The sequence below is a fragment of the Nestor notabilis genome, unplaced genomic scaffold (genome assembly GCF_000696875.1).
Source record: "Nestor notabilis isolate BGI_N333 unplaced genomic scaffold, ASM69687v1 scaffold8117, whole genome shotgun sequence".
Lineage (NCBI taxonomy): Eukaryota > Metazoa > Chordata > Aves > Psittaciformes > Psittacidae > Nestor > Nestor notabilis.
Genome location: NW_009936871.1, coordinates 1 through 51,138, shown reverse-complemented (window position 1 = coordinate 51,138; position 51,138 = coordinate 1). Strand labels below are relative to the sequence as shown.

Below are 51,138 nucleotides of genomic sequence, written 5' to 3'. Positions count from 1 at the left end.
TGGCCTTGAACACTGCCAGGGATGGGGATTAAATACTTCGATTAATTTCATTCAAAAATATTTTAAATAATTTCCTGTTAGCAATATCTAAACCATGACACATATACGTATTTTTTCCCAGTGTATGAGGACTGTAAGGGCATTCTCTGCAGATCAAGGTCTTCAAAACCCACAAGCACAGAATGCAGACTTTCATCAACACTGGACTAGTCCAGTACAGCTCCGTATCAAGGCAGGGAGCAGGCAGTGGCTTTCCGGCCCTATTCCCACCCGCCTGCATCCTGCCCTGCAAACGGCTGCGCGCCTCCTCCCGCCCCTGACACAGGCTGGTGCCTCTCCCCATGCTCCTCAGCTCCAGGTGTGGGAGCATGTTTCTGCTGATGCTGGAGCCAGCCAACAGTGTTTGTCTGCCACTCACAGTTGATGATGGTGCCCCTAAAGACCATTTCGATGCATTGGGATAGGGTAACTCTTTGGCAACACAAAAAAGGCAACGCTCTTTCCAGTTCTCTGGAGCCCCCTCCCAGCAGGAGCTCAGCACCAGCACTAGGACCATTAGGGAAGTCTTGAGTCAAAGCTACAAGCCCATTTTGTTATTACAAAGAGAGCTGCTCTTATTGCTCTGCAGCTGGCCCCAAAAGGAACTGGTTTGGTTGGTGCAATCGACACTGTTAGGATGATACCAGTTTTTAAAACAAAAAATTCCTTATTCTGAGTAACGTGTCATGCTCAGGCTCTGTTTCCCAGAATGAAAAGCAATGCTAGACAAGTCTGAAGCATAATTTAATTCTTTGTGCTCTTCACCTTAATGGTGACAGAAAGTCTAAGCTATTTCACAGCAACGATGACAAACAGAAACCAGGACATGTTTTAATTCGGTTCTGTAGCCCTCAACTAACATCAGTTTCTGCCATTCTTCAGGTATGTCGATCCTCGGTGTGAAATGACAACTAGAACCAGCCCAGGTTGCCTTTAGCTAAGCCTGTGTTTCTTCAAATCTCATTTTGGGATACGACACACACAAGAGCACAGAAACTCGTTCTGCTCCATAGCATTTTCTTAGGGAGACTGAGAAGCCAGATACACAACCAACAGAAGATACACACTTACTCTGACAAAGCCATAGCACTGGTGCATGTTCTGGCGTTTTCTTTCTAACATTACTCCAGTTTATTCTTGCATTTTACAGCCTAGATATTAATCATCACCTGGCTGAACAGTTTCCCTATTGATGTCCAGCTGAAAAACCCCTGAGTTTTCTTAAGACAAATACGTATGATTAAAAAAGGTATAATTAGATATTTGTTTAGTATCAAATGGCATTTACATACACTGTGTAAGAAAAAGTACAACTTCATGGGGTATTTTACTGCAGGACGGGGGTAGGTGCTCACTATCCGTAATGACAGGAGAGAGTAATTTCTACATCTGTGTTGAAGCACAGTGCTGACAGAACAGCACGTTTACAGAGGGTAAGGTGGGTATTTTGTAACAGGAGAATACAAAAAGCTGATTCCATTTAAGTACTGATTTGAGGTTAAACCATGACAGTCTGCACCAGTAAAATCACGGAGTCCCAGCCTGGTTTGGGTTGAATGGACCTTGAAGCTCCTCCAGCTCCAACCCCTGCCCCGGGCAGGGACACCTTCCACTAGAGCAGGTTGCTCCAAGCCCCTGTGTCCAACCTGGCCTTGAACACTGCCAGGGATGGGGCAGCCACAGCTTCTCTGGGCACCCTGTGCCAGCGCCTCAGCACCCTCACAGGGAAGAGCTTCTGCCCAAGAGCTCATCTCAGTCTCCCCTCTGGCAGGTTAAAACCATTCCCCTTGTCCTGTCCCCACAGTAATTTTACTACCCCTGCAGTATTTTACTACAGTAAAACACTGAGATTTTGCTACAATAATATTTAGATTTCCATGTATTAGAGAAATCAATAACTGGTCCAAAATACAATGGCAATGAAATACACATTCATTAATTAAAACACCCCCCTCTTAACTATTTTCATTTATGATCTGTGGTAATTAGCCGGTCTTATTTAATCTAATCTCCCCTGGGCTTTATCAGATTAGTCAAAGATTAATAATTTATTCTGAAATGGAGGTCTTTCAGCCTAAGTAAGCAAAGACTTTTTGAGTGCAATGCTAAAGGGAAAAACAGCTGATAATAAATCTTCTGGATGGAAACCATAAGTGGGTTGGGTAGAGACAGGACCTTAATTTATTCTCTGTCTTTTACTCTCCATTAGTATTTTGCAATTACGATTTGAGCTTTTCTACAGCTTTGAGTTATTACATTGTAAGTGCTTAGTAATAGTTTGTTTTATTTAAATGGTTTGTTCTTCTGTTACAGGATGGAATTCAACAGCTCAATGTCTGTGAGACATTACAGACATACATCATTATCAGTTTGAAGTTGGAGACCTGACATGGCCAGGTAGTTTACCCACTGCCCTACACCTGTTGTTCTTTGGGTTTGCCTGATAACAGGACTTTAGGTAAATATTCTAATACCTTTAAGCCTGTAAAAAGCCACCTTAGTGACACCTTTTAGTGTACTCTTGCAAAAGAAGCCTGATGAAAGCCATTTCTATGCAGCACCAGCCGCAGCACCACACGTGTTCTTAGCTGGTACACAGAAAGTAACGTGATAAATGTAAAGTTTTACTTAAGATTCTAATGGAATCTGATTTTCTTATAAAAAATGAAAGAAAGATGCTAAAATAACCCATTGTTTCATCTGGAGTCCACTAAAGGTTTTTTATTTATGTAATTTTTAGTAAGTTCCAGAATGAATCATCATGTTTTACGTAGGATCAACTATTTTATAGTGTGAAAAAAACTGGTTTAAATTTAATTTCATGGGGGTGTGTGTGAACCACTAACAAGTAGAAGTTTATTTCCACTATAACCTTTTGAATCATGTTTAAAATAAAGGTCCCGCATTTGATATTCTTGCCAGTAAGAGGATGTAGTTTCTGTCCCTGCTATCACAACTAGGGCTGGAGCTAGACGGTCCTTTCCAACCGTAACCATCCTATGATCACAACAATTTCACATCTGAGCATGTTGGTCTATGCTCAAGGCTTTACCTTTCTCAGGAATGAGTGACTTCTGAGCAAAGGAATATATGCCCTTCATATTGCAGTGTGCTTGAGTATCACAAAAACACACCCACTGGTTCAAGGTTCTATCACTAGTACATAGTTGCACAAGTGTTTACAAGCACTGAACTACTCAAAAATGAAGAAGTAAAGTGCAAGGAATGTCAAGGAATGAAAAGAAATTTGAATAAATGGATAATGAAATCTGTCAGCTCTGGAAAATAAATTGGAACAATGGAATCTTTACAGGTTTCAGAATGACCCTCAGCACTCGCCTCCTACAGTCCCATGCAAGTTGTGGCTGAAGAAACCTCCGTGCAAAGCAAGTCTGAGAGGCGAATATAAAACAAACCATGCAAAGGGCCACTTCCTTCAGGACAGTAAAAGGGGTTCATTCATTAGTTGCAAAGAAAACATGGTTATGAGTGGTTTGTTGGGAGATAAGGAAGGTTACATGTGGAGAGAAGCCAAGAAAAGACAAAGAACTCCAAACCCAGGTAGAAATATTTTGTTCTATGGTAAGTCCCATGTGCACCCTGGGAGCATAGGGCTGGCCACAGCCTCTGGATCTGGGAGAGGGGCAGAGCACCAAATACAGCACCAGAGAGTGAAAGGATGCTCTGGGTTTAGAGACGCTTTCAGAAGGGGAAGGTACCAGCAGTACTCAGTCAGCGATGAGCTCCATCTGCTCTCATCCTGAAACGCCATAGCCATAAACCCCTCTGGCCACCCCACTGTCAAGAACACGCTACTTACTCAATGTAAAGCCACATCAGGATGGCTTTTTTAAGAAGCCCTTTCAGATGCAGAAGAAGATTTCTAAAGCACCCACTTTCCAGCCTATGGAATGGCCTTTGCAGTTTAGGAAACGCCACAATACCTTCCAAACCTTAGAGAGCACCTTTGCATTCTAAGATGCATCAATGGGGCTCGTTTGATGTCGCATCTCTCAGCACTGTATATCCAGTTACAAGACACTGCCGAGTATTATCAAAACTAAAAGATAACAAAAGGCACAAGCAGTTGGCAGCCTTGTTGAGGACCTGTTTATGGAATTCTCCACAATTTTCTTCCTGTAACATTTATCAAGAAGCACTATGATACGATTTATGAAATTCCCTTCCCCTGCACACTGGAAGCGTCTCAGTTCCCCAATGAGCGGCTGCAGCCAGACCCACATCAGACCCTCTGCCAAAGATAGAAAGAAGCAGATGTTATTTTAACCAGGATAAGTGGAATGTTTTGGAAGCTTCCTGCTGTAACCTAACCTGTCCCTGTGCTGCTTTACTGCCCATTTCAACTTGGTTGTGGTTTACGTGTCAATCCATAAATGTCAGCATCTGCCACATGCAACGCATGGGATATTTACAGGACTGAAAGGAAAGTCAAGCAATCAAAACATAATAGAATCCCAGCCTGGCTTGTGTTGGGAGGGACCTTAAAGCTCCTTCAGCTCCAACCCCTGCCCCGGGCAGGGACACCTTCCACTAGAGCAGGTTGCTCCAAGCCCCTGTGTCCAACCTGCCCTTGAACACTGCCAGGGATGGGGCAGCCACAGCTTCTCTGGGCACCCTGTGCCAGCGCCTCAGCACCCTCACAGGGAAGAGCTTCTGCCCAAGAGCTCATCTCAGTCTCCCCTCTGGCAGGTTAAAGCCACTGCACATAAATTAAACTGCATATTTTTTAACTGAAATGAATGGAGGGAAAGGAATGTCTCTGCTCACGGCAGAGAAGCAACATGTTGGAGTTTTCTGATGATCTCTAAATGCTCAATGAGCCCTCCCCAGCCTGTTCTGCACTGGGTTCATAGACCAGAGCCATAGACTGAATGGCAGAATAGACATAGAAACGGAAAATACAAACAGCCCAGTTGTCAGATGCTGACTGAAAACAACCTTCTGCTGATGCTAGAGGTCTGAGGAGGCTTCTGCCGAGTCACCCTTCCCCTTGGCCGTGACACTGGGTGCTCTCTGAGCCTCAGGCACAGAGCCAGGGTGATGCAAGCAGAGAAACCTACTGAATTCCTGTTTCCTACCAACATCATGGTAGGAAATCCTACCAAATTATGGCTAAATCACAAAAGTTGCATGAAATACAACGTTTTCATTTAGCTGTTCAAATTATAGTACTGAAAAGGATAAAAAGTATTTGCTCATTAGTCCTTATCTCCAATTTTTCTAGACAAAATTGCTGCTTTAATGATTTTTACAGCTCTTGAGACCATAACAAACTGAAGAAAAAGTGACAAAGTAGTCTGCATCCTTTTGGCTTGGTCTTTCATTCGTATGTATAAATAGGAAGCTTATGAATAATGGAGGTCTAAAAATCTGTTAGCATTTTTGCTGTTCAGAAACATATGATTAACATTGCTCTGACTCCCAATAACGATATTCTTGTTCTCAGAGGTCATTCTTTATATCTGCACAACTGTCACTGTATTTCTGGGTGTAAATAAGGCAAAATGTACATTAGAGATGCAGTATGATGCACACCACGGCACTACCTCCTTCCTGTGTGCATAGTGCTATGCCTGCAACTGCTAATAATGCTAAACAAATGCTTCTGCCGGGTTGGTGGCCATAGGCAGGTTTGTTAATTTTCTGCCACTTCTGAATACACACAACTATGAAAACACCCTGGGTGCAGGGGCACCTCCCAAAAGACACCTTTCTCTCTGCAGCCCAGTTAAACCCTCTGCCAGCAGCTGTGTGGTTTCAGCCATCCTGTGCAAGGCTGGACTTACATTGTTAACACAGAATCCCAGCCTGGTTTGGGTTGAAGGGACCTTAAAGCTCCTCCAGCTCCAACCCCTGCCCCGGGCAGGGACACCTTCCACTAGAGCAGGTTGCTCCAAGTCCCTGTGTCCAACCTGGCCTTGAACACTGCCAGGGATGGGGCAGCCACAGCTTCTCTGGGCACCCTGTGCCAGCGCCTCAGTACCCTCACAGGGAAGAGCTTCTGCCCAAGAACTCATCTCAATCTCCCCTCTATAATCCCAATCTATTCAGCCTTCACAGCCCCCGAGCCCCTTTGTGACCCTTCCATGCTTTGGTACTGTACAGGTACTGGGATGGGAACAGGGGGGTCTCCAGCTGGAGCCACCTCTTACTCTTCATTTCTACCCATTTCAGTTCTACTTTCAGACCAGCATTTCACTGACATGGGGACTCCTGCAATCTGGGTTCCCGGCCTAACCACCTCCAGATGAACCTGGGATTCCCAGGGGAAAGAAAGCCGCCTGAGAACAGAGGCTGACACAACTCTTCCCATAGCAGTCTCATTCTCCTTGGTCTCATTCTTGCCTGGTCTATCTATCCATTACTAATGTGTTTAGAGCAAGCACCCCGATCTCTGCAATCCTCATATGTATATAACACATGCCTCAAAGGACTAGATGCTGCTCAACTGCTCTGATATTTGCTTTCACTGGCACAGCAATTTGTGAATAAGTTATTTAATAATTGCTGGGTAATTAGAGTTCTGCCAATCCCTGATGAACTGAAATCCACAGACAATGCCTATCAAATGAATCATTACAAATCTCTATAAATTACATGGTGAAATGTGCCAATGTCATGATGAAACTCATAAAATGTCTACAATTTCTGTAAAAGGAGACTTAATTAAGGCTGGAGTTATGTCTGCACATCTCTGTGCAGAGTTTAAGGAGGAGCACAGTGCAAGGCTGCACTTCGAAGAGAAATAGAGCACCACACAATGCTACAAGCCAGAGAAAACAGGAGAGGAACACAAAGGTGAACCATAATGTGGATTATTACAGTTACAAATGAGTCACTGTACGACTGCTTTTCACTTGGTGCAGAAGTGTGTTGGAAAACAGGTAGAACAGGAGACGAGTGCTGCCTGGCTAATCTATAGAGCAAGTGTGCCAACGCTCAAAGAAAGGAAATGCATTTATTGCCTGGGGAGCTATTAAAAGCTGAGATCAAGGAACAGAAGTCTGCTGCAAATAGCCTACAAGAAAATAGAATCTCCAAGCACACACATCAGCAGGCTAAAATAACAAAATGTGCTTCTAAACGAATTCACTTATCATCTCCCGCAAGGGATTTGGGTCTATCAGACTGTGATAGCTGTTGTCAGACTCGATAGCTTCTCCCTGTTCAAGGCACTGAAATCTCCAATATTAGATTAGCCATTATTTTGTGTTGGGAGCCTGTCTCGGAAGACCCCACCTGAACCAATGAGTCCCTCTTGAGGTCAGATGGGCTTCACTGCTCCTGTTTCCAGTGCAGGATCAGCGCAGCTCGTTAAGGGAAGTGTCATGCTGCAGCTCAGAACCTTGTTGCACAGATGAACTGCTATTAGCATATTATAAACATCCTGTTAACGTGCAAGAACTGAACACATTATTTCTGGGAACACAAGTATCTTCTCTGTTCTTCTGGATAACCAAACCCACCTACACCTGCCTGGGCTATCCCTGGCCTGGCCCCAACTCCTCACAGGTGCTCTGCAGTGCTAAGGATGCTTGCACTGACCTTTCTCACTGCTTTAATAACACATAAAACAAACTGGCTGCTTCTAATGTATTGAAAATGAAATAAACCTGCATCTGCACAAACAGGAATGCTGTTCTTAAATACAAAACAATACAAACCTGAACCTGAAAGACATCTAGAAGCGTGAGTCTCTGGGAAGAGGACATGAAGCAGGGTTAGACCCAGGGCACTTGTTTCATTAATGCCAACCACACACCCCACTAGTTAAACAGGATAGTAAAATCAAGCCAGCACTAAATCCCTGGGTGAAACTGGGTTTGTTCAGCTCTCAGTGAGGTGTTCACTGGAACAGCAGAAAGGGAATTTCATGCAAGAGCTGTGTCTTCTTTTTTGACTTTATTTTTGCATGGAGCAGACCTGAGGCTTCTGGTTCATTTCCTGAACACTGAGGACAAATCCCTGCGATAAACTCGCTAAGCTTCACTGCCAAAATAATTTTGGTTACACGTCCCACTGCTCTGTGTTGAAGACTGATGCAGAACCAGCTGTGCAAGGGTTAGAAATCCTCCTCTCTCAGCCTGGCTTTATTCATGACAAATTAATACCCACTCATTTTTGGACCAGCTTCATCCTTAGCTATATGATTAAAACAATTATTATGACATGTTCAGGGCCAGATTGGATGGGACTTGGAGCAACCTGGTCTAGTGGAAGGTGTCCATGCCTGTGAACTGGACGAGCTTTAAGGTCCCTTGCAATCCAAACCATGCTGTAGTTCTATCATTCTATAACTTCTAACGTGTAAGAAAAGTCCCAGGCAAAAAGTTAATACAAACTGTGGAGTGATGCTTTCAGTCCTTGGCCTGGGAATTGTATTTAAAGCAATGCAAGCGTTTAGGGTATTTTTCATAACAGCTTTTGACAGAGACCGTACAGAGCTGAGCTTCCTTTCCTGCGCCGACACAGGCATGTTCTGAAGATGCTGATCTGCTCAAGGTCACACATCGAAGTGTGGACCAATAGTTTACAGAGCTCAGGAGCAATGATTGCTGGTTGAGAGCAAATGCTGAAAGGTCAGGAATGAGCCTTTCATTTGCAAGCAAAACCAGACTGGCTGCAAAATTCCCCTAGGAGAGCTGTGGGACTGATGGGTGATACACTGAAACTGAGACAGGATGATGACAAGCAGTGCAGGGAAACTTTAATCCTTTTTTCACATTACACCTTAATTCCCCTGCATTCAGGGAAAGCATTTTGTTAGGCTGCAAAAAGTCCTATTTTGCTGCAAAATGCCAATGACTTAGTCATTAAAGTTCTATTTTAAACCAGAGATACTTTATATAATACACTGCTTTAATATTACCAGGAAACTACTTTTTAAGCTCAACTCTAGATAAAGAACCTTGCTGAAGAACATACAGACATGCACAGAACTTCCTTTAGCTGTAAAATCCTAGTTTTAAAAACATTAGTCACTACAGATTTAGATAAAACATTGTTGGCTCCTGACTCCAAAGTTTCTCCTGTCTGACAGGCATTTTCTCATGCTCAAAGCTCTCTGGGAGGCTCAGCAGCAGCCTTAGCTGAGGAAATGGGCTGGTGTAGACGTACATGTCATTGGACAGATAAATAAAAGCCGTGTGGTTACTTCATGAGATTTGTTGCTTTCTTCCTCACATCCCAATAATTTGAACATCTGATTCTTTTTCTCCAAATAACATTTTAACTGAAAAAATGAACAGGATTTGAATGTCCAAGTTCTCAGTTTGTAATGTCAGTACATTTAAATACTTCCTAGTCTAAAACTCTGGATATCTCTTTACAGGTCAATTTAGAAGGAAAACATCTATAACAGTACCAGCACCTCACCAGACAGTGACATTTAGATCACTGTTGTAGATGCTTCAGAGCAGGACATTTTAAAGTCAAGATATCAGCTCTGTTACTTGGGATAACATAACTTTATGGCAAAAAGTGTGTTTCTGAAAAATCCATCCCAAGTCTTTTTCATGGAGTATTTCTAATATTGCCAGCACTATCTCAGCATCTGATGCTAATGAGTTTTGCCTGAGGTTTGGAAAAGCCCAGAGAAAAGGAAGCTTTTATACTTAATTTATTATTTAAAATCCAATCAAAATCTCAATGTACCAACCTGTAGGTGGAAGGATAACACCGAGTTCTCTATTTTAGATGCTGAGTCAAATACCTCCGCAGTTTGTGACTTATGCAGTTAGGTTCAGAGGTTAATTAGTGTTTGCAGCGTGGGCTCGCTGAAAACCCTCTCATTTTGAAAGCTCTACATCTACTTTTAGCTTTCTTGCAGACAAAAAAAGAATTCTTTTCTTCTTTCTCATTTGCTTCAGTTCACCAACTGTTCAGATGCTCGGGAACATGCAGCAGCTCTCAGGAGAATCTAAATACAAGCTGTGGACACAATCTCCAGCTCTATGCTTTTTTTGGTAATCTCTAAATTAAGAGGACACTTGACATGATAGAAGCACACAGGTTTTCAAAGAAACTTCGCTTGCTTTTAAGCAACTGCTTTTGTTAAATAACCTGGAACTTATTTGCTAAATTATCTCAGTTATGGCATTTTCCAACCCATTGGACTTTCAGCTTAAGTACTGGAATCTTGGGTTTAAAATGGATTCCATGATCTTCATGAGTATTCCTGACATCCTTGATCAATAGCTAATTCCTTTCTGAAGCCCCAGGAGCTTTGGTCTCAACATCTTCTTATGAAAATAACTTTTACACTTAGTAACAAAGTGCTTTGCATTAAGTTTAGAATTTGCCGCTGATTAGTGTAAGTCAAAGCTCTCCTGGGCTTGTTTTAGGAGGAAACTTCCTAATACACCTTCTCTAGATGAGTCAATTCTTCAGTAAGCCTCTTTTCCTTTAGAAGATTGACAGTAATCGTCTTTAATCTCTTGACATGGGAATTTTCTCATCCTTTGTTTCCTCTCACCCCCTTATGAACCTCCGCCTCCATTCTGTGAAGTATCTGAGGCAAGGCTGAAGTGTCTGCTCCAGAGCTGTGGAATGTGTTTAGATCATTATGTTATCGCACGTCTTGTTTTCATCCCATTTGTTAAGCGTGGTATTCTTTGGTTTTCAATTTTTCTTCAAGGTTTTCTACCCCTGGAGAAGAAGAATGAGCTCAAGAAGAATGAGCTCAAAAAGAGCTCATGTCCTGATCAGGACATGGGCAGCCGCTGCCTTCAGCAGCTAAGTTCCACGGATGACCTTGGTTGACCATAATCATCATAATGAACTGAACCCCAAGATGAACATTTAGACATGCTTCTAGATGTGCTTCAAAGCTCTCTTGATTTATCAGTTCAGTAAGAAAACGTGTCTAACCATTGTTATCTATGGCTATAATTGCACAATTGGAGGATATAACAACACAAATGTAACCGAACACAAAATAAAGGCAACTTCATTAATGACCCAGGACAAAGATCACCGGCACTTTGGTTTGGTTTTGTCCCCTGAAACACAGATACACTCTCAGGCCTTTAAAGTTTCTTCTAAATGTCAAGGAGATACACATGTTCCTGGCTTTGCTCAGACAGGGTATTTCTACCTTGTCCCATCTCAGTCTCTTATTGCCATGTAACTTGTAATAAACCTCAAGCTGGAAAACGGATTTAGAGAACATTTCCCATTACCCCTCAGTAATTGCTACCTGGAGCAGCAGTTGGCATCCATATGGAAAGATCTCAAACCCAACACCTAACAGAACTATTACAACTTACATAAATGGAGGATTTGGCCATTTGTCTTATTTTGTATGAATATAAGAGTTGAAGGTGCTGAGGTTTGAACTCTGACGGACACCTTGGCTCAGCAATATCTTATGAAATTAGTCTTCCTGGGGTACCTGTGATGTAAAGAAAACCTGTGCACTGCTCAGCTGCATTGTACAACTCATTCCACTCTGCAAGAACAGGAAGAGACGACAGGTTTTTACTTTGCCCATGAATCCCACTGGGAATGCTTGAAAGTTTTCAGAGAGTTGTTTTGCACTGGGAACATGATCACTCAATTCAAATGTCCTGGATGGATACACCCTGATCTTTGAGACAGGTCCCTGAGGAACCAACCTCCAGATTTATAACCCTGCTTCTCTAATGCCCTCAATTTCAACACTCTGATCAGGAACTGGGTGTGTGTCCTGGTCTCCATCTCCACGATAGGTGATTTCCATGATGGATCACCTCTCCAGGAGCAGCCAGTCTTATTAGCCAACTTGGATGTGGCAAACAGAGCCAAGGACTTAGACCAGAAACCCCACCGATGAAGACAGAGCACACACAGAGGGAAAAAAATCAAAATCCCCTTTAGTCTGGAAGGGAAGAGGTTCACCGCACACTTATAAGCTTCCAGGTGGGACCCTACAGCTATGGAGCCTTGCAGCCCATAAGAAGCCATAAGAGAGCATCACAGCTCAGATATATGACCACCCCTTTACAAATCATAGAATCCTAGAATGGTTTGTGTTGGAACGGACCTTAAAGCTCCTCCAGTCCCAACCCCTGCCCCGGGCAGGGACACCTTCCACTAGAGCAGGTTGCTCCAAGCCCCTGTGTCCAACCTGGCCTTGAACACTGCCAGGGATGGGGCAGCCACAGCTTCTCTGGGCACCCTGTGCCAGCGCCTCAGCACCCTCACAGGGAAGAGCTTCTGCCCAAGAGCTCATCTCAATCTCCCCTCTGGCAGGTTCAAACCATTCCCCTTGTCCTGTCCATACAGGCCCTGATGAAGAGTCCCTCAAATGATTTGGAAGTGTCCAGAATTGATTCCCTGTCCATCCTTAGACACGGAGGAAGAAAGCAGCTCAGGGCAATGACTGTCCCCCTGGGGGCAGGACTGGAAGGGTCACCTCCAATGCAAAATCAGGTTCATGGCAACAGTTTTCTGCACTGTGATGTCTACAGGAGACTTTGGGCTTGATCTAAACCTTATTAAATCAACGTCTTCTGACTGACTGCAGCAGCCTCTGAATAGGATCCTCATAAGCACAGGAATTTGTATTTAATTTTTTTATACGTATATAGACACATCTATGTACATTTGTTATTATTTGGTATAGAGCAGCCTGCCTGGCTGAGACATAACACTGAACCATGCAAATTGGTGTTGACTTTGCTTTGCAGGCCAGTGTTTGAGAGATCAAATAGTAAAATCTTTCTTAGGTAATTGGACAACAGCTGAAACTGTGGACACAAAGGGAATTTCCCTGGAGAGTCCAGATCTTCCTAGAAATGTCAAACTTGGTGAGCCAGGCAAAGCTATTGAGCTAAAACTTAACAGAAACCTGTCACATATCCAAATACACTGAAATACCATCTCTTAGTCAATAAAATGACAGTGCTGAGTTTAGCAGCAATACAAGTCTCTATGAACAGAAGACAACCCAAGCAGTCCATGCACTAAAAGCCATGTGAATTACTGAAGGTAAGGACTGCAGCAGCAGCATCAACCTTGTCCGTGGGAAACGTGGGACAACTCTGGTAGGAGTCAGCACCAGGAAGATGCAGCTCAAACCTTGTCTGCTTAAGGAGGATTTAATTCCAGACAGGATAACAAATGCAGGTCCTGAAGGACGTTTTGGGCTGCAGCTGGGGCCATGCTCCGTGCACTGGGGAGCACATTTAACCAAGTGCCAGCAGCAAGAGCTGCGGCACCTCTAACCCAGCTCCCACCAGGTCCCTGCACTGCATGGCCCCTTTGCTCTGAACATGGGTGCAGAGAGGCTGAGATTAAGAAGTTCACATCCCAGCTCCCAGATGTTTTTGGGAAAAAGAAAAAAAGAAGAAAACTAGGCAAAGAAACTAACACTTGCTAAAGCTGAAGGAAGAAGTGTGTACAGAAATGGTTATGGTTTAAGTAGTCATTTCAGGAGTAGGAGTGCTGCTCAGACACCATGAAATCCCCTTGGTAAAATGGTGATGGAAGGGTCCCTGTCCCAGCAGCTTGGCCACCCATCACCACTGCTGCTGACAATGGCAGTGCAAACACATGTGTATCACTACGTGACGTAACTCACTTTGGATCATTCCCTTGCTCGTTTCAGGAAATGCTTTTATGAACTTGGATACAAGTGTTTTGTCATGGCACTTGCCCTTCCCTCCCTCTGTCCAGATCTGATTTCTTCTTACTCCTGAGAAACCCTGCTCTGTCTTCTTCCCATGGTGACTACGATGGGTGTAAACTGGCTTCAGCTGTAACAAGAAAATGTTTTGTTTCAATACAAAGGAAAAGTTACTAATAAAGGAAAGAAGCATGACTATAAAATGACTGTAATGATGGAGAGTCACCACGGATCAAGGGGAGCAGGTCCACCAACTGCCAGGAGCGATGACTAGCATTGTGACTGTGCCCTTGTTCAGATGACTGAGGTGATCTGGGAAGACCTCTAAAGCCTAGTTTTAGTTTGATTTTCATGACTTGGCACAGCAGGAGGCACTGCTGGGGGATTACTATGAAAAATGGTTGCCTGTACCCATATTTAGAAGATGTATCGCAGGAAGAACAAGATACCACTCTGCAGGTACCTCTAATACCTCTGGATCTTCGGTGTTCCAGTAGACGTAACCAGCGCTACTCCAGGGACACATAGTGCCACTGAGGAATGTACGTATTATTACATGTTATGTGCAATTTACAATGAGTCAATGTAAGGTTTTGGGAGTCTATTGTTGGGGTTTTTTTTCTGCATTTCTGACATGAAACCCAATGTATTAAAAATATTAAGACACCAGTTTAATTAGGAATCTCGATGTAGGAACCAGGACACAATGCAATCAACACGTATAAATTGAGGGCACGGTCTGGCGCTTCCTGGCATGTAGAAATGTTTGAGACAAGATTATAAGCATGTTGCACTAACCAGAAGTTCACAGTTGGATGCTTATTCAATAAAGTAGTTCTGTTTAGCTGCAGCAATTAAATTAGTACAAAAACTGCTAGCACATCTCTCACACACCTTGCTACGCTCCTTCTCCTTCCAAATGACTCTACTGACCTTTTCTGCAGCTCTTCACAATTATTTATGGTTTTGAATAATTACTGACAGTATATCTAAGATTTAAGTTTAAACCTGAACATCAATGACACCTACGGATCGTATAACCAGCATTTAATGGACGTTATTTCTTTGGCAGCTACTGGTAACGGACATGAATGCTTCCTCTGTATTGCAGGTTTTCTTAAGAAAGGTACCAGTTACCAGCCAAGCAATTTATGTCATTCCTAAAAATACTAGGGAATGTATAGGAGGTGTGCTTTAGGAAATAATAATACCTTTACCCAAGAATACAGACACACGTATCTACTAGAGAATCATAGAACCACAGACTGGTTTGGGTTGGAAGGGGCCTTAAAGCTCCTCCAGTTCCATAGGTAGGGACACCTTCTACTACAGCAGGTTTCTCCAAGCCCCTGTGTCCAACTTGGCCTTGAAATAATGATTGTTTTCATTTTATATGAGGTGATCCAGACTTTTGTGCATGACGTGTCTTCAGGGGGCACACAGAGATCACACGTGTAGCAGGGAATTGAATGAATCTGCAAACAGTCTCTTCAGTAGGTTTATAGTTTCTATAGATGCACGGATTATATCCACATCCAGATTAAAAAGGTGGGATTTCGACAAGCAGTTTCCTGCCCCTCATTTAACAAGTGCTCAGCGCAGGAGATGGGACAGTTGTGCCTCCAAGCTCGCAGAGCTGTGGGGTTGACGTTGCACCCCTGACCAAGCCACAATACCAAACCAGTGCATCCTACAACCTGACTTACACAGCCTGGATCTCTGGTACCACGGATCAGAGCTGAGCCCCGTGCCTGGCCCGGGATCATCATCAGCAATAATCGTTACTTCAGGCCAGGCTGGATGGGGCTTGGAGCAACCTGCTCTCGTGGAAGGTGTCCCTTGCCCATGGCAGGGGTTGGAACTGGAGGAGCTTTAAGGTTCCTCCCAGCCCAAACCAGTCTGGGATTCTATGATCTCAGTTTTAGCTGCTTAGGAAAAACAGTTGAATAAACATACCTCAGAGCTAAGGGTTAATGATAACTCCCTCCCACTGCAATGGCCTTGCAAATTTGCTTGTAGAAATGTGCCTTTTGTCTAGAATTAAGATTGCACTAATTTAAAATCAAAACCTGCTTAACTAAAAAGGGGCTATTCCATTCTCCATTGGCTCCTCGCCCCTGTAGATGGAACCTCTTATCCTGGGTACACATTAACACCTCATTTCCTGGGCTTAATGAATCAGCAAATCCATGCTTTATTTATAAGAAAGGAGTAAGTTCTTATTCTTCTTAGGTTCCAGAAATTTTGTGAAAAGCCAGTGCTGGCAGTGCTAAACATCTGATCTATTAGGCACATAGGTACTGGGATGAGACTGTCCAGTGAACACTCCTCATGTGGGTACTGAGGGAGGATCACATACATCATGCCCTCACCCACAAAGCCCAACACAGTTGGATGATACAGTGGACTTAGCCATGAATAAGTAGCAAATTGCCATTCATTATGAATTTACTGGAACCACTGCTCTGTATTTTTCCTACAAGACTCAGTCTTTCTATTTTACAGCTTCTGAATTTATTAACAGCCAGATCTTAGACTGGGGTGTTCATAACTCCCCAGATGGGAGGTTCTTTGCAAACTGCTCTGGTTCTCTGTCCCCGCAACAGAAGTGGCTCTGGGTGACCATCAGCAGCAGTGGGGCTGTCCTCTGGTTATGGGTGAGCTGCCATACCCCAGGCAAGTTCTCCTCCTGCTCCATCCATGCGCAGGCACCTTCAAGTACAGGCCCATTAATCTACCATCTATCTGCTTTGCTCAGTCCTTGTTGCAGCCACACAAAGCCAGCTTCTGACTTGCCCTGGCATCCCTTTACCTGTTTTATGACTTCCTATTAGCTCAAGAATCCCTTTATGGATCAGAAAGCCAGCACCCTCCTCTCTGCAGTAAAAGGAATCATCCTTTTTCTGGTACCCTTGAGTTTTATATTCCCATAGGGTGCAGACACAAATAATGGAGAATGCACAGCTATGATGTCACTGATGTATTATATGAGGATGTGAAAAGAAAGTACAGATTTTCTAGCTCTGCAATATGCATATTTCTTAAAACAAATTAAAATGTATGGGTTGAAGGGAGCTTAAAGCTCCTCCAGCTTCAACCCCTGCCCCGGGCAGGGACACCTTCCACTAGAGCAGGTTGCTCCAAGCCCCTGTGTCCAACCTGGCCTTGAACACTGCCAGGGATGGGGCAGCCACAGCTTCTCTGGGCACCCTGTGCCAGCGCCTCAGCACCCTCACAGGGAAGAGCTTCTGCCTCAGAGCTCATCTCAATCTCCCCTCTGGCAGGTTCAAGCCGTTCCCCTTGGCCTGTCCCTACAGGCTCTTGTAATAATTTAGGCTGAACAGCTCTGGATCTTGGACTGTATTGCACCAATGCAACCACCAGTTTAAAATACACGCTGAAATAAGACACTGACATGTAGTTTTTAACATTTGTCAAGTAACATGATGATCAAATTATACTTAACCTTACATTTGACTATGAAATGTTGCAGCCAAACATTAACCGCTATCACTTCCCCCCCACACACCTGAACCAGCACATATGTTCAGCTGTCACTGCCAACAGAACAAAATGTAAGTAGCATCTCACTAGAGAAAATTCTCTCTGTAGGATTAAGGAGTCCACGCTTAATATGCTGCTACCCTGGGATTTTGTAATATTTTAAGTAACATTTTTTTCTAGATAACATTAATGCAAGCTATGAGCAAGGAAAAACTACCACACGATCTTCATTCCCAACTGAAATCTAGATCAGCACCTTCTGGAAACCTCTCCTTGTTTTGACTACATTAAAAATATCACAGTGTAAAATAAGACATTTCATCTCGGTCTTTCAGTCAAACCTCTGAGCTAACGTCACCCCCGTATTTCATTACGTGAGGTCAGGATCAGACCCAGAGTTCAGTATTTTCTATCAGACTCTTCTGCTTCACACATCCCATCCCTTTCATGATGGAGACGTCTATTTTTATGATTTATAACAAAGTGCTTGGTGCTTTTATGATGTTTCCAACCTCTGCATCTCAAAGTGCTTTTTCAGGGTGGCTACATGGTACCTCAACAACTTGAAACTGATAAAATCCTGGCAGCAACTGGGAGACAGATTCAGGTCTGCTCTGCTCAAAATTAAACCAAACCTTCATTTTGCCTTCTCTGAATTGCAAATACACCAAAGAACTCTCCGCTTCTGGCATAATGTTCCTCTGTTTTCAGTTCTTGCATTTCCTGTTTACAACAAGTGCAATGTTTCCACTTTGCTGATGACTTCTCAAATACTAAATAAAATGGCAACAAAGGCTTCATGCTATTTTCTGCGTATTATGTCTCCTCTGCAGTAATTCAGCATATCCTGACAATACACATCATTTAAGAAGTATATTCAGAAGAAAGTTTCATGGCTAGAAGGCAACAACCTCAGGATGTAAGCAACTGAAAATCTACATTTCCACCCAGTAAGGAATATCTTTATGCAGATAAAAGCGTGTAGGATATATTCTAAGTTTTGTCTTTCAGTTTTATCACTATTAGAACAGATCAGCACCAAAGTTCAGCAACGAACATCTTTGGCTGCCACTGACAGATGGCAACTGTGAAATACTACAAATTCACAGATATAAATATCTTTCAGGCGGGACAGTTGAGACCCGTTTTAGATGACCTTCATGCTAAAAATCTTAACGCTTTGCTTTGCCTATTACAACCGTAACCAAAAGATTTCACTCCAAGTCCTCCGCAAGTGCTCTGTACCAGAGGCCAAAAACCAATGACCTGACCCACGAACAGGACTCTGGCACCCCCCAGTTCTCCAGCTCAGCATAGTCCTTGAAGCTTGCTGAAAAAGTTCCTAACTTTATTTACAGCAGTTCCTGTGATCCAATATTGCTATTCCCAGCAGAAATCTGTCGCGCTAACTCTGCCTCTACACCATGGCGGCGGGTTGGGTTTGGTTGTGGGTTTGGTAGATCCATAACCCACTGATACCACCAAAGTGTGCCATCACTTCCAGAACAGCAACCCTCCTGCAGCACAGAATAAAGAACCCTCTGCTTCATTTCCCAGGACTGAGGAAGTCAATGGTATTTATAAACCTTGTGAAGAAACCGGAGAGGGGGAAAACCACACTCCTAGTTTTTGGCTTTTGAATCCTTGTATGTGGAAACAAACAACCATGAACATTTGCCACATGTCCACATTACTTACGGTTGAGAGGCAGGCTGGCATTGGTCGTCCCTAGCTTGTTGGCAGCGACACATGTATAGTTGCCAAAATGCTCTTCTGTCACATTGGTAACAGTAAGAAGTGATCTTGTGCTATAATTTTTAATAGTGATTCCTTGTTGACCATTGATCAGTCTAGAAAGCAAAAAGAAAATGTCTATAACTCATATACCACAGCAATGCTTTTCTTTCATTCTTTCTCTTTTTAATCTTTTTTCTCCTGTTTCTAGGTATAACTGGTAGCACAGACAACTGTTTGCAAGCTTCCAGCATAGTCTGTCCAGCAAAGTTACCACAGCAGCAGATAGGAGAGGCCATGGGCAACACTGAAGCTGCGGGGCATTGAGGGGAACGGGTTCTGTTTGTGTGTCCTACAGTCGAAATGACGACTGACACCCATAGCCCTGCCTGGCTATGGCATAGGACAGAACTCTCAGATGGAGAGCTTAGATTCTAAATTGGGCAAACCTAACTAAACCTGTAAATACCCTATTTGGGGCAGAAAATAGTTATGGTGTTTCAGAGAGTGTTTTGTCAGGCTCTGGCAATTGCTGGTGTTCCTTGCACACCTCCAGCTGATGGCAGATGAGGGTTAGGTGACTAGAACTGTGACTACATAGAATTGTGACCACAGTTTATTTTACAGGCCTCTACAGCTACAGATTAGACATGCTGTTAGGAAAGATGTGCTCAGCATCCTGAGACAGCAACCTGAATAGGAACCAGGGAATGGAGCGTGGGAAAAGGCAAACCAGGGCTCTTTTCCTCCCTGTCTTTGAGCTTCCCACCCCAAATTTCATAGGAACTGTGCAGGCCTTTTGGTGTTGCTTCCAAAGCCAAGTCAGAAGCACCATTGCTGCACCGGGGCAAAGACAGATGGACAACTTAAATGTTGTTGTTGTAGGTAAATCATGTTTGAACAAAAAAGGAAATCAGAAGAGTAACCACGTTATTAAAATACAAGCTACAGCTGATTGGTTACTCACAATTCCTTGTATCTCCCATAAGGAGCAGAGTTCCAGCTCAAATATACAAGTTTTGTCTGATAAATTGGAAGATATAATCATACATCCTGGAATGAATGCAACCTTCAGGCATTGTGTCGAAAACCATTTCAAGTCTCTCATTAACTGCACTTCTGCACACTGTGGACTGACACTTCTTGTCGTTACGGGAGTGTGTCTGTTCCACTTGGGCACTATATGCTGCTCCACATGCAGGGGCTTTCTCTTGCCTGAGCAGTTTGTGTTGCTGTAAAGGACTTAGGTCTGCTCTGCACAGCCCACGGTTGGGCAGAGGACGTAGCACATGCGATGGACACATGTGGTTTTGCAAGAAACCTAAAGAAATGGGATTGAAATGCCTGGTTTGGGGTGAATGCTGCAGTTAGAACAGTCATCTTTTGTCCAGACTTGTGAAGGGCAAAAGTTTGTTCTTCCAACCTATGCATATGGATGTCTGATGAACCAATGACTGGGCAGCTGTGTGAGGAAAGGCTGAGAGAGCTGGGCTTGTTCAGCCTGGAGAAAAGGTGGCTTAGGAGAGACCTTGTCACCATGTTCCAGTATTTAAGAGGGTGGCATCAAAGAAGATGGAGACTGCCTTTTAGCCATGGGACTGCTTGGGAAGATGAGGGGTGATGGGCACAAGTCACTCCTGGGGACGTGCCAGTTGGATACAAGAGGAAACTTTTTCCCAATGAGAACAACCAGCCACTGGAATAATCTCCCCAGGGAAGTGCTGACTCCCCAAAGTTGGACACTGTGAAGACTGGGCTGGAGAGGGTGCTGGGACGTCTAGTCTAGGTCATGCTTTGTCTAGAAAAATTGGATGAGATGATCCTGAGGTCCCTTCTTCATTCTATGATTCTCCTTCTAAGGAATGGAGAGTCTCCATTCTAAGGAATGGAGCCAATGTCTGTCCCTCCTCTTTCTGCCTTTCCTGCAGGAAAATCCAAGAGCTTCCCCTGCTCCAAAGCCCTCTCTGCTCCAATGCTCCCACACCAGCACCCCGCTGCTCAGAGCTGGTGGCAGCACTATCAGTGTGGTGGCAACTGGTGCTGGAAAGCTGAGCAGGCAGGTGCTGAGCACCACAGCCCAGTTACTCGCTCCAGCCCCAGGGCAGATGCTTTCCTCCAAGTGCCCTTTCCCCAGCTCAGCCACAGCCACCATCCCTTCTGCTGCTTTTTGAGGTGTCAATCCCATCGTCTCCTCTCCCAGGAGAGGAGCACTGGGTACTGGAGGTACTGGATCACAGGGTACTGGAGCAGTAGCTCCTCTTCCACCTGTGGCTTATTCCTACTGGCAGTTTCCAAGCTACCTCCATCCTTTCAGCCCGTAACTGCAGTTTGAAGTACAGCATCTCTATTTTACAGCTATAAAGGTTTAACTCATTTTTTTGGCCCAGAAATCAATGGGGTGTTGGGATTTCTGCCATCCCCTTGCCCTGTTAGAGATGAAATTGTACCAAAACTGAACTGCATCTGCTCAATGTGATCTGCTGCCTTCCCCAGGCTGCCCAAAAGATGAGAACTGGGAGTGCGTGCTGGGTTCTCTGCCCCTCCTTCCCCTCCCACTGTCCTGCCATGCAGTCGGGACAGCATCACCTTCCCCCATGTCCCTCCCGGGAAGAGGCTGGCACTGAGGGAGGGAATGGGATGGGATAGATGTGCCTATCAATAAGCCACACAAGTAACAGACCGAGGAGTCATCATTAGTTAGCATAAACTCAGCAGTTTTGAGGATTCCCATTTGCAGTTGTAAGAACCAGATGCTTTTACTTTCAATTACTCCTGTGTGCTGCTCTGCTTTGCTCACTGACTGAACACAGCTTTTATGACTTGTTTGGGGTTTACCAAGTTATTTTAAGTTTACCAAATTATTCTAAGTGCAGCCACCCTACACATTTCTTCACCTTACTGCTTTGTACCAGTAGTACTAAAGGGAAGAGTGATCTCCTTTTTTACTCCAGAGACCATGCATCCAGAGAAGCTCATGCATCATTGCCAGCCCTGGGGAGTGCCTTTGGTTTCACATTTGAATGCCTTCATGTTATTGTAATATATTAAGCCATTATAATGAGTTTTGTTGTTTTGAACCTAAGTCTTGTTTGCTTTATCAAGAATAAGGGAGTTTATATTTTTAGATAGGTGACTTTCGAGCTTCTTCCCTGTGTTTGTTTAATGTCTGAGATCTAATTTCTCCATAACCCTATAATGCATCACACTCGAGCAGTTGTGGAGCTCAGGTGCTGGGAGTGAGTGCAGTGAAGCATTTCTCCTCTCCGCAGGGAATCCTTGCACGGTTTTAGAGCCACACGTATTTCTAATTTGAAGATGTTTTTACCAGCTTTCCCCCAGTTTCCATTCCTTTCTCAGCTCACCAAACCCTCTCTGGGCCTGTGGAGCCACCCAGCAGCTCCCACATGGAGTTCAAGGCACTGCTTTTGACAGATAAAGCGCTAATTGGTCTGAAACCTGCCCGTGAGACCCCTCCTGGCCTTTCCCAGGTGCAGAAGGTGAGCAGAGGTGCTGGGTCTGCCTGGCTCTGGGGCTTTGGGCTCCTCACCTTGCACTTGGCCAAGGAGGAGGATCTCAAAGCAGCGTGTGCACCAGCACTTGTGAAGATTAGTGAACAGCAGCTCTTGTGAGCTCAGTGATTAGGCAGAATTAGTCCTGCCAGCTCTGCCTCACAGACAAGCTGCTTTAAGTGACTGTAGCCTGATACTGCTTTTATGTTGACTGTTAACAGCTATTCTATGATGAGATGATCCCTGGAGTTTGGAAACTGTGCGTTTGGATATACATTAATTAAGGTAACAACGATACAGTTTAAAGACCCAAAAGGCTTGTTTCAGACACTGAACATATACTTCAGGTTTTAGTTTTAACTCCTGCTGTTCATTTATTCAACAATCTACAAACCTCGCCCAAAAAAGTCCCAATCCAAAAAGGAAAAAAAGAAGGTCTCAATCCAAGACTAAGTGAAGGAAATCAGACTCTCTCTATGCTTCTACCAGAAAATATGGCAGGGTGTGCACTCCCAGTGTACAAATCTAGTCTTGTAGTGTATCTGCAAAGAGACAGCATACCTGCTACTCTGAACTACCTGTGAGAGCTGACTCCTCTCAGTGCTGCACTAAAACAACACCTGAGCTGTCCAAGGCTCATTCTGCACTGGCTCTCATGACCCAGAGGTGAAGAGGATAATACTGGAGGAAAAAGCAGTGTTGCAACTGTTTCCTGCAAGCAGTGGAGTTCAGGGATCCCCAGTACCTCCGTAGTGATCTATGCCTCGCACATCTGCCAACAACAGCTTAACAGAATAGGATGGGCAACGTTTGAGCAGTAAGACACAACAGGACAGTGCATTTCTTGCTGATTACAGCCAGCCTCAGGCAATACCCCCACTGAAACAGAAAACAGAAGGCACAATTTTAGTGTCCTGAAGTGCTCTGCTTAGGCTTTGCCGCTGCTCATGAGAGGACTTGGTCAATGTTATGAACAGAAAGGTGACTGTCACTCTGGAAACAGCAAATTGAATCCAGAGTGCTAAACATTTGGTACATAAAATGTGTCTGCTGCAGCTTCCCCCAACATGTGCACAACATAAGTTGCATTGTTGGAAATAGATGCCAATGCATTTTGCCAACAGAACATTTACTGTTACATACAGTAAAGATCAATTATAGTGTTTTACAGAACGCTTTAGGGTATGGTGCATAGTTAGGGCTGCTCTGAAAGGCACAAAGGAGGAGGAGCACCTTCAGCCTGGGAAGGGGAGCAGCTGGCCAGGGGGAAATGAGCTGACAGATGGCTTTTCATGAAAAATGATTGTTAATATTCTCACATCAGCTCCCAGGTTTAATGGGATGTTTGAGCTGAGGAACCCAACACTCAGAAGCCAGGAAATTCCAGAAGCTGGAAGGTGCATCTGGACAGTCGCTTACAAGAGACACTATCCACTTGCTTTTGCACCAATGTGCAAACCTGACAGAAGGAAGCTCTTAGATAAACTAAGAGCCATAAACCAAAGTTTCCTATCCAAAAAGGAAAATATCTACCTGTTTCGTGAGGTGGGTTTTAAAATGATGCTGGTTATCATCACACAGCAATAATGACCTGAAGGTAAAGCTGCCTGTAAACAAAACCAAAGCACATGGTCGGTTTTGGGGGTTCAGGCAGAGCCCCCATGAATGCTGTGATGTGCAGCAGCTCTGTGGACAGTAAACCCATGGCCTAGACCACAAATGGCCCAACTGGGAGAAAATTCATCCACATTAAGGTTTGGTTGAAAGTCTTGTTGAAAAATCCTTTCCAATCACAAACCCTCAGCAGGACACACATGAAGATGGGTTTAAAAAACCATAAACCCTTTCAGTAGAGCTTTTCAGTGCCTTTCTGGTTATTGTACCTAAAAGGTTGTAATTACGAAAGCATATTGAGAAATTAGGCTCATTATTGCAACGCTCCCTATCACAGCCCAGCCATGGGCGTCCTGCTAACACCTTTAAGAGCACAGGAACTACAGCCACAAGGAAACCAAGGAACTGCCCCCAGAGCCATGCACAGCATGGCTGTTGCTGGCCAACACTTCTGTTGGCTCTGGCTGCTTTAAACCACTGTTTAAAGCTCAGCACTGATTTCAGGACAGCCTGATGGTCACATCATCACAGGGGACAGAGCCAGCCTGATGGTCTCCTCTCTCTTCCACTCTGGTCCCCAGCATCCCCAGCAGCACGAGGGGGTTGGCAAGCACCGGCTACTTACTTCCTCTCTCCTTTGTACCACTCAAAGACCGGGGCAGGAACTCCTGCACCTTCGCACCGTATCAGGCCGTTCCCTCCAAGCATCACACCGCTGGATTTAAGTTCCTGAATTGTGGGAGCAACTGAAAAAAAAGAAGTGTAAAACGGACATTTGCATCTCGATAGCAGACCCCCCCGCGCCGCTCCCCTGCAGCGCGCTCTGTGTCACTGCCTGCCGCCTGCCTCCAGCGTGAGTCACGTTCAATCACGTTTTCCTCCAGCAGTGTAAAAACCATCCCACACAGCAGATTCTGACATATATTCTGTGTATCGGGTGTAAAAAAACACAACTGAGACACGAAGAGATAGCAAGCCCATACTGAACAAGCTGTTTATCCGACTCAGTTACTCGACGTAAAGATTAACTATTTATAAGCATTAGTGTTGTATGAGATGTATTTAAAACATCAGAATCACAAAGAAAGCACATGAAGAACTGGCTGAGAGGCTGCGGAGTCCCAGGGGGCTTGGCCAAGGAGAGGATGGCAGCACCCAGGGCCCAACACACAGACAGGACCAGCACCACTTATCCCAGCCTGGTTTGTGTTGGAAGGGAACTTAAAGCTCCTCCAGCTCCAACCCCTGCCCCGGGCAGGGACACCTTCCACTAGAGCAGGTTGCTCCAAGCCCCTGTGTCCAACCTGGACTTGAACACTGCCAGGGATGGGGCAGCCACAGCTTCTCTGGGCACCCTGTGCCAGCGCCTCAGCACCCTCACAGGGAAGAGCTTCTGCCTCAGAGCTCATCTCAGTCTCCCCTCTGGCAGCTTCAAGTCTTCTGCAAACGCCCCATAAACCCCATTAGTCTCTGACAGCCTTTGTGCTCTTGTTTTGCATATTAAAAGAACAAACTTACCTTTGCAATTATGATCCAACCACAAGTACCATATAACAGCGTGACTTTTCCACCATTGCAATGGATACAGAGTTGTGTCAGTAAATCTATTTTGTCTTTTTAAATAGCAAACACCGTAAATAGCAATAAACATCTTAAACATAGAACTACAGATACAAACACAGATAAAAAGTGATTGTCAGTTTTTCCCGTTGCCAGCAAAAGGCAACTGTTAGCTGAAAATACACCAGAACAAATTCCTCAGGAAAGATTACCAAAGGAAAGACTGAACAACAATTGCTTCTCCCTGGAATTTCTTTTACATCTTCTGGTTTTCAACAATAATTTATGTGCATCATAAAAGCGCCATAAAAACCAAACCACAGATCTTGTAAATAACAATCTGTTTATTTTTTCCCGAGCAGTTTTCCAGATGTTGCTTTAAGGTGTTTATGCACATATAAAATGCTGACTGCCTCTCAGCTGCTTCTTCCACCCCCTCTCCCATTGCTCACGTTAAGAGACCATAATGTTTTATGGGAAGCAGCCACAGTAAAGAAGCCTCAGAGATGTGAGGAGCAGTGTGACAGCCAAGTTCCTGGCCTGGATGGGTCAGGGCCATTGCACACCCATCCATCACCAACACCACCCGTGGCTGCTGTTCCAGATGTGTTGGACATGGCACAGGAATCCAGCTGTTACAGCCAGGGCAAGCAAACATGAACTCCCAGCACCACATAAGGATGTTCTGGGCGGGATTAAACAGAGAACTGGTTCTTTCTTGCCCGTTGCTCACACCCTGCCCCAAGTCAAGCAGACAGACAGACTACAAGCTCCCACAGCCAGCAAACACACCTCTGCCTTCAACTTTCTCTTCCACGGTTACATCAAACCAGTCCATGAAGTTATGACCTTTCAACCAGTAACATGAACATCTCAAGCAGATAGTAAACACATAACTGATTTGTACAACCACTTCTCCATAAGCTGCATAGGAAAAACATCAGACGTATTTGTTACTCCATAAAAATCACAATGACACATAAAGCTTACTCCTTCCTGAGAAGTGAAGCACTTTGTGCAGCCAAGACCTTCAAAGAATAACTTTGAGTGAGACTGATGACATGAAGAGCTGTGAACAGGTCACATTTTGCCTTTGCTCCTGCAGCACCGTGTGGCACCACCACCTCCTCAGAGCACAGCAAAGCTTGTGGATCAGCTTTGGAAAGAGTAACAACTAAAAATGTCCAAGATGAGACACACAAAAGCAAAACTCATGTGAGATAAACAATACAAAAGCATTGGCTGAATGATGATGGGCTCCTCCAGCTCCAACCCCTGCCACGGGCAGGGACACCTTCCACTAGAGCAGGTTGCTCCAAGCCCCTGTGTCCAACCTGGCCTTGAACACTGCCAGGGATGGGGCAGCCACAGCTTCTCTGGGCACCCTGTGCCAGCGCCTCAGCACCCTCACAGGGAAGAGCTTCTGCCTCAGAGCTCATCTCGATCTCCCCTCTGGCAGGTTCAAGCCATTGCCCTTGTTCTGTCCCTACAACCTTTTTCCAAAGCCCCTCTCCAGCTTTCTTTCAGCCCTCTTTATCCACACGTCTCTCCATCACTGTGCAGTGGCTCCCTGGAAAGATTTGTAGTAAGAAACTTTTTTTCCTCCACTATTCCAAGGAAGTGAAAACATTTGGTGGGTTTTTTCTAATTCGGAGGGGGCAGGATTACTAGCAAACCCCCTGAGTTTGGAATGAACCTACCACGCTGTGTGCACACTGCTCAGAGAACACTGAATCCTCAAGAGCTGAGCAGAAAGAGCAAATAAAAGACCAGCAAAGGCCTGAGTCATGTAGAAGGTTCTTGTCTAAAAAGTACCACCTTCCTGCTCCTCAGTGGGACCTGCTCACCTTTTGCTGGGTGTTCTGTGGGATTTGGGGGACTTTTGACATTGTTTGGTTTGCTTTGGCTGTTTGCTTTTTAAATAAATCACTGCTAATAAATGCATAACTTAAATAATCCATAAAAACGTACAGCTTGCCAATGCTTTGTGCGGCAGGAGCCCCAGGCACCGCGCTCCCAGTGCAGCTGGGAAGGGGATGTTGGCTGGATCCCAGCTACAAATCGTGATTCCAGGCTTTGCTGTCTGCTGAGACCAAGGTTTGTTTGGGAAATATTGGAAAACCTCGGAAGGTTTTTTAGATCTCCCTTTCTGAAGGATTTCAGCTTCTCTTTGTTCACAATAAACCTAAAAATCAATATTCCCTTCTCTAGGAAATCCCCGGTTAATGCTAGGATGAAAACAGAAACCAAGGGCAGCTTGGAGTCACCGTTCTCTCAGATTTCCCCTTGTCAGGTCGTTTCCTTGTTTGCAATAGAAAGACAAACTGTGGTGCAGGCACATTTCTGGTGCACTGATTAGCTACATGCTGAGACCAAAACCATCAGCCCCTACTGCTCACATCAGTGTGGAAGACTCTGTAACTCCGGATGAAATTCCACACCTAAATACCTGCTGCTCTCGGAGCCAAGGTTTGCTTTGGAAAGGGACGGAGACATGGGAAATGATTTTCAGGTCTCCACTACTTCATATTGAGTTTTGACGTTCTCCCATGTGGTCATTTAAAGACTCATTTTAGAGAAGACATTTGTGGTTTGCTCTTGCTGCTGTCAGTCGTGCTGCAGAGATCTGCTTGCTTGTGCTGCTGGGGCTGCACGTGTGGGCTCCTGTGTCAAAAGATTCTGAGGCTGTACCAGTGAGCAGGGATACTTTACTGATCAAAATACACGTCCTTTTGTAAGAGGAAAGCTCATGTATTATGTTAACAAGTGCTCACAAGGTTTGGCTTAATCCTGCCTTCACTGTTAGCCAATATACACTGGTTGAGATCTCACCTCAATCTCCCCTCTGGCAGGTTCAAGCCATTCCCCTTGTCCTGCCCCTACGTCCCTTGTCCAAAGCCCCTCTCCAGGTTTCCTGGAGCCCCTTTAGGCACTGGAGCTGCTCTAAGGTGTCCCCTTCAGGAGCCTTCTCTCCTCCAGGCTGGAGAAGAGTTCCTATGGCTGCTTAGGGAATCAGCAGCAAGGAGAGATTCTGGCCATCTAGGAAAACTTTTTCATTCAGGAGTTTAATAAGGATGACTTAAACAATTACAGAACATCATTTGGCATCATTACTGATGCAGCCCTGCTCCATTTGGCTGACGGATCAAACAGATGCTAGCAGAAGTCCTGAGTGGGCAGCAGAAGGCAAGGGATAGATACAGATGGACACAAGCTTGAAGACCTGATGGAAGTTTAAAAAGGTAAAAAGAAACAACAGCTTTAATACATCATAAATAAAGTAATAACAGCTGGGAAAACAGTGGGAAAACTAGATAAATGTTCAAGATTCAACACAAAAGAATCCAAGGCCAAAGGGAGGTGTGGGCAGGCAAGGCTTCAGCAAGCCTTCCCTCCAGCTTGGAAGGTTTTCCCTTCCACAAGTTAGATGGGAAGAGATTCCAGTCATGTTGCAGAGACACCAACGTGCTTCTGTGTGCATGCAGACCACTTCAGTATAAATAACAGTAATGAACACACACATGAGCAAGAGAATAACAACTGGTCTCCAAGGCATAGAGCATCAGTGGAGAGGGAAGCACTTACCTGGAAGATCCTACAGGAGGGAGGGATGAAGGGGACGAGAGCCATAGAGCTCCCAAAGGGAGGGCACTTAACAGAAAAGTCACTGCTCTGATAGAAGACGTAAGTAAGTTGTAACAGTGATGTTAACATGAGAACCTCTCATAAGACTCATTATAAATGTATTCATCATTTTTATATCTCCTAAATAATAGTTAGATAAAATCACCAAGAAAAAGATATGATTCTACGTATGTGTTTGCAGTACCAGGCTTTAGTGACGCACGTTTGTAGGTTTACTCTCCCTGTGGCAGATCCTCATTCCATCCTCTCCCACAGCTCATCCCTGCAGAGCAGAGCACTTAAAATAAATGCTTAATTTCTGACTTGAAAATAAATTACTGGAACTTGTTCATATCAATTTCTCGAAGATGTGTAAGTGCTTTGCTAGGAAAGGCTTTTTCAAGTGGGTGCTCAGAGGCTCAGCTTAACTGGAGTTATACTAATGCCCTTTCACGTCTCTCCCTACATGAAATGGCTCAGAAGGTAAAGCTGTTTTTGACCCAAAATGCGTACTTATTACTCCAATGAAATACATATTTATGTGTCCTCATGAGAGGGACAGGAGATATGTTCAAGGCCAGGCTGGACACAGGGGCTTGGAGCAACCTGCTCTAGTGGAAGGTGTCCCTGCCCGGGGCAGGGCGCTGGGACTGGAGGAGCTTTAAGGTCCTTTCCAACCCAAACCATTCCATGAAAAGCACCCTGGGGACAGGAGCACAACACAGCATAAGCAAGAACACTGATGGAACAGCTGAGTTGTTCCTGTACCACAACCAAATACAACGCTCTTGGTGCATTGTGAGAGCCTCAGGGTGGACCCGTTGGAAATCTGGTGATAGATGAGCAGCACATCGAGTGCATACGCACGCTCCGATACGTGCACATCCTCTTTCATCTGAGTGAAGCAATTGAAGTGTCAACAAATACCCCTGTTAAAGTCTCATACGAGGGTGCTGAGTGCTCACTGCACTCCATCTCTCTCACAGCGTGTTAATGAAGAAGATGTGAAAATGATCATCTTCACTCTATAATTACTTTCTGCTCAGCTGATATCCCCAACATGTTTGCATGAGTCAGGCGCTTGTGCTGGGAAACCAAATTGTACAACTTCTGCTCCATCCCAAAGTGATGCAGAGCTCTTCTGAATCTGCTTTCCCACCCAAATATTTTCATCTTGCTGGTAAATGTCTAAAGGAACAGTTAAAACAATGCGTGCAGCACCGGAAGCTGCAGAGAAGCTCCAGCTAGAACAGGTTTCTTTCTTTACTGCTTTAATGAGCTTCGGGACTCTCATGCACATTAGTTATGTTGCCCTAATTACTCATTATAATTCTAATGTGCATTTTATATTTAATTACAATGCTTATAAAGATTCGGTATGGACAGTAAATTATTATAACTAGCATGTGCATAATGATTATGAGCTGAATTTATTAACTTTTACACTAGCATTCGGGGCTGGCAACTTCCAATTTCACCTTTGTGATTAACCATATTGTCTGACTGCACGAACGGTTTTGGGGGCATTAATTGGAAATGCCAAAAAAAAGAGTCTTCTCTTTCTGCTGATTTTCATCAGATTTTAATTTGGCATCTTAACGTAGCCTTTTGTTAGGGAAATTGCTCTCTGGTGTGTAAGATAAAGACTTCCAGGTAAGAGAACAGGTTTTCTGAGATCTCTTTTCTGCCTCAGAAAACCAGATATGAGCAATATCCAAATATATTAATTTTTTTATATATATATACACAAACACACATAGAGTTTTACCAACAAAGTAACAAATCTTTACAAGGAATCAGCACCACTGGTACTTTACATGAGTAAAATGGTTTCCAATACTCTACATTATTTAATTTCTCTAACTTATTCAGAGCACCAGCCCTACCTACTCCCAACCTAATGGAGTGGTTTAAGAAGTGCCTCTTCATATCAGAAACTTCACCAGTGTGTGGCAACATTCGAGACATGCCTTTAACAGCCACTGGGCTGAGTAACTTAATAAGCTCATTTTTTCCATCTTTTCTTGATGACTTATCAAAACCCACTGAATTCAGTGGGATCTTGATGTGTTTATGTGCATTTATATGCGAACACACAAGGTACCAGCAGGAATTCAGTTCAGCTCCTGCATTTCTAGATGTAACCCAGCATGCTTTGCCCTTTCCTAGTCAGGCTTTAACTTCTCAGAACAATCTATTTAAATATTGATTTATTAAGCAATCCCGTAAACACCTTGTACCAGCCATCAGAAAACAGTCTCAAGCATTCCCTGTGTGTATTCTGGCACATGGCAGGGTGCAGCAGAGCATCTCCCTAAGCTCTGTCTAACGATCGCATTGTAACAGGCTATCAAAATCCCTGGCTGCTGTGCAAGTCAGGTTTTGGCACAGAAAACCTCCTAGTGTCGAGAGGAAAGCTTAAAATCCACGGGTAATTGTGTGGAAGAAATAAAGAACAATCAGTAACACAAAATAATACTTAATATATAATAGGCCAGACGAGAGGAATTCTAAACAATGGGATTTATGAGTATTTGAGTGATAAGGAGAAGAAAGAAGAGGAAAAAAGTTGACAAAACCTCCAAACCAGCAAAGAGAACAAACATCTCTGAGGAGCTACATATGAAAGCACAAGCTAGTGCACAGCAGAAGGGCTGCTTTGTTTTACTGCCCATTACATTTCATCTTCCTGCTTCATCTATTTAATCCACCTGGTTTCCAACAATGTATTTTTCTAATCATGTTCCCTTTAAGGTATCTTTGTAAGTGTCTTTTATCCCCTGTTATAGGAGTTTGCACTAGTGTGGGGGGACAAACTCTTTGAGAAGCTCAGTCACATCATCCATGGAGTGGGCAGCCGCAGGATCCACATCCCAGGGTCAGTGGCTGGTGGTACCCATGGTGACCACACAGATGTGTATCTGTGCACCAAAAAGAAGTGTGACCAGCAGGTCGAAGGTGATCCTGCTCTTGTGAGACCCCACTTGCAGCACTGGGTGCAGTTCTGGTGTCCCCAGCATAAAGAAGGACACGGAGCTGTTGGAGCAAGTCCAGAGGAGGCCACAAGGATGATGAGTGGCTGGAGCAGCTCCCGTATGAAGACAGGCTGAGAAAGTTGGGGCTGTGCAGCCTGGAGAAGAGAAGCTGCGTGGAGAGCTCAGAGCAGCTTGGGGAGAACAGCCAGGTCAGGAGCGTCTCGTATCAGCGTTTATCCAACAGCATCACACCCGCCCTTTCCACAGGCGTAACTGAAACCACAATGAGCAAACATGAAACAAATCCGGCATTTGCATACAAGAGTTGGTGGTAATTTAGAAGGAACAGATGCACAAAACATAAATAGGGCTGTAAATGTTTGGAGTTTGGTGGTGTTTGATACGATGGAGTTGGTTTAAATCTTTCATTGGCCAGCAAGGCTGGATTCAAATGTAACTGAAGTCCAAGTCTTTGTATTGACTTCAGTGGGCTTTGAACGAGCCCAGAAAGAGCTGCAATAAAAGGATTTCAGTTCTCAGAACCAAAAAAGTTAAAAACCCCATGATTTAAAAGAGCCAAAATACAACACAGACAGCTCTTGCCATGCAACCCCTCCTTTTAGACACTCTTCTCCAGCTGCAGTTTCAGGGAGAAGCTGTCATTGATACTTCCTCATCAGCACAGCATGGCCAAGCAGCTGTAATGACCCAAGGTGAAAGAACAAACTTCTATGGCTCATGGCATATAACACGCTATCGCCAGGAGCCAGCAGACCCACTGAGGGTCCCTTTTGAAATATATGCAGGGGATCAATTAGAAAAGGGTTTAAAACTTCCAGTGTTTTATGCAGGGAGATTGAGAGGGACACCTTCCGAGTCCTGACGCTGCGCCCGCTGTGGAGAGGGGGAAGTGTGCTTGCAGGGGGGTAGGTGACACCCAGGCACCAGTGGGCAATGGCTGCAGTGGGTGCAGGTCTCCTGCCAGAGCCTGAGCCAAGTGCTGCAGGGCCTCAGCGGTGGATAACAGAGCACAACACCCCAAATGAGCCCTGTGCACACGCTGGCTGGGGGACTCCAAGAAGAAGAGCATCTCTCTGAAGTTCAGGAGAGCATCTCTCCCAGCAGAAGGCATCTCTGAGGTTACCTTTGCCCACGCAGCAGGCAAATGGGTCTAACTGTCATTCCCTTTTCCCATTAGCTGTATTAAGTTAGGTTTGTCCATGTGTTGAGAGGGATCACGGGGCTCCACACAGGCAGTGAGGAAAGCCCAGCGATGGGGAGATCTGCTCTGAAGGGCAGGGCAGCAGCTCCTCACCTAACAACTGGCAGGCTTGAGTAGTGGGAAAGACAAGTATTTTACTCCATGCAGGCTTGCTGCTTAGTACTGCAGTGCTCCGTGTACAGGAACAAACGTGCACCTCCGGGTAACGCTGAGCTACCTCGGGAAAGGAATGTTTCCGTGTGGGACAGGAGCACCAGCACGATAGGACATGCTGGATAGGAAGAAGGATGATACGCTGTCATCCCTGTTTGCCTAGGGAGCTGGGCATCCCACCCTAGGCAGGCTCAGCAGCTTCCCTAACAGGGACTCACGCTGGGAAACCTCCCTCTTCCATCAGTTTCTACCGGCAAAGTTTCCTCACAGTTAACGTGCCATCACACTCTGCTGCAGTTCCTTCATCTCAGCAAGTTATTCAAATGTGAGTGGGGAGGTTAAAGGGGAGAAACGAGTAGCAGCATCCCGGAGTGGTACTAAGGAGTGAGGAGGAGGAAAGGGGATGCTTTCATACATCTGATGCAAATCCAGAAGGAAGAGTTGGCTGGGAGCCTGGGCGTGAACAAACATGAGTGCTTTTACTTTGCTATTTCTCTCCCCCTAAGGAAGATAAAAGCAATGGACTTCAACAAATTCCAAGAAATACTAAGAAGATCTTTTGGCAGTAAAGCTGAGGATAAAGTGAATTAAAGCAAGCTGGTAGTTTTCCAAGGAAAGAAAGTTTGGAACCAAAATACAAAATGTCCCAGAGCAGGTCATCAATGCAGCAAGATACCTGCGAGTCCCACTGGAGCTCACCCAGGAAACCAGCAACACAAAAGGGGCAAGGCAGGAGTGAGCAATCAAGGGCAATGAGAAACCACACCAGACATACAGCGTCAGTCCTAAAGGAAGAACTAACCCCGCTGCTCAGTACCACCCTCTGTGGTGCCCACACCACTGAGACCCCCGTGCAGTGGGTTTCTGCACCACCACCCCTGTAGCTTGACCCTACCCAAAACACAACACAACCACCAACCAAAACCCTGAACACTGGACCCAGAACAAAGCCTGGGGAGCCACCTCCCCTTGGCCTGGCAAGGAGCCCTGGGATGAAAACAGATTTGGATCCTCACCACAAATGGTTTTTCTCATCCATGTTTCTCACACTTGCACCTGGAAGTGCCACATGTCAAAAGCTGATGAACTTCAACACATGACATCTGCCTTCCCTGATGATACATGGGGATTAGCGCGACAACGTGATCTGTTGTTGATGAATCTGTGGTAGCTGTTACCCTCCTCGGGTTATCCCCCAGGTACGAACACAGCTTGTAACAGTTCCAGCACGTGTCTGGAGGCTGGAGACACGCCAGGCAACTGCCAATTCCTTCCAAACAACAGGCACCTGGGGCTTTGGTTCCCAGGAGCTTGCCCAGCCTTTCCAAGGTCTCCAAAATAACAGTTTCATCATCGGTTGCTTTGGTGAAGTTTATTTACCTCATCTGATGATTTGAGACAACAATTCACTTACAAAACCCCAGCCTGGTTTGTGTTGGGAGGAACCTTAAAGCTCCTCCAGCTCCAACCCCTGCCCCGGGCAGGGACACCTTCCACTGGAACAGGTTGTTCCAAGCCCCTGTGTCCAAGCTGGCCTTGGACACTGCCAGGGATGGGGCAGCCACAGCTTCTCTGGGCACCCTGTGCCTCAGCTCCCTCACAGTGTGAAGAAAGAAGGCTGGGTTTTATCTATTGTGGGTTAAGCTTTATTTATCTACTCTTGGCATAGAGTCCTGGAGGCTCACGAGTGACCAACCTTCCCTCCTTCTGAGACGGTGGAGCAGAAAAGCAGGAGGAGGCATCTGACAGTGGCAGTGCTGGGAAAAGAAACCAGTATCTCCAGAGATGCTCAGCAGATGCATAACCTAGTGCAAACCACCTACTTTAAGGGGCACCAGCGCAGTCTTAGCTCAAGTACCAGAAGTTCAGAAAAGTGAAAGGAATTGGGATTAGTGGAGGAGGAAAGGACCATTTACTAGGGACACAGTGCATCACTAAACATGCAGGAGGGGAGAAAAGAGGAATAAGCTCTTCCCTGCCTCTGAGCAAGCAATAATCAACCACAATTGAAGCAGGAGAGGTACTGGTCTGGCAAGGTATTGCTAGAAGAGATTGGTTATGGAGACTGTCCAGGTGCTCTTTCTCTGGTTTAGTTCTAAAATAAAGGGTGACAGTTCAAATACCAGGATATGCATCTGGAAAGGAGCATCAGCCTGGCTCAAATCTGGGTGGTCTTCAGGATCCTGGAATCTGATGCTATTAAGCATCAGAACAGTTCCTATAACAGCAAATTCCTCTGCTCATTTCCATAGAGATACCAGAGCTGTGGTTAAGGTTATCCACCATTTTTCAACACAATGAGCTAAAAAAAGGAATTCCACTCTTCTCAGCTTGCAGTAGTGATGAAATCTGCAGGTTCCTGCTTAAGTACAAAAATGAGGTAAGTACTGAAGCTGGATTTGGAATTCAAAAATAATTCAAAAGACAGAAGCAGAACTTTTCTGCAGCAAACTTATCAGATGCACCTTGGATCTGATTTGATATATTCCACATCCATAACAAAGTAGCTAGGTGAACTCACCAAAATGATATTTCTAAGGACAGAACTCATTACTACTGTATAATAAATGGAAGCATAAGTCAGAGTTAGCACTGAACAGATTGTTTGGGGTTGCAAAGACAGCAGCTGTCACAGCTTGACAGCTTTCTTGTTAGTGAATCAGCTTTACTGACAGTCTTTTTGATTGAAAACCACTGTTCGCTGACAGTGTGTTATAGCTGATATACATATGTACTTCATGAAGAATGAGAAAGAGCCAGAAAAGGTCTACAAGCTATTGCTCTATATTAAAAAGAAGTGAAGTTTGCATAAAGGGTTTCTGGGTTCCTCCTCAGTAATCTGTGGCAGATACGAGTTGATAGAAACAGGACAATCTAAACTGATCTGTGACAAGCACACACGTAGAGTCCAAAGTGGGGTTTTAGCTGAAAGCAGTAAAGCCACAGAAACATGAGCTGCTTTCAAACACTCTAAGGACAAGTTTGTGTGTCTGACAACAAAGCAAAGAAGTTACGGAAATAAACCTCAGTACTACTCTAAGAGGGGTTTCCCAGCCCTCCTGCCAGCCCAAAGGGATCTGCCAGAGGAGATACGGCCGTATCAACTAAAACCACCCTGTTTCCTTTGAGCCACATTTTACTTTTCCTTTTATACACTCTGCTGGTGTTAATGGTTTCGATCGGCAGCTCCATGATAAAGGGAGCATCGGTTTCTGCTTCCAGCAGCATGGTCAATATACCTGTGTAAAAACACCACTGCTGCTCCCCAGCACAGGCTTCTTTGGGTGAACACAGCACCTGCTTTGCCATGGAATCATAGAATTATTAGGGTTGGAAAAGACCTTAAGATCATCTAGTTCCAACCCCCTTGCCATGGCCATGTCCTCTTCAAACGCATATGATTGGCATCCTTAGGGCACCAGAGGATGTGACGAAGGTATTGCACTAGGGAAAATCACCATCAAAATCATAGAATAGTTTGAGCTGAAGGGACCTTAAAGCTCCTCCAGCCCCAACCCCTGCCCCGGGCAGGGACACCTTCCACTAGAGCAGGTTGCTCCAAGCCCCTGTGTCCAACCTGGCCTTGAACACTGCCAGGGATGGGGCAGCCACAGCTTCTCTGGGCACCCTGTGCCAGCGCCTCAGCACCCTCACAGGGAAGAGCTTCTGCCTAAAAGTTCATCTAAACAGCACACGCCAAAAAAATAAGAGGCATTTACCAACACCAGAGGAGTCCAGGGCTTTGCAGTTTGCCCCTGATAATCACCTAATATTCTTGTTACAACTGCTTATTTCCAAAGAATGGCACATATTGCTCAAGAAGAGACTATACATTGTACATCAACATTTGGATGTGGACCTGAACTTTACATGAGAAGTCTGGAATACTGGGATATCCCCCCTTAAAACATTTAGTTGGTTCATTGAAGAACTTCTTCTTGAGATTCTCTTTTGCCATTAATAATTCCAGTGGTAGAAGTAGCAAGCACCCGAGCGATGATGCATTTGCTATGAAACAGAATTCTGTTCAAAATACAAGTAGTTCATTTTGAAATGACTGTTTCTGATTTTGAGAGCTGAATTCCTCCAGTCTAGAAATGACTACAGTGATCTGGGTACACAGAGTGCAACAGGGATCAAAGCACCTGAAGAAATATGGCCCATAACATTACTGGTACCTGGGTAGCAGCAGCAGCAGCGAGCTCTGCCGTGCCCGAAGGCATCAGAGCTTTCACCACAAAAGCTTGGCTTTGCTCTGCAGCTCTGAGGTCTAAAAAAGGTCACAGTAGCCTCAAAACAGTTTGTTTTTATTTGAGAGGAGGCAGCAAATACGAAGAGAACCAGCTTTATGAATTATAATGCCTGGAGAATGATGTTGGCAATTTTTCCTTTCTTCTGCATCAGCGGCACTGCTTTGTTTTAAACTATAAAAGCTGAAATATCAATTCTCAAAGCTCCCCTAGCTCAGATCTAGTGCCTGCACCACACGCTTGCTAACAACCACCAAACTGCAAAAGTTATTAAACCCCAATTTAGCAATCCCACTGGGGACAGAGACTTGTAGCAATATCATTACAGACTTATCAGGGGCTGGATGTCTTGTTGAAATGCCGAGTGCAGTCAGGGTAGGAGCCCATGGGGATGTTTCAGCTGTACCCACACACCCACAAGTTCTTGGAATCACAGACTAGTTTGCGTTAGAAGGGATTTTAAAGCTCCTCCAGCTCCAACCCCTGCCCCGGGCAGGGACACCTTCCACTAGAGCAGGTTGCTCCAAGCCCCTTTGTCCAACCTGGCCTTGAAGATTTCTGGTAAACACATTTCTTTTGCAGGACTATTTCAAAGCAGCAGTGGCTGCTGCAGGGAAAAATGAATAAAGACAAATAACCAAGCGAGTTCTGCAAGACTGACACACTGTTCAGACTGGTCTTTTCACAACCCCAGTTGTACGCAAACCCCTTTTAGACTATCACCTCAGAGGCACCTTGCATACAGTGGACAAGGAAGACATTCTTGGACCAAATGTGACAAGGAATACTACAATTATTAGGAGAGATATTGCTTTCCAGTGTGTTGACTATTAGGAGAAATATCTTAAGTAATTGTTTTTGCTGAAGAGCAATCTGGGCAAGTGAACACTCCTGGAAGCTGAAGAGCTCTCCATTAATTTTGGCTCCAGTTTGGAGTCTAGCACAGCCTGCTTTTTACTTCAAATTGCTTCTTCAAATGCAGAAGCTCTTTAGAGGAGAGTCATCTTCTAGTAAGACTTCAATTTCCCTGCACTGTACTTTAGTGGCATTTAAAGTGGGATCGCCTGGAGGCTGAAGAGCCAGCCCTAGCTCAGAGCTGGGGGAAAGCACTCCCTCCATACAGGGCTGACTGCCCAGGAGGGCTCTTCCCATCCACTCAAACTCCTCATCCCGCAGAGCGGCACGTTCCAGGGGAGGCATTAACACCCACCTGCAGATGTGAAGTTTTAGCACCTCTGAAGATGACAGGGAGCCACACATGGACCATGCAGGGAGCCAGCCCATGAGAGGAACACAGTCCAGCTCCTCCTGATGCCAAGAGAAAGCTGCAGGAAAGGCAGCTTCACCAGAGGTGGATGCACCAAGGTGGCCAGAACCTGACTGCCAACTTGTTTTGACTTTAAAATGACAGCACAAGTGGAAAAAAATACTCAAAAGCTGTAAGAGAAAATGTTTGATTGATGTTTTTATGCATGAATTCATAATGTGGTCCTCACACTTCCACCAGCAACATGAAGCCTTTACCTTGTGCCTTTGCAACAACTATCAACAATATATCGACAATACTTTTCACCAATATTAGGAGTGCATGTCATGGATGCTCTACTATTTGTTACAGCACAGCCCAGAGGTGCATGAACAACAAACTGCATTTACTGATATACCTTAATTATATAATATGTGGACCTGTAACTACTGGCAGAGTGTAAATATGTGCAAATCAGTAATTTTTATTCAAAGGACTTGTTTTCCCAGGGATGGGGAACAGAGATTACTTTCAAATGGGCAATCATGGCAGTCCTCAGAATTAACCACAAGTGACAAACAATCAGCACCCACTGGCTTCTGAAACAATAAAGTCCAGATCTGAACAACAGAAACAATCTTCTAATGGCTGGATCAGACATGCTGCTTCGCAAGAAAACAGAGCTTGAAAAGGGGTTTGTTTGCACATGCTGTAATAGCCCTTTACTTCCTCAGTGTGGTTCACAGACCAGTGTTGGAGACACTCTTCACATAGTGAAGGGAGAACCCGGGGTGGTTTTTAGTGGTTTAAGCTGTTGCCAAAAGCTGGGCCACGCAGCAGCAATGCTTCTGTTACACTGGAACATCATGTCCTCTTCCACTGAAGGAGCCAAGCTGCATCCTTGTCATGCAGCCCCATATGCCATGGGTCAACCTGCGAGCTTCATGGAGAGAAGCAACAGCTCACTCCACAGGCTGCTTCCCTCCCACGTCTGCAGTGCACCACTGGCAAGCACAGGGTGCAGCTCCCCCTGCCCAGATAATGATAGTTATAATAATAAGTAACAATAATACAATCACTTGGCAGTGCGAAGCAGAGATTTTTCCTTAAGAAGATGAAAAGTGTCCTCAACTGTTGGCAAGTTATCCCAAGTACTAATACTCCAACTTCTTCAAATACAAGCCCTCGTTTCATCTTGCCAAAGCCCTTGATTATGTGCTGTGGCAGCAGAATGCCATCTACATGAAGGAACATTATAATCAACTTTGTCACGCTTCAATATGAGCAGCGCTTTTCAGAAATAAGCAGTAACTGCTCCGTGGTTTGCAGAACCTAATAGTCAACTATTGCACCACAGCAAGAAATCAATGTTAATTCTGGAGCCAAATTACACTCGAGTCACAAACTTGAACTGTATTGTTTTAATCTCTCTTCTGAAATGTTAATAAAAATACCCAAAGGACATAAAATGACAAACATTGCTTTCAGAAGAGGCTTCTTTCCCCATCAGTGGGAAGGAAGAGATTTTCTTCCAACCAACTACATTCTTTCTCCACCCCAGCAGCTGAGGTGGTTTTAGATATATCACCAGTTTTCACTGAAATGGTTTGTTTTTCATTAAGTGTGACTATGAGATTGGACATCATATAATGCATACGAGTGATCTCGGTGATGAGAATCGCTTACTAATCGAGTTGATAAGAATGTAAATGTTGACCTTGAATCCTAAAGTCCTAACGTTGGCCAAAAATAACCCAAAACCCTCCCAAAAGTAGGAAAACCGATTACATTGTGCACATCAAAAGCTCCATTTTAACAGCAGAAAATTCTTCAAAGATCTTTATCTTACACAAAAAAACCCCAACCTGTTCCTATTTGCAGTGGTTTCACCTGGAATATTTGACTTGCAGCTCCTCATCTGGACGGCTGGACCCAAAGACAAGCTCTGCTATTATTGATTTAAAGCATGATCAAAGTTTTCATCTCGGCTGTGCTAGCATCTAATCTCCTTTAGCTGGAGTGGGTGGCTTTGTACTCTCACAGATTTTACCCACCAATATAGAAACTTATTACAGTGTTATTTCTTTGCCCTCGGCTGCGCACTACGTGCTGCAGGAACGATGGCCTCTCCATCATTCCTCTGAAGGCCTCCCTACATCTTTTTAATTCAAATAGTAACTCAGATGTAAAAGTTATGACGACTGAACTAGAACATCTGTACAACACAGAGTCTGATATTTGGAATTAGGTTAATATTTAACAACAGCAGGAAAAACAAGTCAAGAGAAAGATTTAACGTGCTGACACATGAAGCTCCACACCTGACCTGCCTGCTCTGCAGAGTGCCAACGCACCCTTCAACTCTCCAGCTTTCTTGTCAGCCCCCTTTGAGAACTGCAAGGCAGCTGTAACTTTAGTCTTTTGTGACGGTTCTCAGGTGAAAAAGGTGAGGGGAGGACACTGTCCATTCCCCAGGTCTGTGGCAGGTAGGACAAAACAAAAGGGGACCAATCCTCACAGCTGCCTTCCCAAAGAAACCAGAAAATACGTGGGAAATGACACAGCCTGGAGTCATGCTTTGGACACAGCTTATGCCTGGCCAGGGTCATCTCTTACTCTTGCAGATTGAGCCATTGTGTGAGCCCATGGGGTGCACCAGCATGACCCTCACCCACACTTCAACAGAGCAAGGTCTCATTCTGGAAAGCTCCCACTGCAATAAACCTGCTGACCCATTAACAGAACCAAATATGAACCAGCAGTCAGACTTCCAGGGGTCCCCAGGGTGACTTAGAAGCCAAAACCCTCATTTTTGGATGGTAACCTGAGAATTTAGGAGCGCGTGTTTCATGGAAGCCAGTGAACCACACTCCAGAGTGCTTTTACCTTTGCAGAGTGTGATTTTGGTACTTCGGGAGGGTGTTGCAAGGTTCAATCTTCCAATGCACATGTACCTCCCGAATCAGTCGGTGGGAATTCTGGCTGCAAATTGCTCTCCATCATCACAATATGGGGAAATACGTTGTGATTAAGAGAGACTGACCTACACGATGCAGCTTTAAATGTGTGAATTTCAGACAGATGGAGAAAGTCAACCACTGCAACACCAAGATAAGGCCTTTCAGTTCCACGGTCCAATATGAACATACAACTTCATCTTATGTGGGTGCAATCCTGCTTGAAGGGTTGGCATGACTGAATTTGCACGACACAAATGACGCTGTAAAGAAAACCAGTGATTTCCCCACAGTTCTGTTCAGGGAACTGGGTTTAACTGGTTTAAAAGAAAAACAACTTTGTAATTGGTTGGAAGAGTCCTCACCAAGAGGAAACATTTTTGATGAGGTTTCAAGTCCTCTGAGGCTGTGAGATGCAGCACCCTTGACTGCAGGTGCTATTGTGAACTTCTGGTACACTAGACAAGGTGGCTGTTCCTTCTCTAGCTGGCTGTCAAACAGCACTGCAGAAACAAAGACTTTCTCAGACGCATACAACTGCTCAATACATTGTCCATGCTGTCTGAAATGAAACCAAAACTGATGTTGCACTTAGGGATCGAAATACATTTATATTCCTCCAACAAAATGACGCCTGGTCTCCTAAAGCCAATGCTGACCATCACCTCCCCAATCCTAAATTTCACCAGGGATGTAACCATGAAGCTGCACATCTGTGGCTATTAAAAATTGAAAGAATCAGAGTTATTTATTTATGCTTAAGCTGAAGGCCCATTCCTCCTCTCTTAGAAGTGGGAATTTAAAGTACATATTGCTCCAAATCATTTCATACTGAAGTAGAGGAGAACTACCGAGATCTTCAGAAAATATTTGGGCCTTCTCTTTTTATTTAATGACCATTCACCTTGATTGAGGAAAGTTTTCTTTGCTGAACCCAAAACACACTTGTCATTGAATGGTTTTCCCTCAGCAACAGTTTATAGCAAGATGCTTCCTGGGAGAATAAAGTCACAGCAACGTGTCCAGGTATCAGGAGCCCCAACAAACACCAAAGTCCTCTCATGCTTTTCCCCATTAGGTTTAATGTTACAGATATAATTAGGATAGAGTGGCTTGTACAGTATGTCTGATTTCAAAGTAAAATCAGAGTATTATGCATAATATTATGCAAAGCACCATAGCAACAGTAAGGCAGACTTCTAAGAAATGCTAATGAGTTCAGCTGTTCTGCACAAACCCTAACCTGTCCAAGCAAAGCCAAAGCCAGGACTTAACATTCCTACAAGAAACTCACACATTCCTTCCATTAAAAACAACAAACACACCAAACCCACAGCATAAAGTGTCTCATCAAACCATCACAGCAGGAAGCGCACGAGCAGCATTGTTCCAAACACACAATTTGACCAATTCAGTGACTACAATTAATGGGTTTATATTTCATTTAAGGCAAGGAAAGAATAATGCAGCAAGTACTGGAATAAACCAAAGTGATACAAAACCAACTGCCAAAGGAACTCCAAAAACATAGTCAAAAATGAATTCAAGAGCTCCTGGAAGACCAGGGCAGGTGCCTAATGCTGCCTTCATAAGCCTCTTTCAGGAAAGGAGAGCACAAGAGGAGCCAGGGAATTACAAGCCAGTCCGTTTATCTCCAATCCCCATAAAAAAGCTGTTCAAGCAATCAAAGATGTGAAAGCAGCTGGAAGATAACAGGATGAGCAATCACCAAGAGGTTTGTAAGAATAGATGGTGTCAGGTCATCAGTTCCTGCACAGAGCAGGGGCCAGCAGCAGATACCGCAGCTTAACTGCAGCATTTCACCATGGCTCCCATGCATGAGCAATCTGGGCTTGGCTTAAAGCTCCCTCCACGTGAGCGTGTGTTGTCTGCAGGCTTTGCTCAGGGTCTGCTGCCCTGGCTGCTCGCTCAGACATCACTCCTGGGCCTGCTGCTGGTGGGGTTTTCATTAAAATCATTGTCAGAGAACCCTGGAACAGGTAAAATATAGAGAAAATGGTGTGAAACCAAACAGGAGCAAGTTCAACACTTGGGATTCATCAGCTGGTAAAGAGGAAAGCCAGGTCACCAGGGCTGCCCAGCTGCAGTGTCCTGCTCGCAGGGAAAGCAAGTCCCCTAGCCACAGACAGGCACCAAAATAATCCCTCCACAGCAACCCAACACCTCATCCTAGCTCAGGTTTAAATCCCTTCTTTAAGAAAGCCCTTCCCTGGCACCAAGCGATCTGCAGGAAAGGAACATTCAGTCAATCCCTTTGAAAACATGACCCAAAAATAAAGATGAGCTAAATTAGGGCTGGTGACCGTAAGGAGGTGAACATGGAGAGCACAAGTCTGCTGCTTCCAAAGAGATCTAAAGGCAAGACCCCAATCCTCAGAGCAATTTTGCGAGGTGGTTTTACATTAGTCACTGTGACAAATGTACAGTGAAAGACTATGACCACGAGTATGTTGCCCATGGAGCTGCCATCCCTGGAGACACCTTATGGAGAGCCTGGGCAAACATCTACTGGCAACACTGCTTCAGGGGCACAGCTTACACTCTTAACACGGTTTTTACAGATTATCCTATAATCCATTCACTTCCATCTTCCATTTTCAGTATTTTCAAGATCTAATGGACTATACCTGTGCAAAGAGATGCTGTTGGAAGCTGACATGGCTCAACATCTACAACAGTATGAGTTATCCTTACACTGTTTGTATTTACCATCTCCAAAACCTGGCGGAGGAGCCTCCTCCTGTGCAGACTGTGGCGATCAGAGGCAGGAGAGCTGCTGCACCTTGAGACCAGGCTGCACTAGACATCATTTCCTACAAAGCAGCTCATGCCAGAACAACCTCCTGGGTGTCCTGGCTCAGCAGTGAAGGCCTGTCCTCCCCCCTGTGCTGCCAGGAAGACCCCAAGCTAGCCAAGACAACATCCCCTGCAGGACCAGACCACCCCAGCACTCCCAGTGCCAAGTAGGCACCTTCAGCACAGGAACTGTAATTTTCACCTCCCTGGTAAGCCTGGCTGAACTTGGCCTTCAATTTGCAGCATTGTGGGGTTCATAAAAGTTGGAATTAAATTATTGCCTTTTAATTTCAACTGAATGGCATTTTTCTCCCTCAAAAGCCACCAGATCTTAATTCAGTAAAGTCTGCAGCATCCAGCTTTAACAGAACTCTTCAAGATACCATTACAATAAACCCAGAGCCTTAATGAATATTACCTAAAAAAAGGAATCCTGCAATACAGCTCCACTTTAAAGTGCACATTTGCTATTTACTCGGGTAGCTGACAACCTTATATAAATTAAAATGAATGCCCGTTTCTTGCTGCACACATCCCATTCTTCATCATCTCAGCACAGCCCCAACGCTTCTGCAGAGTCTCCCATTTAGCAGCTGCCTTGTACAGGTTTTAAGCACGGCACTAATAAGCCAGAGGAGAGTCAGCAAAGCAACAGCACCACACGGAGAGTTTCAGACCACCTTTCAGGCAATGTGTTCAAGTCCTGCTAATCCAGATGCGAAGTAGGGTTCAATATTATCATCTATAAATCAGTATTTGCTTTATTAAAATGTAATGGGAAATGCTAATAAGATTTACTTGCCAAATGAAATTGGATTATATCTCATCTATTTTAACTTGACCGGGCAGAGTTTTCCTTCTTCAGAAACCTGCAGCCTCAAGTGCTTTCCGGCTTTATTTTCCCCCCTGTCCCTCCTCAGAACTCAGGCAGACGAGTGCACCATAGATTCTCAGACCACTGTTTTTAAAAGGAAAATTACAGGGGACAGACACAAATTAAGTAGAAAATGCAGATTGTGCAATATGAAACTGCATAAAGAAAACCTGTAACGCCATTAGAGACAAGATCCATGTGTGGGAAGGCAGGCAGCAAGCCGGGTGTTTATGTATGGGTGGAAGCTGCCCAGCCAAGAAACTTGAAATTCAGAAAGTAATTTAAACCTGGTAATTTTCTTGTACATGCTTGGATGGCTGAACAACTGCTGGATGTGATGAATATCCATATGCAAAATTATGCTTATATCCACTGTAAGCACTCAGGGCTCATTGATACATTCTATTAACTGGGCACAATAAAACCTTGATTTATTCTACAGGTACCAGGTCTGCAGTAAAGAATGGTCCTTTAATAACAGTGGAACAGCATTAGAAGTTGTCAGAAGCAGTGGTTAAGTGATCATATCCATGCAAATGCAGCACTGGGCTGTCACCGGCCTGGGTGCTGGAGATGGTCTGTCAAAACATCACAGTATGAGACATGCTGGAGGGACACAGAGATGAAAACGGGGATTACCGAGACTGAGATGCAGCACACGATGGTCCATCAGGCAGCAAGGGTGCAAGAGCAGGAGGTGAAGCATAAGCCACACGTGCTACTTCCAAGAGTATTTTCTATCATAAGCACTACAGGTGAGAAGGGTGATGAACATTTCAATGTATATCACAGAATCCCAGCCTGGTTTGTGTTGAAGGGACCTTAAAGCTCCTCCAGTTCCAACCCCTGCCCCGGGCAGGGACACCTTCCACTAGAGCAGGTTGCTCCAAGCCCCTGTGTGCAACCTGGCCTTGAACACTGCCAGGGATGGGGCAGCCACAGCTTCTCTGGGCACCCTGTGCCAGCGCCTCAGCACCCTCACAGGGAAGAGCTTCTGCCTCAGAGCTCATCTCAATCTCCCCTCTGGCAGGTTAAAGCCATTCCCCTTGTCCTGTCCCTCCATCCCTTGTCCAAAGCCCCTCTCCAGGTCTCCTGGAGCCCCTTTAGGCCCTGGAGCTGCTCTAAGGTGTCCCCTTCAGGAGCCTTCTCTTCTCCAGCTGCCCCAGCCCAGCTCTCCCAGCCTGGCTCCAGAGCAGAGCTGCTCCAGCCCTCGCAGCATCTTCAGGGCCCTTGAAGAAAGAAGACTTAAGAACATTCAAGAGAGGAAAGTGCTCAGCACAGGATGACAGAAGGACCTGAAGGCTTCCTCTCTTTTTACACGCAATTTATATCAAATTTATTTTCAAGTTTCAGTAATAGTGACCAGCAGAGAAACCACAGCTCTCCTAAGTGTAATATTGAGCTTTTACTGATGGAAAGCTGCCCTACCCAGCCACCTCAACAGACAGCAATCAGGCATCATTCGACTCATCACATGCATGACATCCCTTTTGGACCAGGGTTGTTCACGCCAACGTGCAGGAAGCAAAGCTCAGCACCATCCGCAGCACATTCCACCCGCTCAGTGTGAGCACCGTGCCCATGGGCTGATCCCAGGCTCTCCAGCAGCACCCAGCTCCAGCATGGCCTTCTCCTGAACGCTGTGTGCTGGTTTTCTGCCTGGTCACAACGGATGAGCATCAGCAGCGGGGAGCAGATGCTGGGAGTGCTTTTGCATTGTGCATAACTGGCGAGGAGACAAGCACAGCTCCAAACAGAAGCACAGCTCCAAACAGAAGCACATTAGCAATTAGCTGACTACGACAAATCGCTCATGTACACAAGCTGCTCCATGCTGTACCCAGATCCTCGTTTCACACTGCTTCAGTTTTATTTGCCCTCCTTATTTTCTTATCTAGTTCTAAGAAATACTAAAATCAAAATACTCTGTGTACCCCCAGTGCAGACTTGGAAGTTTGCCTGCATCCGACACGGTGCCACATGCATCCTCACCGTGGCCAAGGGCACTTCCAGCTTAGCCTAGGTAGCTGAACTGGTACAGAGCTCATCTCAGACATTTTATTCAAGTATTTGCTGAGCTTGCTTGTTGCAATCTGTAACATGGTTCTTACTGTACCTTTCTGGTGTGTGGCACAGTCAAACCTGAGCAGCCCTTGCCTGTGGCGTGCACCGAACAGGAGCAGAACCTCCTGAGCTTGCGCATCCTTCACCACAGGCAGGCTGCTTCCCCCGTTATGCCCTTGGCTCACTGCTTAAGCAAAGCAAATCCCATCCCACCTGCCCCCAGCCTCTGCTGCTGGCCACATGGGAGCCACTGGTCCCATTCCCAGCTCCACAGCAAGACCTTTGCTGGCTGTGCAGACCCACAGCGGTGGCCGGTGCAGGAGCAAACCATCACTGCTCTGCTTCACCTTCCCAACACCATCAGAGTCAAACTTTCTCACCCACAAAGACAACCAACAGACTCAAACCTCAGGATAAGAAAACAGTGAACTGCAGCCAGAAAAGGTTCCAGCTTTGACATGACTTGGGGTGCAGGGCACATGTCAATGGCACATCAGCTGGGGTTGTAGTTAAGCTTGAGTTTTGGCTTTGGCCAGCTAAGTTGGTGCTTTCATCCAAACTAGGACTCTTGCACGTTATATGCTGGTTCAGAAGGAAAAGGAGACTTCATGAGTTTGCCACATAGTGCTCCTTTTTATTTCAAAACCCCAAACACCACTTCCCAACTTTTCCCTTCTTATGAGCACTACAAAGCTTCCAAGAGAGATAGTTTCACCCTTGTTAAAATCCCTGTGATATGAAATAACGCAGCTGCAGCATTTGTTTTACTGAAATTAGACTGAGCTCACAATTCCTCCTGCTCCTTATTGAAGGTTATCTACCTAACACCACAAACCATGTTGGAGTACAGATTGTGAGAGGTGTCACCCCAAACCACCCACAGCACACCCATGCCAAAGCTGCACAACTCGTTTTAATGATGATCTGCCAGTATCACCCCACTGTGCAAAAAGGAAGTCGCTTGTTCCATAGGACACCATCCACTGTGTCCACATCCCACATAGCCCCTAGTTTTCAGAGCTCTGCCTGCTTTTGGGAATTCAGCAAAGCTGATAGACGGGAACATGTCAGTGAGGGCAAAGAAGCAGTGAGACCAGTGATGGACTCTACATGAGCCTCATTGAGCTGCTCTGCAAACAAGGTTGGTACTTGTGGCTTGCAAAACAAGGGCCGATGGTCACAGCAGTGCCAGCAGCCTCTGTGACCGAGCAGCACGGAGAGCTGTCTGTGAGAGCCAGAGCATGGTCCAGCTGGGGTATGAGCACTGACCCACCACGTTCCAGGACAGCACAGACTATAAGTACGCTGGTGTCATGTAAACAAGGATAGTCCGGTCAGCTTTTGAGAGTGAGAACATCCCATAAGTGCCTGAGTAGCACAGCCAGCCCAATCAGCCACCCCCAGCCCTGCAGGGACCTGGGACAAGCAGCTTCACTGCTGCCTACAGCTTCTCAACAGGGACAGTGCCTGTGGAGGGAGACACAAAGTGACACCTTGAAGATTTGCAGCCAGTAAAGACACCACAGCAAAATTCAAACCAGAAACTGCCACAAGTTACAAGCTGGGTAATTGCACTTCACATAAAATGCAGTGTTAGAACAAACAAGAGGAATTATCCCAGTTTTCTTTCCATGTTTTTTGCATTTTGGAGGGAAAGAAAACACCATTCTGAAGGTTTCGTGTCACACCAAACACTAAAGCAAGTTCAGTCCCAGCTGGAAACACCTCCTCCCTGTGGTGGTCAGACTTGATGGGCTGTAGCAACAGGTAACAGACACCTTGGTGGTTCCTGTTGGCAGCCACCGAGGCCACCAAGTGGGGACATCACCCCAGCAGCATCCTCCTGCCCTCGCCCTGGGGAACCACACAAAACAACCTGCTGCCTCTACCAGGAGCATTTCAAACTTCCATGGTGATGCAGCACCATGTGATCACCCAAAAAGCATTTCAAGCAGCTTTTTGTCTCCCAATATTATTGCACAACCATGACAAATTAAATCAGAACCACTTCAGCCCAACCACCACGGCAGTCCTCAGGAGCTACTCAGACAATTACTCAAAAGATGTCTCCAAAACCTCCATCTCACCACCACAGTCCAGTGAGAGAACCTGCTCCAAAGCCTGCACCAACGCCACTATCCCCAGTAGACAAAAGGAGGGTTTGAACCTTAGTCCATTTTTACCTTCCTTTGGTGAGACTATACTTGTGCATCAAATAGCACAGGTCACTGCACTGACACAAACCCAACACACTACAGTTCCACCACAAGCAGCAGTTTGCTACATTAGACTTCTCAGCCACAACCCTCTTCTTCATTGGATTTAGAGGTTAAAAAACAACAGGACTTACAGTTTACTGTGACTTTTACTTTCTTCACATCTGGGACCGAGACGTCATTTTCCGCGCTGCACTCGTATTCCCCAGCCTGGTCTCTTGTAATTCCATAGATGTCCAGGTACTGCCCACTCTCAAAGGGCTTTGCTGAAATGAAATAAGCAGAGAAAGAAATCATTGGGAGCTGAGCACAAGACCCCCAAAGCCACACCAACACCCGAGCTTTGCCCCGTGCTGCAGATAACACACATCCACGTGGAACTGCTCAGGAACCCCAGCTCCAAGCCGAGCTGAAAACCCCTTCAAGCTCTTGAGGTTGACCAAGGGTCTTATCCCAGCCCTGCCCCACAGCCCAGCCTGGGAGCCTCCAAGTCAACGAGAACCACTTGCAGCTCACATGGGCTTCACAGGCGACAAGGGATGGTCCTCAGGCAAATCCTGGCCTTAAGAGCTTCAGCACCATCAGGGCTCATTGTCTGCACCTAGGCTGAGTCCTGCCCCTCCAGCACCCTACAAGCAAAGCCAGTGCTCAGGGCAGCACTGACCATGAAGAGACCAGCAGGAGCAGCTGGTGGCCCAGCACCAGGTGCCCTCACTTCCCAGGGACCATTTGACCTTGTAGCATCAACCAGCTGGAGATGAATGGTGAGGCACTGGAATAGGTTGTCCAAGGAAGTTGTGAATGCTCCAACCCTGGAGGTGTTCAAGGCCAGGCTGGACAGAGCCTTGGGCGACATAGTTTAGTGTGTGGTGTCCCTGCTCATGGCAGGGGGGTTGGAACTAGATGATCTTAAGGTCCTTTCCAACCCTAACTATTCTATGATTCTATGAATCCTGGCAAACCCCATGAGGACCTCGCACCCCAAGGGCTGCTGAAGGGAACTGGGCTCTGCCCACCTCTAATGGGTGGTGATGGGTGCATGGAGAGGGGGGGAGATACCACCTCCTACATCCTGCAGGCTTGCTCACCACACCACCCAGTGCTTATGTTTTGTGCCCTAATACACTTCTCACAATAGTAATTAAAAGTATAT

General features: G+C 45.3%; 1 protein-coding gene across 1 annotated transcript; it reads right to left on the bottom strand.

Annotated features, from left to right (window-relative positions):
• Positions 1-18,868: 18,868 nt before the first annotated feature.
• LOC104408837 (neuronal growth regulator 1) lies at positions 18,869-50,251 on the bottom strand (the record flags this gene model as incomplete). Its single annotated transcript, XM_010018560.1, has 3 exons — positions 18,869-19,020; positions 24,653-24,773; positions 50,120-50,251. Coding segments are annotated over 3 exons (405 nt in total), but the record flags the coding sequence as incomplete, so codon positions are not given.
• Between the last annotated feature and the right edge of the window lie 887 nt (positions 50,252-51,138).